This window comes from Aotus nancymaae, unplaced genomic scaffold, assembly GCF_030222135.1.
Source record: "Aotus nancymaae isolate 86718 unplaced genomic scaffold, 86718_ANA_hifiasm-v0.15.2.pri h1tg000030l, whole genome shotgun sequence".
NCBI lineage: Eukaryota > Metazoa > Chordata > Mammalia > Primates > Aotidae > Aotus > Aotus nancymaae.
In genome coordinates, this window is record NW_026988443.1 from 4,512,343 (window position 1) to 4,584,431 (window position 72,089).

The following is a 72,089-nucleotide window of genomic DNA, read 5'->3' on the forward strand; positions in this document are numbered from 1 at the left end:
ATGATGCCAGAGTGTCTGGTCTGGGCTACCAGAAGAATGGGGTTACCATTAACTGAGATGGAAAAGACTTTGGTAGGAGCAGCTTCGGAGACAGAAGACCAAGGGCTACATTTTAAACATGGTATATCTGAGATGCATGTTAGCCCTGTGAGTGAATATGCAGAATGGAGAGCTGGGTATCAGAGTTTAGGGTTAGCATTGAGGCTGCGTAGTCCTTTAACTTCCTGTGCTATTTTGCGATTTTCGTTTAGAAATCCTCCACCTCCTACACACACACACACACACACACACACACACACACACACACACTACAATCGTTGATGCTTAAATGGATTCCACTCTCTAACTTGATGAGAGGGAAATGACTTAAACCACCAATCAGAACCTGAATTGCCTTTCCATAGAAATGGATTTAGAGATTGGCATGAGATTCCTTCACAATTCCTTCCACAGAAGATTCCTTTTCTTCTGCAGAAAAAAAGACATATTCGTGATATAATTAAATAACAACACCAGGTTCATGAGCATGAAAACTTTCTAAAGACTTTTGGGATGGAGGATTTGAAGCAGAGACAATGAAAGGATTGAAGCTTCTGCAGCTACATTGTGACTGTGAGGAGTGAAGGGAGCTGAGTGCATAAGATAGACAGAGACCAGGCATGAGTGATCAAATTATGTCTGCAGTCATCTTTGTCTCTCAAACTTACTTTTCTGTTATATGAGCCACCAGTACCTTTTCTTCCAAAAGGAAAAAAAAAATACTTCCAGGTGATTCTGATATAACAGGTCTGTGGACTGGTATTTGGAAATAACTATGGTCTATATATGGTCCTATGCCATCACTACGCAAGCGTGATGTGCAAACCCATAACATGGGAGCTTGTTAGTGTTGGAAAATCTCAGGCCCAAGCCCATATCGAAGGGCTGAGAATCTTCCTCTTAATGAGATCTCCAGATGATCTGTATGCATGAATAAGCATTATTAGGCCACAAGGAGCTTGTGCTCTTCTGCAGAAAAAAAGACGTATTTGAGATATAATTAAATAACAATGCCAGGGTGCACAAGCATTGGCAAAAATTGCCTTGGGAGCAACAGTAACAACTACTCTACTATTTACTGTGCACTAACTCTGAGAAGGAGCTGCCCATCTCACTATCAGTTGGCTCCACAGCAATGCAAAGAGATACCGGCTGACTAATGGTATGGATCCAGCCGTAGCTGGCATACAGCTGTGAGCAAACAAGAACCTTTGGAGCGTGCTCCAGAGGCATCTCACAATTCTGACAAAGACCACGACATGCTCAAAATTATGTTACACCGTTCAGTAAAGTACAGACCTTTGCTTTTGAACCCCTGTGGAAATTCTAGTTCCCATTTTCATAGGTAATGACTTATCAATCTTAATAGAATTAGACATTATTGCTCAATTTAGTTTAACAGATGAGGAAACCAAAGCTCAGAGATGTTAAGCTCTCCACCTAAAGTCACACAGCCAGGAAGTAGCCAGCCTCACATGTATTCCCCCTTCTTTTGATAACAGATGCTCCCAGATAAGGATACCTCTTCCCAGCTCCATCTCCAACCCCACCTGGCTCCATGCTTGGCCAATTAGCTCATTTCTTTTTCTGTGACCATATGGATTGCTTGTGGGAATGCACATGACTTCGAGTTAGTTGAATATCAATCAGCCGAGGAATTTTTGCTGGCACTGTGGGGAAGAAAAGTGCTCTTTTCCTAATGGAGAAACTAGCCAAGGAGAATGTGAGCCTGTTATTGCTGGAGTCAAATTGTCACAATTGGGGACCTAGAAATAAGCCTGCATGTGAAAAAGGGCTGATTTCTGATAACATGTTTAAGCACCTGGATTCAGCCACATCTGAATTCAACACCTGTTGGATTTTTTGGTTCTGGGAGTAAATTCTTTTGGGAGGGTGGTACTAAAGCCAGTTTGAGTTGATTTTCAGTCATCTGAAACCACAAGAGTCCTGAGTACAGTTATAAAGTCAGTCTTCAAAACCAGCTCTGCTCCAAAGTCTGTTCTCTTCATCAGAGCTTGCTACTCTCCCATACAACAGGGGTGAAATCCAAAGGTCATGAGAATTGAGTTGGACCATGAGGCACTTACAATGGTGTGGGAGTGGCTTAATGCAAGGGAAATAGACAGCCAACCCCCTAATTCTACTTTCTTATCCTTCTCTGTACTGCACTCTCTTCTGCTGGACTGTGGGTGAGACAGGCTCCCCACCTGGTTTTTCTACAAGACCTGCAGAGCAGAGCTGCTTCTGGGCAGGCATGCAGCGATTCTGAGGTCAGCATTGTCGAACCAATGTTTTGATTGACAACTCCAAGCCACCTGTGTATTTCTGTGGTGGATATTTTACAGTATGAGGATAAATATCTTTTCTCAGCAGCTTTAGACTCGCATTGCTGCTATTTCTGCCCCCACTGCTCCATTCTCCCATCTTAGGGAGAGTCACGAAGCTGCCTCTGCCTGGTGCATGACTCTTCAGGCCTCGCTCTCATCCCTGAGTCCTCACCTCATCACCCACTTCTGCTCCGTGTTGAGCAACCGTTCCAGGAATGACATCCAGACTGCTTTTCACCTCTGCCCCAGACCAAAGTCTCTCTGCTCCTTGTTCTCCTTGTTTCCTGCTTGTCTGTTGCAGGATAACTTCTGCAAGAAAAAATTCAATAATTCACAGCTAACGTCAGTTTTCCCTAGCTCAATCACATGCCTGAGCTGAATTATGCTATTTTAACAGCAGATATTAACAAGCAAAAGACGCATTTATTGGGCATGTGGCTAAGAGACCAGTTTACCAGCCCCATCTTTGAGCTCACAGCTCCTGGTGCACTTCTGGGTGACACATTTAATGGCTCCCATGGACCTCAGCTCCTCCTGAGCTCCCAAGGAAAGGGACTAATGAGGAGATGGCTCTGCTCTGATGGAGCAGAAGCTTTGAGCTCTGGGAATCAGGACTGGATGGCTGGTTTGTCATTCTATCATTCATACACGAATCAAGCCCCTACTATTCTACACTCTCTTCCAACCACTGGGAATACATTAAGGCCCAAGACAGCAAGGTTCCTGTCCCCAGGGAGGGAGAGAAGCAGTAAACAAGTGAACAGATAAATGAGCGTTTCCCAGGGTCACGACTACTATAAGCAAAATGAAGCAGGGCAGTATGATAAAGCTCAGCTGGTAGAAGAGGTGTCTTAACATTAGACAGAGTGATCAGGGTGGCCCCTCACTGCAAAGATGACTTTGTAGCTCAGATACAAAAGCAGAGAAGGAAATGGCCACAGCAGTAAGTGGGAGATGGAAGAATATCCCTTGCCCACAAAGTATCAACAGTTGCAAAGGTTCTGGGACAGGAAACAGCTTGGCATATTCTAGGAACTAACAGAAATCCAGAATGAGCTACTTTGCAATAGAGAAAAACAACAGAGGATGAGGTCTCAGAGGTCAGCAGAGGTGCCATCATGGAAGTCGTGGAGGCTACTATAAGGGGTTTTGGTTCACACTGGATAGTTTTAAGCAGAAGAGTCACTTGGCTTGGTTTACATTTTAAGAAGCCCACTCTGGCAAGTGAGGAAAAAATGGGTTAAGAATAGTCCAAAGAAGACTCACAGTCAGGCTCATGCATGTAATCCCAGTATTTTGAGGCAGGCAGATCACTTAAGGTCAGGAGTTTGAGACTAGCCTAGCCAACACAGTGAAACCCCATCTGTACTAATGTACGTGTGTGTGTGTGTGTGTGTGTGTGTGTGTGTGTGTGTGTGTGTGTATTAGCCAGGCATGGTGGCACATGCCTATAGTCCCAGCTACTGGGGAGGCTGAGGCAGGAGGATCGTTGGAACTCAGGAGGCGGAGGCTGCAGTGAGCCAAGATCAAGACACTGCACTACAGCCTGGGCAACAGAAAAAGACTCTATGTCCCCACCCACCCCCCCCAAAAAAAAACAAAGAAGACTCCCATTAGATCTCTAAGAGCTAGCCACCAATGGCTTTTTCTGTGGGCTGGGGCTATAAGGCAAGATGCTGGTGACAATGTTAAGCTGGAAACGCAGACACAAAGACCCTCAATGCTGTCTGTGGAGTCTTGCATTGCATAGACTTCGAATTAGCATGGGCCCCTCGAGGCTGTGTGATGTCACTCCTAGGGGAACAGACTTGTTTCTGCTCTCAGCCTGGATCCCAACTTTTCATGACAGAGACAGGGACATATTTAAGCAATCAAGAAAAACAGCTGCAAGCTTCACAGCCTCAAAGAGCACCACTGTCACTCACTTTGATGCAGGGGGTTATTGAGGCCTACATGCTGCCAAACCTCCCAAGCAAAGCCCCCACTTGGGAAGCATCAAGAGCTCAGATGCGGAGGAAGAAAACACACCAGACACCCAGATGCCACGTGAGGATGAACCATGAGTTCGCACCCACAGCTCAATTGGTATTGCTAACATGCCCTCTCCCTCAGCACCTTCAGAATAAGTAAATAATCCATCTACCTGAAATGAACTCTGAAAAGAGAGAAAGAGAGAGAGCATTTGGAACATTGCTGAGATCTAAATTCACCAACTTTGATCAAGATGAGTTAGTAAAATAGCAGGCTCCTCATCAGCTGCATTTTAATGCCATATTTGGAGCCACTCAGTCATTATAAAATCATCTGAACTTCTCAGCAGAAGTACACATTGGGGAGTTTATTTTGGAGTCTCTCAGAATACAAAGGAGAGTCTTTCCAATACAAGATCTGGGCAGAGCACACAGCTTCCTTTTAAATGAGGAGGAAGAAAATGCCCAGTTACCTCTCCTTTGTTAGTAATTCCCTCTTCCCTCTTTGAAAGTTTCCCTGAAAGTGTGCAGTAATTTCTGATGATGAAAGAAAAGGCTCTTGAGCCTCACCTGAGTAAGCAGGTTGCTGCAGCTAGCAGAGCATTCCAGAGAACGCTTTGTTGGGCTGAACTCCCAGCTGGACACTGGGTCTGAGAAATGGAGAGGGGTGGGTGAGTCTTAGATTTTATTTAGAAGAAACCACCTGAGCCCATTCCACTCCATGATCTGCAGCAGAACCCAAAGCTATGATGGGATTTCAGAGTTCATTCTGCTTCCAGCTAGAACAAAAACCCAGTGACCTTATGGCCATCCATGAACAATGAATTACCAGCCCCCTCACTGGTCAAGACCCTGTATGGCTACTGTTTACATCTGGCCAGTTTGCCAGTACCACGGGAAAGCCTGCTGGTTAGCATCCTGTGATCTTTGTCACCTACCACCATCACTAAGGCTGAAATGCCCACCCATTGCCATAGGCTGTACGGCTTTATCCTGGATTAGTTAAACAACTAATCAACCAATACTGAATCCCATTATTAAATGCTGGTGGGGAAAGGAGAGTATCCTTCTCCTTTAAGGAAAATAAAATATGATCCCTGCCCTCTAAGGCACTCACAGTATGTTGCGCGTGGGGACAAACAGCATACAAAAACAACTTGTACTATAGGGTTAACTCCAGACAACAGGTACAATGCAATTCCATTCCAAAAATAAACATTCAGTAGAACAGCGAGGATTTACAGAGGAGCACAGTGCCAAGCCTGCACCCTAGAATCTCAGACTCCCATGAGTCACACTTCCAAAGTATTATACATGTAATTCCTCATTCATTCATTCAAGAAGCACTTTTCATACTGACTGTATTCTAAACAATGTGCTAGGCACTGGGGATACAGCTATAAACAAGGCAGAGAAAACGGGTACTTTGTGGAGTTCCCAGTCTGGTGGGCCAGGCAGATGTACTCACAATGCAACCAGGAATCCCTCCACCCATCTGTCCACACAGTCATGTGCTCACTTTCTCATGCATTCAAGGAACATTGAAAGAGCATTTACCACTCCTGGCACTGTGCCAGGCACTGGGTACACCGTGGGGAGCCTGCAGATGAGGATCTGATCCTCTTGGAGCTTAGCATGCAGCAGAGATGCGGTCGGGCGTGATCTGAATAGGAGAATTCAGGTGGTCAGCAGAGGACAAGTTGATGAGTAAGGGTCAGGGAGGGCTTTGCCAATGAAGTATAGGGTATAGGAAGGGTTATACAGAGCTCAAACAGAGCACTGAGGTCAGGTTGGAGTCTGCTCAGATGAAGCACCCTGATCCCTCACCCTACACCCCCCTCCTTGAAGTCTTCAGAGCTTAGCAAGATGAACAAAGATCTCCCTAGACTCTTGTCTAGGGAGTGGCTAGTGGCCACATGACTGGAAGACCTCTGTTCAGAATCACGAGGCTCTCCTTCCTGACATCAGCAGCGCTGTGTTTCCTCACTGCCTCCTGAAGTGCAGGCAGCCTCATTGATGCACAGCAAAGCATTTTCCCCGTGAGAAAATGTATCAACAAATCCAAAAGCCAATCCATACATCTGATCCTGGCCTGTTTCTCATTGTCCCTGCTCACTGCCTTCTCAGGATCACAACTGGGACTTGCTGGGGACAGGCTGGGCTCAGAGTGAAATGGGAAGAAGAGATCAAAGCAAGTGCAGGTACCTAGAAAGGTTTCCCTCTCTGCCCAAGGTCTGGGAGCACTTCCATTTCAGCATTGTTCCTGCTACTGATATAGAGGGATGGGGAGACAGGAGGGACTGAGAGGTTCAGGAAGTCCCCTGAAGGGCACTTTCATTGGCCGTGTTCATACCCTGCAACTGTGCCAGGCACAATCTGGGTTAGGTCATGACACAATCGCAGGACACCTGCTCCGTGCCAGGCACTGAGTAGGAGGCACAGGGACAGGCAAGATGAGGAAGACGCAGTTCTTACTCTGAAGGCTCACCCTTGACAGGGACACAGGTATGCCATTAGAGCTCTTGTTCTGATGGGAGAGCCTGCAGACACACGGAGAACATTCATCTACAATGGTTGATGCAAATATAAAAGCAAAGGGATGAAGAGGAAAGACATTTAGGGGGTGAAATCTCCTGTTCTTGTGGTTGACGTGGATGAGGATAGGATAGTGTGCAGGAACAAGAAAGAACACAGGGTCCTTTTCCTACTTTCCCCATTCAGGTTCGCTTGTTCTCTGGTTTCAGTTTTCACATGTTTGATGCCGCTGGGAATCTACCCAGCTGTTCCTGTATATCCTGTTTCTGTGACTGTGGGATACGCCAGGTATTGATCGCTCCTTAGTGTTGCTCCATTAATTCAGCACCTACTGTGTGTCAGGCAGTGATGATCACTTTCTGGACCTTTTAGCACAGTCTTCACAACTACCCTGTTGTAAAGGCATTATTGTTCCCATTTGAAATACGAAGACGCTGAGGATCACGGGGAGTGTGTACGTACTGGCTGTGCAAAGAGATTGAGAGACCTTTGTAATTGCCCCTGGGCAATCCCACCCTGCCCCTGCCTTTTTTTTTTTCTCGGAATTAGCTCAAACGGATGTGCCTGAGTTTCCTGTCTGTTTGACCTCGGGTTCACCACTGCTCCCCCTCCCCCACTTCCTCACCCAGAGTCAATATTAGGTTTCAATGTTTTGTTTGAAAGCCTGTGGAGGTGACTAGGCCCAGCACCTGCAGAAGGTGGGTGGCTGGACACCAGGAGGAAGGCTTGGACTCACCGACACTGATCAGAAAAGTAAGTAAGACTGCCTGGAAGTAACACTAGGCGTCTTCCAGCCCACCTCTCGCATTTGTGAAAGTCCCCTGAAGTAAGGCTTAGATTCGGGAAGAGTATTCTAAGGTCTCATATGAAGCCAGAGGCCAAGTGCAGGGCACACGTCCGCAGCTCTGGGTCTTTCGTCTTCCACTGGGTCCGCGCGGCCCAGGACCCAACCTACAACCTGTGACAAAGTCCCACGCCTCCCCTCCGCCCCGCACTATTCCCTACCACCACACCATTAAGGCAACAATTAAGGAACCGGGTGAGGCTCCCTCTCCATCTGGGTAATTAAGTTCTCATTAGGAGGGGATGTGCCCGGGCTCTGAGCATTAGCGCTCCAGCGCAGCTTGGAAGGCACGCTCCCAGCTCGGCTAATGGTGAAAGCAGCGGCTGGGGAGCAAGCGAGCTGGGGGCCGGCGCGGGGCCCAGCGCATCCCGGCGCTGCTACGCAGACAGCAGAGACCACAGAGATCACCCTCGGCTCCTCGCCTCAGCGGTGTGGAGAACCGGTTGGAATAGCCAGGTCTGGGCTCCTTGGGTCCTAGAAGCCTCCCTAAGTTCCCCTCAACATACCTTTAAGCCTGGCTGGGTGCCGGAAACGCTGCACAGAGTAAGACATAGCCTCTGCCCCTGGGAGAACTGGCGGGGTGCGGGGAGGGAGGAGGCAGGCTAGTAATAGAGGCCACGCTCCGAAGAGGGAGGCGGGAGAAGAAAGGCATGGAAGGCTTCTGGGAGGAGGTGACCAGGATGACCTGGGCTGGGGAGGAGCCTTTGGAACCAGGGTAAGGCTGAATGGGGAAGTGGCTTTGGAACCCTTATAGACTCTGATCTGAAGGATTTTCTTTCAGATGAAAGCAAGAGGTGGGGCCCAGATCCGCAAGGGCCCAAAGGATTCTAGGCATGAAAGGATGCCACTGTGAAGTGTGGGTTGCAGAATCAGTCCCCTCCCTAGCCTCTGGCTGGGGGCAGGAAGGTAGTCTCTACCTAGTGCCTCTCCTTTTCCATCCCCCTAAGGCCTTGAACCTCACTCCAGGTCCCTGGGGAGAGCTATCCATAGCCCCACTCAGGCCACTGGGAGGCTCAGACCTGATGGTAAGGGCAGTTTGGGAGACATGGAGCCCTGCATCTTCCGAGAGCCCTCTGGGGCAGCTCACCAAGTTAGCACCTAAGTGCTGTGTGGGCTGTCTCTGCCCCACGAAACCCACAGAGAGTAAAAGACAAGTCCAGCCCCAGATGTCTCCCTTCCCAACCAGCATGAAACAAGGCCTGGTTGGAAGATGCAAAAGGGGTGTTGAAGCTCAGGGAAGCAATGCTTGTACTGGGTGGACAGAACATCTTCCCAGAGGAGGCAGCCTTTCAGCTGGGCTTCTTGGGTCCTCAGCAGGATAGGATCTTGCAAAGTGGACGAGAGAAGGGGTGCTTCAGCTTCAATCAGGAACAGCAGGTGTGGAGGCATAAAGACAACAGTGGGAGATGGAATCATCAGATGGCAAGGGAAGGAGTCAGGAGATGGAGAAAGAAGGAGTCTAGAGCTCAATTAAGAAGGGTTTCCACTACCAAGTCTGGACATTGTGGGAGGCAGGAATCCTTTCCCAGGAAGAAGGTCTGCTGAGCTACAGCAGAACCAAAGGAAAATCAACCCTTCTTCTTCCAACTTGGGGACAATTTGCTCCCACTGTACTCACCTTCCAGGCTCCAGAGCTGGGGGTCTGGAGTGAGCCCCAGTTCCAGGATGCACAGGCTTCCCCTGGCCTGCACCCTAGCCAGAGGCCTAGCACTCAGAAGCCGCCACTCAGCAGCCACTAAGCACAGGCTGCAGCCAGCACTCACTCATCCAGGCAAAAGAATCTGCAGACTCCTGGACTGGGAGTAGAGGAGGGCTAGATCCACAGAGCAGGAGGAACTCTGGGAGATGTTTAGATTTCTCCCTGTCTTTATATGGATGGGCAAATTTAGGGCCTGAGAGCGGACTTGCCAAAGTCACTCCACCGGGACACAGGCTGGTGGTCCCACAGAACAGGAAGCCACGGAGACCAGAACCCTGGTGGTTCTCACCCTAAGGAAGAGAGGTGACCCACCTACCTGCAGCCCAGGGAGCACCAAAGTGTTCAGGGGCCGCTTCCTTGAGCAGTGCCTCTCCAATCTGCGGGACACCAGAGCCTCGCGCCTATACGCACCCTACTGATCTCCACGTGCCAGGCTGGGTCAAGCTAGTTTTGTTGCCAAAGGCTCCAACCGTCCCAACCAGGAGAGTGCGGAGAAAGCACTGTTGGGCCGAAACAGAAAAGTACTTGGGTCCACTCCTCACCGGCGAAGTCCCTACCTATCTCTGCGGACCCTGAGCCACTGGGCTGCGAGGGCGCCTGCTAGAGCTGCTTCAAAGCTCTCCTGATTGGACGCGGAGAAGAACGAGCCCGGGTTTCAACAGAGGCCCTGTGCTCCGTGAATTTCTAACTCAAAGGAGCCTCTGGGATAAATCCATCCGAGAAACGTTGCTTATTTTTCTATTATTAACTCTCCCTTCTCCCCACGCCCCTAGAGAAAATTCAAGTCATTCCTGAATTTTGGGCCAGGAAAAAGTTTCTCTGAAAGGAACCACAACTGCAGGGACCCACCCGGCTGCAGCTCCCAGCTCCCTGCCCTTCGCTCCAGGCTGCTCCGACTCCCTACCTCCCCGCTGCCGAAGCAACTGGGTCAGCCTTCCAGACTTAAAACGGTCGTTTATTTCAATTTTACTTTCACATTATGTTCCGATACAATTAAGACTCCTGGACGAACCTCTTGAATAAAGTCCTGTGAATGAGCGGAATCATAGGTCTTGGGCGCCATAGTATGCGGCGGGTGGACTCCGGATTCAGAGGCGGTATATAAAACTTACGCTGCTTCGGGAACTGCGGGGCAGACGCTGTGGGAGACATCCGGAGACAGAAGGCGTGTGGAGTCTGCCGCTCCAGGCAGGGTGGTTTGGGTCCTCAAACTGGGACTATTCCTGATGCATTTGGAACTCAAAGAAAAAAATCAAACTTCGTTCCCGGGCCGGCGGCCGCACCTGGCCTAGCAGGATTTCCGCCACATTTCTTAGGTTTGCGCCAAAGCTGTGAACACAGGCGAATGCAGTGCTGGCCCCGGCCTGGCGCAGGAAGGAGCGCAAGGCCGGCTCTGAGACGAAGCCCTCGCGCCCAGGCCTATCTCTGATTGCGTTCCCCGAAGTCTCCTGCCCCTCGGAACCTCGCCCTCTGGCACCCCCGACCCCCAACCTCGCAGCTGGAGAAGATGCGAAGTTTAGAAAGCTATTTCAGAAAAATAAAAGTCCCACTTCGACTTTATTGGATTAAAGCAAAATTAAATCTTGGCTATTCACACGTATGTTACAGAGGAAGAGGAAGCGTCCGGAAGAAGCTCCTTGGCGTTTCATGGAGCCACAGAGCACGACGGCATTGACAAGCATCAGAACATCAAGCAGCCTTAGATTTCACGATCACTCCGAATAGGACATAGAAATACGGAAACACAGCCAGTTTCCACTGGGAAGAGTTCTTCGTGTACAAATGATATATATTCATATTTTTTAAACCAGTCACCACTAAGGGTGAGTCCTTTCTCTGCTAACAAGTAGCCGAGGATTCAAAGTATCTTCAGCTAATTAACTTGAGCGGTGTTTTAAGAAGAGCAACACTTGCCAAATTAAAACTACCTCCCCTATCCAAATAAAAAATAAATAAATAAAAAAAACTTACCCCCTCTCCAAACGGAAAAAAAGGTTGGGGGCGGGGAATATATTAGATTTCAGTAGGTAGAATAATTCAGAGGGGGCTAGGGAGAAAGATTTCAGATTATGTAGTGAAATACACAGTTTCTTTAAATTGTTTGCAGGGAACATGAAGTTAGGGATAAGAAACAATGACAAGGCAGTCTCTTTCTTGTTTACTGCAACTGGCATGGGGAGGCGAGTTTATTTTTGGAAATGGGAGTGCGCAGAGCTAAGCGGAATTTATTCTCCTAATAAGGAAATGGACAAAGTTGTCCCACCGCCGGGCTTGCACCTTTTTACCCAGATACAGTTAGGGAACGTGTAGGAAGTTTCAAGTCGTGCTGCTTTCTCGCCCTCTTAATTTCAGCCTCTTTCTCACTCCCCTTCCTGCCTTCGCCGTCTCCCTGCCTCCCTTCCGGCTATGAGCCAGTCAGAGAGGAAACACGAGGAATCCAGAGAAGGTCGAGTACTTCCAGCCCCCCATCAAGTTTCCCCGCTCTAGCTTGAGGTATGCTCGGTCGCCTTTCTCCATTTGGATTAGGACTCCGTTGCTGGCGGCCTCCCGGGTCACGTCCTGATCACCAGCGAAGGCTGAAATCACCGGCCACCCGTTTAGCATGAGGCTCACCTGAGAAAGAGAAAGGCCCGCTTCAGAGGCGCAACCTAGGCAGGCACCGAAGCTGCGGTGGAGCGAACCTCCCCGCACTCGGCTAACATCCTGTAAGGCCTGGAAGCACGGAGGGGTCGGGGGACGAAAGGAGGAAAGGGGGCTTTGCAGCTTACTGCTGAGGCTCCAGTGAGGCGAAAGACCTAACACCTGGGTGAGAGGAAGGGTCTGTTCCCAAAACGGGAGTTGCTCTTATTCCAGATTCTCAAATGAGCGCTCCAAGCGAATCTGGACTGTGCTCTACGATCCAATTTAATAAACCCGTGAGGTGGCTCTAGAGCCCTGAGACCTTTGACCTCTCTCCCATTTCCCCTCAGCCTCAAAAAACAACAAACAAAAACACCCAGCAACTCGGGGTTTTTCCAGCGCTCCCGGAAAAACAAAAATGAACGAACAAAAAGCCCCTGATCCCTCCTAGTCCCAGTTACCAGGACACAGTGGAGAAGACACTGTGATTTCTGATTAGAAATTTCGCTCCCAGCGGCACTCCGTATTTCCTCTCCAAACCAGGGGCTCAATTCCCGCCCCCATCCAGCCTCGCCCGCCACTGCCTGGTTTTGCCCTTGTGGTGGCAGCGTCAGCCAAGGGCCCGCGCCCTCTCCCCAGCTGTGTGTCCCGCTTCTCTCGGCGCCCAAGGGAAACCTGGACATCTTTAGGTACCTGGAGAGCAGGCGAGTGCTTGCTGGGACAAGGCTGGAGCCGGGAGAGAGTGGCACTAACGCCCCCTCCCTCCCTCTTCTCTCCACCCCTCACCCTCCAGGGCCAAAAGCTGCTAGCTCAAAAACCCAGAATCAGCGTAGGGTGGGGAATTGGGGGCAAGTCGGGGAAAACAGGTGCCCTGTCCGTGGTGCTGAAGACAAGCACACTAGCAGCCTCCTAGGCTTCCGAGCTGGGGCAAAGGATCGGGGGTACTGTCGACGGTACTTCCCGGGGAGTCCGGGAAGGTTCCCCAAGTGGCAGCTGTATGGGGCGCTAACAACAGCGGTTACAAGGAAGTCCCTGCAATCCAGGAACCCTTCGGAGGGGCCCAGAAGGTGGAGGCAGAAAATTCTGCCTCTGGGGGTTATGGAGCTGGATCCCAAGAGCCAGAGACTGAGAAAGCAGAACTGAGAGGGACTATTTGTCCCTCCAAGCAGCCCGAAGCACATGCAGCCGCCACTTCTGCCTCCCACCTCCGGACAGCCCGAGCACCCCTGCGGCCAGTTACCCCCTAAGGGGCCAGGGCCCAGCCCGAGGCAGCAGCTGACCTGGATGGTCTGTCTGTTGTAGACTTTTACCACGTGGAAGTTAAAACTGTAGATCCCTTTGCGCGGGGCGATGAAAGTGCTGCGTTCTGAATCAAAGTTGTTCCCAATGTTCACTAGTACCTACAACGAGACGGGAACGAAGGGGAGCGAGCAGGAATTGGTCCCGGACTGTCGTCCCCGCGCCTCTGCAGAGCCCTTGGAAAGGACCAGGCTTCGGTCTTCCATCCACCCCTCCCTAACCAGCCCAATCTGCACGCCGCGGGAGGACGGAGCACTCACCTGGTCGAAGTAGATGATCATGGTGCGATTACTCATCTCGGACGGCTCGTGGTTGGTGCTCCTGATGGCAGAGAAAGCCACCTTGGCGCTGCCGGAGCGCACAGAGATGCCCAGGGCTGTGCCCGTGGGGTCCGACGTGGGGTTGGAGTCGCACACCACCAGGCACTTGCCCTCCAGCACGATGGGCTCCGTCTCATTCTGCCCGCGGGCCGGGCCCGCCAGCCACGCAGCCCCCAGCAGCAGCAGCTCCACGACGCCCAGCATCGCGCCGCCGGCGCCCACCCCGCCCCCCACCCCCGGGGCCGCTTGTGCCAGCCGCCCCCCCGCCCCAGTCCCGCTCCGAAGCCCCCTCCTCAGCTCCGTGCGCAGCTCCGCCGCCGCCGCTCTGGATGCTACTGCTCTTCCTCGCACTCCGGGACGAGTGTCCCTTTCGCGCTGTGCTCCCGGAGCCCCTCGCGGGCGTCAGGGGTGCCGCGGCTGCCCTGCTGCACTTGGATGCATAGCCGCTGCTGCTCGGTCCCGCTGCTGCCGCCGCCTCCTGCCCGCACCCGCCGCTGCCGCCGCCACCACCGCTCTGAATTATTGATGCAGCCGGCGCCGCAGCCGGAGCGGGCGGAGAGCGCGCGCCGGGCACAAAGGCGCGGACCGCGGCCTGGCCCCGCCCCCGCCGCCTCCCGGCCCGCCTCCCGGCCCGCCTCCCTCCGAGGCCCCGCCCCCGCCCCGGCGGTGGCCACGCCCCGCAGCCAATCCTGACGCCCCGCGCTCCCCACCGAACCAATAGCGGCGCTGTCCGCGCACGGCCACCTGACCCGGGGCGCCGTTGTTATTAGGCGCTGCGAGGCGGGAGGCGCGCGGCAGCAGGGTTGGGCTCTGGCCGGGAGTCGGCGAAGGGAGCGCGGGCGGGGAGCGCGGGCGCGCGCCCGCGTCCGCGCCCGGAGGGTCCGCCGTGGCCTCTCGCTTTCTCGCCTCCCGCCTGGCGCCTCGATCCTGTTCCGTCCCCTCGGCCCTCTCGCCCGCCCCCCTCGTCGGCCCTCAGGTAGGAGGCGGCGCGTGCCGGGGTCGGGAGTGGAATCGCTGAGGGCTGCGAGGCGCCCGCCCGCGTGTGGGCGCGCCGGGTGGGAGAGGAGCGCCCCCCAGCGGGCGCGGGCGCGAGGGCAGCCGGCGCGCAGGGCGAGCCTAGCGCAGGGTCGCGGCGGCCGGGCTACTGGGCGCGTGCGCGCGCGGCGGGGCGGGGCCTGCGCGGCTCCGCGTGGGCGCACGTGGTGCCCGGGAGCTGCTGGCCTGGCATTCGCCGCGGGGACTCGGTGCGGAGCCGGGGCGCCAGGCGTCTCCGTTCCCCCTGCCCCAGCCGGCGGCCGCGACGGTGGAGCTTGGCCTCTCACTCTCTCCCGCCTCCCGCAGCGACTGCCCAGCGGGCCTCGGGGGTCAGATCCAGCGGTCATTCATTCATTTCTTCATTTATTCACTTATTCAGGAGAGATCATTGAACCGGTACGAAGTACCGGGTACTGAGCTGGGCGCTGAAGACGCGGGGCTGAGCAAAAGCAGCCGAGGCTAGCCTTCCTGCCCCTTAAAATCCAGCGTGCGGGGCGGTAACAAGTACTGCTTTTCTATTTTGCACTTAAAATTTACATTTTGCATTCATGCTTTTTATTTACTGTGCACCCTTACGGCGTGCTTTATGCGCACGTACCTGCACAGCCTTTCCTTGAGTGTAGACACCAGATCTTGAGATTTATGGGCAATTTTTCGAGAATAATTTTTATCCTAAGTGGATTTTCGTCCCACGCATGGACTTGGAACTACACACACCTAGTCAAAAACGTGAAAGTCAAAATGCAGCTTCGCCAAGTTTCGGGGAGAGTGGAGAGCTGCGGAGATTGGGAGAGAAAGGGCGCGCTCCAGGCGTTCCAGCCTGGGTGCGGGAGAGGTAGCCCTGAAGGGTGAACGCGGGCGGGTAACCTGGCAGCCGGAGAGCGGGCGGACCTGTCCGTCAAGTCCAAAGCAGAAGCGCGGCTCCGGACCTCAGGCTAAGGCCGGCTGGAACGCTGCCCACCGGCTCTAGGCTCTCGGGTGCCCGCCGTGCGACCTTGAACCTGGCGTGCTCAGCGAAGCCAGCACAGACTCGGGAGCTGTAGAGACGAGGGACACAGGCAGGCAAAGCGCTCCTGCCTTCGGCCTAGGGGCTCGCCTCTGGCCCGGCTGGCCATTCCCAGTGTACGCTCTCCCCCAGCTTTGGGATCGCCAGCAGCCACGTCTATGCTTCTAGATCTCTTGTTTTTTTCTGAGACTTGACTGATAGCTGTTTAAGGAATTATATGGAGGTAATCTCTCTTCCGACCCTTGCCTCCGTTGTGAGCCCTGCCGGGTCGCTGGATGGGCCAGGAGGAAAGGAAGGGCCGGGGAAGCAGCAGCAATTTTACTTTAAATTAAAATGACACAAAAATATTTTTTCAACTCAGATTTTTCTGAGACATCCCCAGAAAGCGTTGCCAGCTATGATTACTCCTAATGTGAGAGCATGAACTAATTTAAGAGGTGAGAGCTGAATAATGAAACTGCATCCTGAGTAGCGGCCAAGACTGGCAACTCTGGCCGCGCGCTGAAGGGGACCGTGAGGGACACCCTTGTAGAACCAGCCCCTGGTGCCCTGGGGTCTTCTCAGTGCCCTGGTGCTGCGTTGTCCATCACTCCAAGGTATTTACTGGGTGCCTCCTGAATGCTGGGTTGCAATCAAGAGCAAGAGATGGGGGTAGTGAAAGAACCTGTTTTCAGGAGCTCACAAGCAGGGTTACAATTACCCAGAGGGAGGTGGTGGCCAGCCTCCTCCTCTTCTCTTCATGGCGAGGCTCTGGTGGGCAATGCCCAAGCCTGAACTGCCATCTCTATGCCAGTGGTTACCCATCTCGTATTTTCAGCCTTAGCCTCTCTGGTTCAGACTTGTCATTCTGAGGGCCCTGTTTCACTGACTCACAGTCTCCTCCCTCCCTGCCTTGCAAACTCAGCCCCTTCCTTTTTCCCTATCCCACTGACAGCAGCTGCACCCACGCAGAGGTGAAAACTCCAAAGAACTCCATATCTAACCTAACTCCCTCTCTGTGTCCTGTTGCTTGAGCCATTCTCATTAGGCTGCCTGTTCAGAGTTCATCATCTCCTAATTTTTCATCCAGGAATTGGTGAAGTATCACCTCCTGGCTCTTCCATATACTGTTTATTCTTTCATTTGATGGTATCTGTTGAGTGCCCTGAGTAACTTCCACTTCCCTCCCACATAAGTGAGATTTCACATTGATTACTCCCTTGGCTTTCCCTGTCCCTTGTCCACATAGTATGTGTTCAAAATAATGAATGTTAATTTAATGTTAATAGACATGTGCTTTTCTGAATTGTGAGGATTAAATGAAATCCTGTATATAGGAAGGAAAATCCATTAGAAACCTCAAAAGCAGTCACGTTCGTTTTTGCTATTGTCACATTGTTAGAATCTGAATTCTTTTAGCTAGCTGCAAGTGACAAAACGAACTCAAACTGGCTTAATAAGGACTTTATTTGGTTGATGCAAAAAGCCTCAAGTTAGGTCCTGCCATTTAAGGTAGGGCTGGATCAAGGTTACCAGGATCAGTTTCACAGTTGTGGCTTCATTTTCAGACAAGTTGTTTCCATATGATAACCTCGTAGAACGTACTACCAGCTTAGTCCTAGCAAGAAAAAAGAATACATATTCTTCAATATTTGCAGCAGAAGTCCCAGGTCTGTTCTTACGAGGATGGTTTAAGTCGCTTGCTCTTCTCTGAACATGGAGAAGAGACTTATTTTGAGGACCGAGGTTGGATTCAGGTGCATCCCCGGGAATGGGGTTTGGCATTAGCTTCACGTGGTCTAGAATAAAGGGGTTCTCCAAAGGAAAATTAGGGCAGGGATGCTGAGCAAGTGGAACCAACAGATGTCTCCTTTAGTCCTTCCCAAAGGGTGAGCTGCAATGCATTGCAGACTATCAGAATGGTGATGAAGACAGACACAATAGTCAAGAAAATAGATGTGTGTTTGTCATGGTTTTTTTCGGTCTTCAAGACCACAGCTAAACATCACTATGATGTTATTTGAGGTTTAGCTTTGAAGTGTAAATGTACCTCAAACAGTAGAGCCAGATAAATATAAATAAATAATTGTAACAGTCTATTCTAAAAGATTTCTTTGGTAATATTCTGTTGGAATTGATTTCTATCTCTTCATTTGTTAGGTTCCTGGTAAGGTGAAAATTTCATTTCTTTGTGGAAAGGTACCTAGAATTTCTCATTATTCACCAATTAATGAAAAACAAATGAAAATTTAAGAGAGAGATTCTGAAGAATAAAAGGATCAAGTTGGGTCATTTCTAAAATGTAAGACTATAAGGTTTAACTTGCTAAGGCTTTTGAGGGGTTGAATTATTGGTAAATAATTACAGAACCACTTCTCTGAGGCTTTTAAAGTGATGTGTTACAGAGATTTAGGGAACTGTAAGATTGCAGATAAAGAATTTATACTGTTACTGTTTTATACTTTACCTGCTGCTTTAAATGTGGCCTCCTATTTTGAAGTCAAAGGTTTATTTTCTCTCACTGCGTTCTAAATTTCCTACCACAGTGCATTTTGAGAAATGAATATAACAGCAGTCTTGATAGATGCCGTATTCGTGGCAACTCTGTCCACCCCCCACTCTCCACACCACACCCTGGAAAAAACCAACCCTCTATTGTTGGAATGAGAGAACATTTTCAGGGAAAGGGAACCATTTTGGGATATAGAACAAATTTATCCTTTTATTAATTCAAAATGGATTCTCTAATGTTTATATATATCAAACAGGATTTCATCTCTTTCAATCTTGTTTCAAAAGCCCAGACAGTACCATTCCCTAGTATTTAGTCCATTTGCTCATAAAGCAGAAGAGAAAGGCTACTTTGTTCTGAAGAGTGTTAGATTTAGGATTTCAAGGTTCAAGATTATTTCAAATTAATGCCTAAATAGACTATAAAATGCAGGAATGATTCTAAGTTGTCCAAAGATGAAATAGTATTTTAACTTTCACCAAAACATTTATCTTCTGGGTTTATCTTTTTTTTTTCTTTTGCCTGTTCAAATTCATTTTAAATACAACATTTTTGCTGTTTACATTTTTAAAAGTTACATTTCAAAATAGTTTGTAACTGGACACTTTTATAAGATGTAGGAAAACACAGTTTTACTTTTTAATGAAGGACAGGTCTGTTGATAACATCTTTTTTTTATCTTACAGAAATGAAACAATATATTTAATGTGTCTTCAGCTCTTCTGTTATTACCAAATTATGCATTTTCCTAGCCCATGTTCAGAAGAGACTATATATATTCTAAATTAAGAGCTACTGGCACCATTTTTAAAACAAGGCCTTGAATCTGCTGTGGTATGTGCTGGTAGAAATTTTGTATGAAGCTGTTATTGAAGTAGATGACATTAAGGTCAAAGAAAAAAAAATAGAAAATAATGTAATCCTACAGAGCTGCTCTTGAGAGAAAACCACATAGGTAACATCAAACACTAGTTGGAATCTTTCCAAGAAGTAATTACCTGTGTGCGGTTTGCAGTGGTTGATTATGGGGACAAACCAAGGTTTAGCCAATTCAGCAAGCATTTATGGAGTGCCTACAACGTACCCGACGCTGTTTTAGGACCTGTGCCCACTGTAAAGATGACCCACATGATGCCTGGCCTGCAGGACTTGGTGTTTAGTGATAAGAAGAGATGCATACCTGAAAAGCCTATTTAAGACTCTTCTGGTTCTACAAAGAAGGCTTCTTGAAAATGGTAGCTTTGATTATTCTTTGGATTTATTTACATTTGTCCTATAATCAGAGGGTATACAAAATGGACACATACACATATATAAAATTAATAGGTCAGAAAGCATTTAAACAAATATTTCAGGTATATACTTGAAATGCATTTGGCATTTATCAAAGAAATGGTAAGTGTTGTCATCTGTGAGTGGCTGGATTAACATGTGGGGCAAGTTATCAGCAATTTTGTTAGGGATCTTAAGGAAATTTCCTGGATCTTGTATTCACTGGCAATTGTATAAATACTTCCCACAGCTCAGAGAACTAACAGGATGGAGTCTTAGAGAAAAGTCTTTTGAACCACAGACTTCTTTGTTACTAGAAGGAAAATGAAAGAAGGAATTTAAACACAGCTTGAAGGGAGGAAAATGCATGGGAAATGGGGCTGAGAGAGGAGACTTTTTTAAAAAAAATTATTAAGTGGAAAAAAAATCCCCAAATGTTATTTCTGGTAGATTTCTTAGAAATTAGGTCAGAGGAGCTTGGTCTTCCCACCCACATCAGGCCTCAGTGACAGGTACTTGAACAACTGAGCCCCCTAAAGTGCGTGCTTCCCCCACCCCTGAGCCAGTCTCTGCCCTCCTCTTCCCTCCTCTTGCCCCTGGAAGCTAATTGCCACCAACTGGCCTCTGGGTGGATTTGGCCAATGGAAGGCACCAGCAGAGGGAAGAGAGCAAGGTTAGGATATTTCTTCCTGCTGTTTGCCTGCTTCCCTGCAGAGAGTGTGAAGAAATGACCCTGAAAAGTCTCTGGCAGAGGATTCTTCTTTCAGGATAGTGCCTCCTGCTCCGTGGCCCATCCTCCTCCCCTGGGCTCAAGCTCTCACTCCAGTAACACTCCTTCCTCCCTCTCCATCTTCATGGGCAGGTTTGCCAGCCGTGGGTTCTAAGCATCTCTTGTTGATTCCCCTGACCCTGCCAACACCTCTGTAGGTTGTCCCTTCATTAAAACCTCTCCTTTTGAGCTATGTGAGTTTAATTCCATTTCCTCCTGGCATCTCAGGGAACACAGTATCAGTACAAAATCTCGCTTCACCTTCAGAACCAACAGATTTGAGACATTTTGTCCTCTGTGGAACCATTAGTTATTTCATCACTGGTGTATCAGAAAAAAACCAGAAATGCAAACTCTTCTTTATCACAAATTCAGATTTTCATATTACCAAAGTTATATATTTTAAACAAAACTATTCATCATAAGTTTTAAAAATTAACTACTGGAATAGTTAATGAATGTAATTATAGCTTTCATAATATTAAAGTAAATTGTAGCTTTCATAATATTAAAGCAAAAATACTAAAAGAAGTATTTCTTAAAGAAGCAAATGCTCAATCTCCAAGTAAATTTTATTCTATGCTCTTACAGTACAAGAATGTGCTAATATCTTGAGGAATACCGTATTATTTTGTGAACTCATAAAGCCATTTTGAGTTTTCGTAAAATGAAAACCTTACCAAAATGTGTTTCACTATTGGAAAGCTTGACAATTACTGCTATTTAATTTAGTTCTAGGGTACATGTGAAGAAGATGCAGGATTGTTGCATAGGTACATACATGACAATGTGGTTTGCTGCCTCCATCCCCATCACCTATATCTGGCATTACTCCCCATGTTGTCCCTTCCCAATTCCCTACCCCACACTGTCCCTCCCCAAGTCCCCACCAACTGATCACAGTGTGTGATGCTCCCCTCCCTGTGTCCATGTGTTCTCATTGTTCAACACCGGCCTATGAGTGAGAACATGCTGTATTTGATTTTCTGTTCTTGTTGTTCTTGTGTCCGTTTACAGAGAATGATGGTTTCCAGGTTCATCCATGTCCCTACAAAGGACACGAACTCATTGTTTTGTATGGCTGCACAGTATTCCATGGTGTATATGTGCCACATATTCCCTGTTCAGTCTATCATCGATGGGCATTTGGGTTGGTTCCAAGTCTTTGCTATTGTAAACGGTGCTGCAATGAACATTCGTGTGCATGTGTCCTTATAATAGTATAATCCTTTGGATATATACCCAGTAATGGGATTGCTGGGTCAAATGGAATTTCTATTTCTAGGTCCTTGAGGAATCGCCACACTGTCTTCCACAATGGTTGAACTAATTTACACTCCCACGAACAGTGTAAAAGTGTTCCTATTTAATTTTTTAAGCTTGTAAACTTTATTTGTGCATGTTTACAACAAAGAAGGATTTTATTGTTATTACATAAAATAGGTGATATCTAGATTTTAAAGTCACAGATTGAAAGCAAGGCACAATAAAGCGTATTTCAAGATATAGATACTTATGAGGCATCCTTTTAGTTACCCATTCAGGGTAACCATCTATTTTATACCCACTGTCTACTATTGTTTGAGGTCCTTACCAAAGTATTACAGGCTACTTAGGAAACATAAAACAATTAGAAAGTAATCTTTGACAAGTAAGCTATCTATAAATGGCAATGAAAGCTAGAATAAATTCAGTGAAAATATCTATTTAATCCTAGTGTTTACTGGTCTAGAAAAACAGGCTGAGTGAATTAGTATTTCTTTGGCTATTGTGGTAACATACTGCATGCTGTAACAGATTTAAGTAATTACAGGTGCATTGAAATGTATCTGTGGCTTTGTCACCACATTCTAAAATGTCATGAGTACTTTTTTCTGACCTCAATTACTGTGAAGTTGGTTTCCAATATTTAATGAACCAAGAATATCAAGATGATAGGGTATTATTAACGTGAGGCTTCCATAGCCTTTTCAATAAAGACCAGAATTTTGGAGTGCCTTGAACCTTAATCATTGATCCTTAATTCTTATTAAGTTAACTGCTCACCTTTTAAAGACTGAGGCCTAGGAAGTGTAAGTTTCTCTGAGACAATGCATTCAGTGCAGTGGTTCTTGGGTATTGGCTCTAAGACCAGATGCAAAGAAAGGCTAAAATCCCATTTTAGTGCTCATCAGTTGAGAGCCCTTTGTTAAGCTATATAACCTCTGTGCATAGTTTTCTCATCAGCAAAGTCAGAAAAAGTATCTACCTGATGGGATGATTATAAGGCTGGGATGAGAGAATCTGTGCAATCAGCCCTCACTGACAGATGCTGCCCAGTTCATGAGTGCTGCTGCTGTCCTCCTGCCTAGGTACCCAGCTCTCAGGTGTGCCAGAGTTAGAGTCCCAAGGGTGTTCTCCACGGCTACATGCTTGATCCAGGCCTATCAGGTGAGTTGGCTCTTTGCTGGTGGTTTTTCTTCTCTTGCTGTACAAAATTCCAGACAATAATGTCTGTCATTTATTTTTATAGACATAGTCCACTGAAAGTCCTCATTCTCAAATTTAAAACAAAGACTCTTTGTGTACCTCAATAGCAATGTACACACAGTTGGCACAGCTTCACAAACATACCATGCATTTCTCTTTTTTTCTATATATATTCAACAAATGTATATTGACTACCTACCATGTGACAGATATTATTTGTTGGCAGAACCAGGCATCATCAGCAAACAAAACTGACAAAGCTTCCTGCCCTCTGTGGAAGGCATCTGAGGAAGAGACCAGATTTCATAGCAACATGTTATTCTCATTATAAACTTTATCATTGGAATACTAAAGCCAGATCATCCCGCATCTCCTTGATCAGGGTACCCACCTAATCCAGGCTGCTACACAATTGTGACTGCCTTTGTTTTTTCTGCTGAAGCATCCTTAAAAAGATACCTCATAACTCAATATTTGGCTTTTCTTAAATATGATTTTTAATTTTTTAAATTTCTATCTAGAGATTTCATTGAAAATGGAAAATTATCAATTTTCCAATTAAATCTCTGTTCCAATCAACATTATACCTTTTAGGTTGTCGTTGCCATTTTTTAAGTTTAAGCCACTTTAGGGATTTTGAATTTGGCTGCCTGTAAATTAAAGGTGAAGGTAATCTTTGTGTTGCATTAGTACATTTTGTCAACTTAGAGTGGTTTCCTTGTTCTTGGTGTAGGAAAAGTTTATTTTTCCAATGTAGATTAATAAAGGAGATTAAAAAAAAAACAAAATCAATGATTTACATGGATGAGAAAAGAAACTTTTCCTCAAGGATTAAGGAAAATTCATACCTTTTATGTCTTTTGAAAAGTTTTTAATTTTAATGTGCCCTTTACATTTTTTTATTAAATATGTCCTATTTTAAAATGTACTCTCTGAGAGAAGGAATTGATACCTGTGTTTGAAATCAAAAATAGCATGCATAGAGACTGTTTTTCTAGTTGGTTGAAGCTTTTTCCCTCTCTTCTTTACATCAGTGAACCAACATCTTGCCCATCAGATCCTACAGCACACTCTTGGGCTCATGAAGTGTCTGCCACATCCTTTTTGGAGGATCTACCATGCCCCTGCTCCCATGACTACATGAATTCTTCTGTATATCTTTTCTCACAGCTGAGTACTCTCTTCCTGACCCCCCTGTGGAGTGGGGAAAGGAGGCTCTGACATTGTGCTTGTGCAAACATAACGAAAGCTTTCCGAGTCTCCTGCATCTTCATAGATGATTTTTTATTTTATGCTGGGACAGTAGTTCTTTAAATAGAATATTCTCCCATGGAAATCACCCATAATGCTTAGAGTGCACCTTGCAAAAGGTAAGTCTAGACTAGAGGGTGCCTCCTCAGCATTGCCCAGAAGCTGAAGTTAGGACTCTCTGGAATATCAAAAACAAATTTATAGCAGTTCATTAGTGTAAGAAATTATGAAAACTGTGTGCCACCACACAAGCGCAGACACAAAGCCCTGAAGAGGAATCCATTGATAGGGCTCTCATTTATTCTGTAGAAACCCACTTGCCTGTTTTGAACCAGTTTTCTTTAGAGCATATGTCTCACTGTGCAAATAAAATGGTGTATATATCCTAGTCATTTGGCAAAAATTCTGTCATTGCTTCAGGGAGATCCATTTTCAGCCTGAAGCATGGCGCTGGTAATAGATGGGATTTGGAACTTCCAAAAGAAAAGACCCTACTGCAAATTTAGAGAGTTATTTTTTTCTTTTGTTCCCCATAATATTGTTGCTAGATGGGACTACCTTTTTTGCCTAGAAGTTAAATATAGAGGCCTAAATCAGTTTACTCCCACTCATTCTAAATGAGAACATGTTTGTTTCTGTTCAATAAGATGAGAAATATTTGGGGCTCTTCATGATATCTCCATCACCCACTGCATTTTTCCATTTGATGTATGTTTCCATATGTATTTAATTTTCAAATGCCCTTTAAAAATCTATTTGATATTAAATGTAAAAAAAAAGCAAGATGCAAAATTATTATAGGATACATTTACAGAAATTAAAAAATGCAAAAACTGTTTATGGAGGAAGACTTGTAGAATATATGTCAACACATTGCTTTATTATTGTCCTTGGTTATGAGTGTGGTTTTTGAAACCTGCTTTGTAGTTTTGGTGTTTTCTCACCATTGGTACCATCGAGGCATTTTCCCCTCTTTTTCAGCCTTGCAAATCACACGTGAGGAAGCTCATAGAAGTGCCTCTCAGACAGGCTGTTACTTTGCTTTCACCAATAAATCATTCATAATTAGAAGTAGAAAACTTTTCTTCCCAGTGCAAATACATTCCTTTCAAAAGCAGTTCTCTTTTTTGTAAATGATGTCTAGTGTCTAAGAAATTAGGTAACCTTTATTATGTACATTGCTCTAATCAAAGCATCGTTTTGTGAGGTGAACTCAAGGTTACATGTTTAAGAAAAGCATCAGGTTAATTCCATTAGAAAAACTGTCTTATTGATAAACGTTTAACCATTGGAAAGACACCATTCGGAGGCCACACAGGTGTATATAGCTGGATAGAATTTGACAACTGACAAAAAACAATAGCCTACATTTGCAGAGTGTGGTCTTTTTAAGAATCAACATATCTTTCACCAACTAATACGTATTCACCTCAACATGAGACTCTCATGTGGTTATTAACATCACATTTTTGAATGTCCAGACTTTGGGATGTAATCTGGCAGAGGTAAACTGATTTGCCTAAGGTCTTTCAACTGACAGAGGTAGAATTATTTTCTATCTCTTGGCTCTAAAAACCTGTCCAGATTCTCCTTCAACACCGTCCTTCAAAAAGACACTTCCACTGACTCCAGTGATGGTGATGTCATGCTTTAGCTAGTAGTTAGCTGTGACTTAACTTTAAATATGGAATCTTTTTTTCCTATTAAGCAATGAGGTTTAGTTTGAAAATTCTTCTTAAAGATGATAAACCCCTCTCCTTTTTTTCTTCTTCTCTCTTGTCCTGAATGATGTTCCATATGCATTACTGCCAAAAACAGATTCTTGACGTTCCCGTTAGGCTTTTCCACACCTTGTAATCATTTCTGCAGCTGTTAGCATTGCCAACAATTATATTTCCACTTTCAAAAAATTGTTACAAAGATGCAGAGAAAAAAGAGGAAAGCCAAGGAATAAACTACAAGCAATTATGGGATATTTTTGTGATGTGACATTTTGAGAACTGAGGGGTAATGCGTCACTGATACTGCACTACTTTTTAATATCTAGATTTTAATATTTTGTATGAAGATAAAATTCACATGCTTTAAACCTGACCATGACGTAATAATAGGCATTTGTTTTTCTAATTTTCATACCATCCACATGTTTTAACTATGAGAAGAGTGCATAAGTTGTATAATGGTGCCAAGAAGTAGATGTATACAATTTACTAATACATCCTTTGGAAAATGTGTATCAATAACATGCTAAGGAGTAAATTGACAGTGTGCAAAGGGAGCCCATGAGTTTAAATGTATGGATTGTACACCTTGCTCTTCCCAATTGAAGATTTAACAGGATTTTATGACCTAATGAGTTTATTTCTGAATGATTTACATTTCTTTGTCAGTTCAGTGATTTAGTATTTTAAATATTTTTAAATCCCATTTTATTGAGATATGGTATTACTGTTTCTTTCCCATCACTTAACAGAAAGTTAAGCCACTCCGCTCCCACCCAACTTTTGTTCCTACCAATATTTTTTTTACAGTTACAAGCTGATTGGCTTGACACGTCTTAGCATATCACCCAAAGGCAGCTTCATTTTATAAATACCAACCTCATTTTCTGAATGTTTTCAAAAAGATGGAATTTATCCTCATATGGTGTATTCAGATTTGTAATTTTAGAAAGGGTCATGTGACCATGGTATTACACAGCTATGGAATTCTGTCAGAGATCTTGTTTTGGGATAGAAGGACTCAGACATCCAAACTTTTAAACTAATGAACTTATTAAATTTTAAGACCTTGTAACAATGTTAATTTGAGATGTATAATATTTTGCTTTAAGGTATGCTTTGCTTTGCAAAATGTATCTGCTTCATTTTCACATTATGTTGGAAGCTTAACATGAAAGAACATGGCTGAGAGGGGACCATAGGTAAGGATACTGTAACAAAAGTTAGTGCCATCATGTTTGTGTCTTTGCCTGTGGTTTTTTAAGTGTATAATGTTTAATGTTGATTTGGCCATCAAATTGTTTTCTTTTGTTAAAAAAATTTCTGTAAATTGGAAACGTACTGAATCCTTTATTTAGCAGACCAAAGGTGGCTAACGTTGGCTGAACATGTTTAAACCACAGTAATTTGAAAATGAAAATACCTAAAATAATGTCCTTTCTCTTCCACTCAATGTTTCTTCACCAAATAAAGTTCAGTTTGCTCTGAATTTGTTGCCAATAGGAGCAATGTTATAGTGAATCATGGTTTAATATACCTTGAAAATGGCACATCTGCTCTGTGATAGCATACCGGTTTTAGTCTCTTTGTAAAATACGAAGAAGAGTTTGTCAACCAGAATAATCTGGAACCTGGCAATTCAAATACCATTCAAAGCGAATGTTTTATCTAGTAACTAGAACTAAATGTTAGGCCTCATGACAGTTCAACATTTACTAAACAAGTTTAATAACAGGGTAAGTCCTCTGTATCCAGAGTAGAGACTAGCACACCACATTTACATATACAAAGTCTGCCGTTAGCCCTCTGAAAGGGCCCAGGACTATTGCGGCAAGCAAAGAGTCTTTGTAATATCCTAAAATCCATATAGTACTCTATATTTTACACATTTTAATAGCTAGTTAACAAATGACAAGTACCATGCTTTATTCTCTGCATGCATTATTACAACTAATCATTGGGATAATCTTATAAAGTAAGTACTTTTGTCTCGGCCTACAGCTGAGAAAACAAAAGTTAAATAGATCGCCCAGGGCCTTGCTGGAACGTGTTGAGCAGGGATTTCAGTCTGTTCAGTCAGACCCTGGAAGCTGTGTTCTTAACCATTAGCAGCACATCATCCCAGGCATGCCTTACGTGATGAGCCTTATAACCAGTTTTATGATGGATAGTATTATCCCCATTTCACAGATGGCAAAGCTGAAGTCCAGAGACTTTAAGTGACCTACCCAAAATTACAGTCATGAGCAGTGGCACTGGGATGAAGGGTCTTGGTACTCTACCTCTCGTGGTCCTCTTTCTTGTTTTGAGTAGGTCTCCACTACCACTACTCGGTTCTCTTCTGCTGCTGGAAAGGATATATTTTATACATTTCTGTTTCTAGCTTGGAACAAAACACTCTGTGGGTCTCTGCTTGATCGGTGACCCCTCTAAACTGCACCCCACTACAGCGGGATGGCATAAGATGCTTCAATACACAGCATCTTTTTGTTCCCACCTCACCCCCAGAGCTGTAATAGGCAGGGCCAGCCAAATGTAAAAGACATGATTTGTCTCAGTCACCACCAGTTTCCCTTTTCTCGGCCTTGAATTTAACAAGAATATTCTTTAGTTCCCCTTATGTTCTAAAGCACCTCCCCACCCCAAAAATAGCAAAAGAGCTGTGAGTCATTTTCACTTTAGTGTGAATGTGCCTTCCTGATTTCACCAAGGCTGTTTTGCCTAATCCTTTTAATCTAATTTAGATTAGAATTTAATAGCAGAATGAGAGTCTGGATATCTTGGCTTCTTCCCTGAGAATAATGAACTGGGAATTGTTGGTCTAGATATCAAGAGTACCAAAGACCCATTGCTCAGAGATGTTTGGGCTGTACAATTGCTGTAGATTTGGCATTTGGAGCTGCCTTTTTTGAGCAATGGCCTTCTCAGCCCAGGCTCTCTCGCTCTTTCCATCTCTCCACTTGAACCAGGTGGACTCTTGCCCTCCACTCCTTCCAACTTGTCAGTGATACAGACAACATTCTCCATCCTTCCAATGATTGCATTCCTTCATCTTTGTGGGGCCCCAGTGCAGATGGAGTGGCCCTTGGGAGCAGCCTGGGCTTACAGTGCAGCTCTCTGCTACCTGCAACAGGCTGGTATTCGGGGAGCTTGGATGCACCACTGATGGTTATTGTTGGTATGGAAACTAATGACTAAGAAGGGAGAAAATAATACCAAGCAGTTGGTTTGGCTGAACACAAGTAAAGACACTTACAGTCACTGGTGTGAACTGCTCATTATCAATGTCTGATTACAGTGCTGCACACTAATAATATGCATGTCATTAAATGTGTCAGATTAACTTTGTTGTAAAATTTATGACAACATTAAATTTTATTCACATGCTCAGCCTTCATAATTTATTGCCTACGTAGCATGGTTATAACTTCAGAAGAACCTCCAAGACGGTGTTGTCTTGATGACTACACTGCTTATCCGTGAGTCTAGTTTCCTGTTCATTTGAAATGTTTGCATCATAATACAATAGTCGCCAGCTCTGTCTCAGGCACTACCAGTACCCAAGCAATTCCACTTGCCCAGTGATCGAAGCTGAGGGAATTACTCCCCTCTCTTTATGAATTCCCTTGTTGTGTATTATTGATTGATTCAACCAACACTTATTTGACCCTAACATGTAACATGTATTGTGCCAGGTAGTGTGGATTTAGAATATGGATTAGAAACTGATTCTGTCCTCAAATTGCTCCTGGTCTAGTAGAGAATCACATCGCTTTATAGATGATTGTTCAAGAAGGAAGCATGTTCAAACATGAATAAAAGACTGTGCCTCTTCTGACGTTGTAGGTGTGGAATAACAAAGCTGTTCTTGTATTTGGTTTCCAGAAATCATCTCCAAAGCTATACCAGTCATCATTTTGTGCTTTCAGAAATGAGTAACATTGTAGGATAGTACTTATTGCATTGCCTTAGCTTTGTGTGCTAGCTGAGCATTTGTAAATGGAAGGCATTCATGGGTAAAATGTGTTCCCTTTAACCAAATGCACAGTGGTAGTGCCTTTTTAGAATCCAAGCTGAATGTCATCAGACGCCACATACTTCAACTAGAAGAACTTTGCTATTTACAACAAAGGCAAATGCTATCAAGAAGTAGGCTTAGTATCGCAGGAAGCGGAGCCAAATATGTTCTTGAAATTTATAAGTTGACCTAAAAATAATGTTTTGGGAAGGCATGGCTTGCCATCAGCTCTCAAAAAATTGAGCTTGGCAGGAGAAATCAGGGTCAGGAATGGAACAGGGATAATCAACAGCAGACAGAATAGAGAGAGGGCTAGTATTTTTCCTGAAGTCCAATGACTGTCCGGGTTCTAGTGCGGTACTGGCAATGGACTAAATAAGTGGATCCACCCTAGGGTGGAGAGAAGGTTCATATGGAGAGAATGTAAAGAGCTGACTTTTAGCCCTTCCAAAGAATTATATGTTCCAACCTGGGAATATCCCGGATGACCATGCAGTTTATGGCTTTGGTGTACCTGTAGCAAATAAAATAGGCCCGTGAAATAGCAAGGAAGTCAAATGATAGCAACCAGGTTTGAAACAACCTCATTCTCTCTTCTGAATGGACCAGTGATTAAATGCAAGGTATCAGCTTAGAAAATGCATGTATTAGTAAATGCCTAAGATGAGGAAAGATCTGGGCATACCTAAAGCCCATGCCATTTTTCTCTCTCCACCCCAAACCTGTGCTATGTGATGAGTTGCCTGTATTAGGAACATTGCCACAACCTGCTTCTTCCAGCTGGAACTTCAGGACCATCTTTGAATTCTCCTCAGCTCTCCACACCCGCAGGGCAGCAACCCCTCACGTCTTTTTAAATATTTCTGAAATATCTGCCTTCCTTTTCAATCTCATGGCCTTGGCTGTGGTTATAGCCTCTTGAGAGAGGGTTTCTTGCTTCCATTCCCATCCCCCCACCTTCAATCCATCTTCCAAACCCATGTCAGTGGCTTCTCCTGCTTGCACAGAAAATGAAGTTGTTTGCATTTGAGCCTTGGCTCACTTTCACAGCCTCACCTCCAGTGACCCCTTCTCTGCCCTACCGCAATCCTTCTGAGCCCATCTTTCTTCTCTCAACACACCAGGCAACTTCACACCACTATTCCTTGCCTGTGCTCTTCTGTTGGCCCAGCTCACTACCTCTTTGAAATGTTCCAGCCCCTTCCAGGCAGAATCGATCATTTTATATTTGTATTTCTAAAACCAAGATTCCATTCTCTGTTTATCATGGCGATGATAGTTATTTACTTGTCACTCTTAGTTAGCTTTGTAACACCTGGCACAGTAACTGAAACAGAGTAGATGCTCAAACACGGATTTATTTTTAACTTAAAATGAGATGAGTATTTGAGGATGCCAGAATCTTTGGGTCAAAAAGATGTGGCTTGGTTTTTATATCAGGCATGGCTCTTTGTTTCAAGTAGTAAAACAACCTTAGCTCATTAAGGCAGGAAGGGATAGAATTCAAGGCTGTTGAGTTGCTCACAGGCTCTGAGAGGTTCATGGAGACAGATGTTGGTGGCCCCAGAGGAAGGAGCAATACAAAGACTCTCCACAGAGAACCCATTCTCCCACTGCTGCTGGGTGCAGACTCTGGCTGTACCTCCCATACCCCAAGCCTGATGCCAGACTCTGCCGCTCCCTCTGAATAGGAATGTGGCTCCCAGTGCAGCTGTCACCCCAGCCCAAATGGATTCCCTGCAGCCCCTCCTCACCCCATGTCATGCCAAGAGTCAACAGTATCTGATTGACGGAGCCTGGATCACATGTCTGAGCCCTAGCTGCAAGGGAGGCTGGGAAAGCAAGCATCTGGCTTCTGTGGAGTTGTTGGTCTCTGCCCCCCATCAAGACTCATGAGGTACTGGGTATGGCCATGGTGGCTCACACCTGTAATCCCAGCACTTTGGGAGGCCAAAGCAAGGGGATCACTTAAGGCCAGGATTTCAAGACCAGCATGAACAACACAGTGAGACCCCCATTTCTACTGAAAGAAAAAAGTACAAAAATTATCCAGGCATGGTGTTGTGCACCTGTGGTCCGAGCTACTGGGGAGGCTGAAGCAGGAGGATCACTTGAGCCCAGAAGGTTGAGGCTGCAGTGAGCTGTGATGGTGCCACTGCACTCCAGCCTGGGCAACAGAGTGAGATCCTGTCCCCACCCCACTGATAAATTCATACATACAAACATACTCATGAGGTGGGAAATCCTCAGATTCAGCTCAGTTACTGGGTGGCGCTGCAGATGGGGGGCGGGGGTGACAGAAGGTGCAAAAAGAATGACAGATGTCCACTAGAACTTTCTTTCAGAACACCAGAACCGTGATTAAGAGCTTCCTTTGATGATATGTCTTGAGACTTAGCAGGAAAACCATGGCATACTCAAATTGAGTGACTGGAGGATAATTGAATAAAGGAAACATTTACAAAAGATGGGCAGGATGCAGGGAGGCCACCAGGAACAGCTGCACTCCAGGGCCAGTTGCACTGGAGAGCTTTTACCACCCCAGGCCTGAAGACGCAAGGAGAAGGGTGGTTAGCAGACCTGGAGACAAACACAAGGTTTTGTGTGTGGAGAGGTCCCTGGCAGGAGCCAAGACTGCATTAGAAAGACACAGCCAGCCTGGGCAACTCCTCAGTAGGGAGTTAAGTACTCCAATTCTTCCTTCCTTCCCCATGGTCCCCTACTGGGGCTTTTCAAAAGCCCTGTGTGGAAGCCAGAGGGCCAGGGAGCCCCTGCTCTAAATGAGCACAGAGCATGTTGAAGAAGGGCAGAGAGTGGATCTGGAGGAACAAGTAGAAGACAAGCTGACTATGAGACTTTATCAATATGTCACCAACATTTTTCTATTCATTTTATTCAATATCTCCTTTGGGGATGTCACTTCACATTTTAAGAAGCTGAGCCCACAAAATCGATGTGATCTTAAAGTGTCCTTTTCCTATTGAATTTAACAAGCTGCTGTTTCCCCCCTCATTTGCTATTTAGAATGCTCTATCATATGGTTCAACAATTTGTACCATTAAAGGTTAGCAAATGCCAGCCAAAAATTCATGTTTTTCCTTCCTGGGCTTGGGAAAAGAGGATGTGACATGTGACCTGCACAAACACAGTGTCAAGAATCTCTCTTTGCAAGTCTCCATGTAGAAGTTCTCCAGGATTTGTGTCAGCACACGAGATTCCCTGCTGCTCATCTCTGCCTCCTCTTCATTAATATCTACCCTCCTAAATAAGGCACATAGAAGAATGGTCATAAAATTGAACCCCATACAATTACTAGCAGCTGTAGGTCTCCCCAAGGATTCAGGCATTATAACCCCTGATCCTTTCAAAGCATCTGGTAACTTGCGCTAAAATAACCATTTACTTTGAAAAAGCATACTAAAGAGAAAGCTTCATCCTTTGTCTTTGCATAGATGATAGGTTCCTTTACAGAATATGGAAATTGATTGTTTTCTCATAAACCTCAACTAGGAGAATTGTAATCATGTGTTATTTAGGTAAAAGAATATTCATTTTTCCTTTTAAAAAATTACAATAATAGAATTATTTTTAAGATGCAAATGATGGGGAAGTACACAGCAGAGGGCAAAAGTCACCCTTTCTGTGTGCCCACTTCCCTTGGTCCCCCCTCAATATTAACAATATGGCAGAAAAAGATTTTTCTAACCGCATGATTACAACTGTGTCCTCAGGGATTGCTGAGGATGTGGTCTTGGAACAGTATTTACTTCTCCTTCAAGGTCCAGGCAGCCCGTGGATCTTCAAGCCCAAGAAAGAAAGTACACCGTGTCTCACTCTGGGAGAACAAAACCCATTTGCAAAGCTGTAAACTTGGGTGGTGTCCCATGACAGCCACTTGCGGGGGACTCCAGAGCCACTTCTGTTTACTTAAGTATTAATTGTACATTTCTGATTTACCACTCTCCTTCTAAAATAGGAACTTGCTGTCTTGTTTTTTATTTAAAAAAAGGGCAAAGGAATCAAATAATAATAAATATCTGAAATTTCTAGGTATGATTTTTGACATTTGTAGACATCAATTCTTTGCCAAGAGCAGAATATATGCGCTTTTGTTAGAGTGTCATGAAATGAATATAATTGATATTTAATGTGAGCATAAGTAATGCTTGTTTCCAGTGTTACACTAAATACAGTTTTCTATATGGATTTTAGGGATGTGTTGCAAGGATTTTGAAAGCTGCTTTTCTGTGCTTTGTCCTTCAGGAAGAACTCCCTGACCTGGCCCACCCTGGCTCTTCTCTTCTCTTGACTCCTAGATCACATGGTGTCAGTATCCCTCGTAATAACCTGTACTTATCTGATTGCAAGTACTGTTAATGAGCTGGCTTTTGTGTACCAGGCTCATCTGAGCAGATCTAAGTTCCTGGAGGGCAAGGAAGTTGTTCCAGGATGACAGAAATAGCCGTTTGACTGAGTTCCTCCATCCTTCTTTTCCGTAGCTTTCCTACAAGACCCTAAACCTCTGTCTTCATTACATTTATGGCAGATATCCATGCTGGACAAATACAAATGCCCACCCTTGGCAGCCGTCTCTCTCACCCATAGCCTATTCACCACAGATGTTACCTCCTTACACACACACACACACACACACACACACACACACACACACATATACAGCCTGACATGGTGACACACACCTGTAATCACAGCACTTTGAGGGGCCGAGGCGGGTGGATCACGAGGTCAGGAACTCAAGACCAGCCTGGCCAAGATGGTGAAACCCCATCCCTACCAAAAATACAAAAAATTAGCTGGATGTGGCGTCACATGCCTGTAATCCCAGCTACTCGGGAGGCTGAGGTGGAGAATTGCATAAAACAGGGAGGCAGAGGTTGCAGTGAGCCGAGATTGCACCACTGCACTCCAGCCTGGGCAACAGAGAAAGACTCCATCTCAAACCACACACACACACACACACACACACACACACACACACACACACACACACACACACACTGGAATGAATCCGTCATCTCTCCTAGGTTACCGCAGTTGGTTTCCCATCATCCATTCTGAAGGCCTCCTATCAGTTCTTTATACAGCAGAGTTACATTTTTAAAATGCAAATCTCATCGTATCACTCCTTACTTAAAATTGTTCAATAGCTTCCTATTTACCATTCAAGAAAGACAACACTTTTCCTAGAGCCTAGAAGGTCTTGCATGGGCTGACCCCACTTGCCTCTCTAACTCATTTATAGTAAGTTCACCTTTGTCTCTGACCCCCTGGTCCCATTGGCCTTCTTCCATTCTTCATTGCTTTCCCCTGCCCCTGGGCTCTTGCACATGCTAAGTCTACCTGGAAGGCTCTTCCAATCCCCTCCAATTAGTAAAATTTCCTATTCATCATTCTCTGTTAAATCAACACTTTATGAGTGAAACCTTCCTTAAGATCCCTTGTGTGTGGATAGCTTTGCCATGCACCTGTCCTTAAGATTTCCAACAGTTGATAATTAAGCAATTATTTTTGAGCATTTGTTTAATGTCTGTCTTTCCTATAAGACTGAGGTCTGTGAGGGCATATGCCAAATCCATTGTATTTGGATCCAGTTTTTATTCATCGTTAGGTCTGCTGCACCACATCTGGTATATGGTAAACTCTTTCATAAATATTATCATAAAATACAGAAAGAGGTCAGGTATGGTGGCTCATGCCTTTAATCCCAGCACTTTGAGAGGCCAAGGCAAGAAGATCACTTGAGGCCAGTAGTTCAAGACCAGCCTGGGCAACATAGCAAGGCCCTGTTTCTACAGAAAATACAAAAGATAGCCTGTCGTGGTCCCAGCTATTTGGGAGGCTGAGGCGGGAGGATCACTTAAGCCCAGGAGCACTTGGCTGCAGTGAGCTTTGATCAAAACACTGCACTCCAGCCTGGGTAACAGAATAAGACTTCATCTCTTAAAAGTAAATAAAATCATAAATGAAATATAAAATCATAAAAAATAAAATGCTTAAAGAGGGGAAAGAAGGAAGGGAGGGAACAGAAAGTAGGAACAGAGTGAAGAAGGTGAGAAGGAAGTTGAAAGATTGTTAAAACACTAGCTCAGGTGCCTACTTTTAAAACTATTCAAGTGCTTCCACACTTACTATTTAAAATTGCTTTTTTGTTGTTGCAGTTTTGCTGTGGAATTTGCTAAAATCAGTTTCTTTTAATATCTTCCTTTGGACTACATGCTGTGTATAAAAATAAATGTTTGTCATGTAGATCCTCTTCCTCAGCCTGACTCAAATACTCAGCTGCCTGCTGGACACCTCCGCCTGGATTTCCTACCAACCAACATATGCAATACTTAACTCATTATATGCCTTCCCCTAAAAACTCTAATCTCTTCTCATTGCAATACCCCAGTTAATGACTCTTCAACCCACCAAGAGCTAGATTCCTGGCTTGCTGACTGCACAGCCTATCAACCACCAAATCCCACTGATTTGCCCAACAAATACCTTGCCCACCTCTCCATTCCTGCTGCCATCATGCTAGTGCAGTCACTTATATTGTCTCACCTGAAGGATTGCAGTAATCTCCTAATAGGCCTCTGAGTTCCAAATTCAGGAACCTCCAGCCCAACCTCCCCTGAATTGCCCCCAGAGTTCTTTCTTGAATGTGCAAATCTTACCACGTCAGTTTCCGTAGATAATTCCCCAATGACTGGCTGTTGTCCTTGGATTAACAGGGAAACATAACATGGCATTCAAGGCATTTTGTTCCTCATCCTGTATCTTGCTCTTCAGCCTTATGTTTCATTACTTCTTTAACTCTAGTCACACGGAGCTGCTTGCCCTCTCCACACCAACCACGTGGTGCTGATAGACACCATCATGTCCCCCTGCCTGGAATGCCTCCACCCCAGATGATTTGGCAAACTTCTCACCCTTCAAGTTCAAATGAAGTTATTTTCTTTACACTTGCTTTGTTCCTTGTGACAGGAATGGGGCAGGAAGTCTGGTTAGAGGTTACTGATATGGTCCAGCTGAGACTAGGGTAGCAGCTGGGAGAAGGGAGTGGAGAAGGCCTAGGACATGCTCTAAATGTTGAGTTTTCTGGACCTGCCAAAGGATTGGATGTGGGGGTGAGAGGAGGGGAGCGATCCAGGAGGAATCCTAATCAGAGTAGGCAGTTAAGCACAGCAGGAACAAAATTATAAAGAAAAATATTTACATACCGTTATCCGATTTCAATAACTATCAACTCCTGAGTCAATTTCTTTTCTTTATACTCTTACCTGCCTCTTCCCCCTGCCCACCCTACACACATAGTGGATTATTTGGAAACAAATCCAAGACATTTCATAATTTCATCTGTAAATATTCCAGCCCCATCTCAAAAATAAAAAGACTCTTTAAAAAACATAACCATAGGCTGGGCCGGGTGGCTCACACCTGTAATCCCAGCACTTTGGGAAGCCAAGGTAGGTGGATCACCTGAGGTCAGGAGTTTGAGACCAGCCTGGCCAACATGGTCAAACCTCATCTCTACTCAAAAATACAAAAAATTATTCGGGCATGGTGGTGGGCGCTTGTAATCCCAGCTACTCGAAAGGTTGAGGCAGAAGAATCTCTCAAACCCAGGAGGCAGAGGTTGCAGTGAGCCAAGATAGTGCCACTGCAGTCCAGGCTGGGTGACAGAGTGGGATTCCATCTCAAAAACAAAACAAAACAAAACAAAACCCCATATAATACCACTCTTAAAAATATTAATGAAGAAAGAACAAATGAAAAATTAATAATATGCCTTCATATCACCAGGTATACATTTAGTGTTTACAGTTTCCTGCTTGTCTTCTTTTTTCCAATTATTTTATTTTTTGTTGTTGGTTTGTTTGTTTGAATTGGGATCTAAATTGTCCGTGTGTATTGATTCATTGCTATGTTCCTTAAGTCTCTTTTAATCCCTCATCGTGTCTCCCCTGCCCCTCCTCTCCCCTCTTTGCCCTTCCCTCTTTCTCCCTCACTCATTTTCCTATTTTTGTTGTTGTTATTAGCATTGCTACTGTGTTAAAGAAACCTGGATGTTTGTTTTATAAAGTGTCAGAAATTCTCTGATTGCTTCTTTATGGTGCTGTTAACCTGTTCCTGTGTCTCCTCTATTTCCTGTGAATTGGCTTTATCAGACACAGGGGTTTCCTTGTTTTGTTGCCTTTGGAAGGGGACAGCAAGATTGTTTCATAGTATTTTATACCTCCATCAGAAAGTTCATAATGTCTTGTAATCTTTATTTTTGTGATATTAACAGCTATTGATGATTATTGCCTATATATGTTCATTAATTACATTTTGTAAAAATGGCAACCTATAATAAATATTATTATTTTTCTCAGTTGTCAACTTAAATGTTCTGTAAAGAGAAAATTTTTCTCTTCCTCCATTTGGCTACCTTGGGGTACAGTTCAGACAGAATAGGTAGGATATGTGCTTTTTTTTCCCTGTACATACCAGTTTTCACATAATGAGGTGTTTCCTGGCATCTTCCAAAGGTGGTGAATGAATGTGTACTTGTTAGTTTTATAATTAATATTATTAAGAGTTTGTGTGTCAAATATGTTTTATATGGTGATTGCAGTTATTATATTTATTAATATTTAAATCATTCAGTCTTTGACCAGTGGGAGCCCAATCAAGTCAGCTCTGGACTGCTTCTGACATGGCCCTAATTGTCTTTGATAGCTTCCTTGCTTTCTGGTATGTTCCAGGTTCATCTTGCATGTATCCTACCCCAGACTGGGAATCAGCCATTTCTCTTAGGATTCCTGGTCCCTTTAATGGGAAATGTTATTTAGAGACCACATTCTGAGCAGTAAGTGTGCTCATTGCTTCTGGGCTGGTTATTATTTACAGTGGACAAAGAAAACACAAATTTTTAAACAAAAGGATTAATCCAATCTGATATGTCCAATTCAAATTCAGGACAACCTTGTTTTTACTTTACTTCATGGACATCACACCTGTAAATATATCCCTTCTCCTATGCTGAAAATCCTGATTGTAAATAACTTCAATGTAATTACTGATTTGCTATATCCCACATGACACACAATCAGCCTCAGAGTAATTATACAAAAATTGTGATAACAATATGGCTAGTGAAGAGAGTTCAATTTTTTTCTCTTTGTCTTTCAGATATATTCCACCAAGGATGTGCAGTCAATTTATTGTGTTATAGAATTACTTAGAACAGTTCCTCTGTGTGTAGCTATACCACCAACTGTTTATATAGTTGGGTTCACTTGCTTTATTTTTCTTTAAATTTTTAATAATTTCTTTTTAAACAATTTAATTTTATCATTATAAAACTATTTATATGATTGCAAAGTCAAAACCACAAAATGAGCCATTCAAAGTCTAGCATCCCCTCAATTCCCTCTCTTTTCCTGTAACTAACCATTTAAATATATGATTTATGATTTCCCTTTTTATATAAGAAAATGTGTTGACATACTTTTCTCCTCTGTGTCATTCTTACTTGCTATATCCTGGCAACGACCTCATGGTGACAAATGCAAGTCTTTGTATTGGGCTTCTGGCTCTAAGTACTAAATAAGGACAGTGAACAAGCGTTGAATAGATAACCTGCAGATTCTCACTGCTCTCTCTCATACGCCCCAGCTGGTCTGTCAGGATATAACTTCAACTCCAAAACCTGACCCTTTCTCACTACCTCACTGCCACCATCATGGCCCAGGGACATCACCTGCTGCTAAGATTATCACAGTGGCCTCCTCACCGTTGTCTCTGTCTCCCCCGCTCTGGGCCCTGTGGTTTATTCTCAGTACAGCAGTCATCAGGCCCAAAAGAGCAAGGATCTTCTCACCATGACCAGAGCATTGCTTCTTCCTCTGCCATGTGTCGATGGCCCTGGAAGTAAGAGATAATGAGGGCCATATGGTACTTCCTTCCATCAGGTAGACACCTGACAGATATAATCAGCGCTTGTGGTTTATATGATGTTTATTATGTTAATATAAGCTTTGTATGTGTCAATTAAGTCCTTTAATCCCTACAACAACCCAGTGAGGATGGTTTCACAATTTTCCTAATATTAGAGATGAAGCCATTGAGACACAGATGGATTTGGAAATAGCTTACAACCAGGTAGTTCACAAGTGGTAGAGTTGGGACCAGGATCCAGGGAGCTTGGCTCTAGAGTCCAGACATTAAGCCAGTGCTGTCCAATAGAACTTTCAGTGATGAAGGAAATGTTCTGTGTCTGTGCTGTCCAATATGGTCGCCTCTAGCCACAAATAGCTATTGAGGATTTGACATGTGGCTAGTTCAACTAAGGAACTTTTTTTTTTTTAAACAAAGTTTTGCTCTGTTGCCCATGCTGTAGTGCAGTGGCACTATCTTAGCTCACTGCAACCTGCGCCTCCCGGGCTCAAGTGATTCTCATGCCTCAGCCTCCCAAGTAGCTGAGATTACAGATATGCACCACCATACTCAGCTATTTTTTTTCTTTGTGTGTGTATGTATTTTTAGTAGAGACAGGGTTTTACCATGTTGGCCAGGCTGGTCTTGAACTCCCAATGTCAAGTTTATCAGCCCTCCTCAGCCTTCTAAAGTGCTGGAATTACAGGTGTGAGCTACCGTGCCTGACCGGGAACTCTGTTTTTAATTGTATTTAGTTTAATTCATTTCAATTTAAATGAGAACACATTGTCAGCCACTAACTCAGTTTAAATTGTATTTAGTTTTAAGTCATTTCAATTTAAATGAGAACACATTGTAACTGTATTAAACAGCTCAGCTCTAAACCACTATACTATTGTGCTTTTTAAATATGACCAGAAGAGTGGCACAGAGTTATTTAACTCTTAGTTGCAACTGTTATTTAAATCCAAAGATACAACATCTTTATGGGATTCTGGCTGCCACCCATGAATTTGAAGTCTTCTAAATGGTGCCATCCATAATCTATGAAACATATGCCTCTCTAATTTCAAAGCACTGTCAGACCAAAAACAGTTATCCAAATACATTATGTTCCTTTTTATTGAAAGAAATGGAGGACCAAAGTGTTCTTACTCTTAATTTGTCCTTACTTAAGGGCATAGTTGTGTAAGATAAAAATAAAGAAGATCTAATCATAAGAGGTAGGGCATGACATTGCAGATTTAGCTGAAATTCACAAGTTCTATTTCTATTGATTTTTTATTGTATTTTTTTTTATTTTGGAAAATTTAAAATGTATAAAACTTTTTTAAAAAAGAATAGGAAAGAACAATCCAAGAAATCTTCACCAACAGAAATTAATCACTGGCATATTTGAGTCAGTCTTTTTTCCTATGTATATAATATTTTTTAAACTATGTGAATTAATTCTCCCCTTTTTTTAAAAAAAAAAAAAAAAAGCATATTATTGACTTAACCCTCCCCCACCTTGTCTATCACTTTAATCACAGCAACTCTCCTTATTCTCGAGAAATAGATACTATTCTGAACTTGGTGTGTATGCTTTCAGTGCATTTTGTAAACTTTTACATGTATATTCACGCATACTTAAAAGCACATAATATTGTTGATGTGGGAATTTTTTAAAAAACATTTCTATAAATGATATCACACTGTGTGTTGTTGTGCAGCGTCTTTCCACTTGTCATTTTTGAGCTGTGTGCATTTTGATAGATTTACACCCAGAGTCATTCTATAATTATTAATTTCTAGGAACACACCACAGTTTATTCATTTCTTGCTGGCGGATATTTGGGTTGTGTCAGTTTTTCATTATTTCCAATTATGTTGCAGTGAATGTCCTTGTACATATCCCCCGGTGCGTCTGTGCAAATATTTCTCTGTGCAGATAATGTTAAGATTATAGACTTTGCTCATCTTAGTTATTACTAAGTACTTCCAAAGCACTTCCAGCTTGGCTGCGATGTAGACACCCACCAGCAGCATATGAACACGCTCGTTTCCCCACACTTACACCAATATCTGATACCAAACAACTTAAAAATTTTGCCCATCTGAAGTAAGTAGCTTATTGTGGTTCTATTTTGAGTTTCCCTAATTGCTAGTGAAGTTCAACATCCTTCCATGTTCATTGGCCATTTGAATTTCCTTTTCCGTGAAATCCTTGAACCTATTAATTATGCTGCTTTCTTTTGAGTTGCTCATCTTACTGATTTGCAGGAGTTCTTTATCATTTCTGGTTAGCAATCTTCTCTTACTGAGCATGTTGGAAATATTTACTCCCTATGTACAGCTTGTCTTTTAACCTTTTTATGATTTAATTTGTCATGTAGAAGTTTTAAATTTTAGATTTAATAGTGGCTTCTAAAATTTCCTTTCTCATTCTTGTTGAACTGGTTACAAGCCTTGTTAAATTGTCATGTGTTAAATTCTAGGAAAAGAGAGGAGACTTGTGTGTGACATGCTGAATTATTGACTGATTGCCATTTCTCAGAGAAAAACATTTTCTTGTGCATATTTATAACATTTCCTTAAGGAGCAAAGTCCATTTTTATATCATTGTGAATGTTTTGTTGTGGGGGTAATGATTTTTTGATATCTAACAATAAAATGTTGACAGTGTTAAAATCCTTGTAATAGCTTATAAAGCAAAAATTGATTTTCCTCTTCTTTGCACACTCTTTGAAAGTGTATGTTCATGGCTCTTTTTCCTGGATTTTTCTAGTTATTTGGATCTGCTATCTATAATTATGCTGAAAATGATTTCATATGTTTAAAAATTATTTTAGATATCATCTGTCTTTAGACAGAAATCATAGCAGTCTAGAGGCAGTCTACCAGCTTTGAATCCCAGCCCTCCCACCTATGAGCTGGAAACCTTAGGCAAGCCACTTTAATTTTTTGTTTCTTAGTTTCTTAATCTGCAAAATGGGGTATCTATAAAATAGCATTGCAAGTGTTATGGGACTGCTGTGAAGATAAACTGAGTGGTAACACATCAGAGGGTCCTGCAGCAGTGCTTGGCATAGAGAAAACACACTACAAGGCCTGCAGTCATTGTCTCTCAACTACCTTAAGATTCTTACAAATGAGAAGAAACACTGTAGATTTAGTGCTCTCTGGAAAGTATATTCAAGTCAAAGAGCAGCTGACGTCTCTGTCATTTCATATGCCATTAGTGACACCAAAAAATAGATGAATTACAGACAGTGTCGAGCACAACTGATCAATACAAAACTATCTTTTTTTTTTTTGAGACAAAGTCTTGCTCTGTCGCCAGGCTGGAGTGCCATGGCACAATCTCGGCTCACTGCAATCTCCGCCTCCCAGGTTCAAGCGATTATCCTGCCTCAGCCTCATGAGTAGCTGGGACTACAGGTGCCTGCCACCACACCCAGCTAATTTTTGTATTTTTAGTAGAAATGGGGTTTCACCGTGTTGCCCAGGATGGTCTCGAACTCTTGACCTTGTGATCTGCCTGCCTTGGCCTCCCAAAGTGCTGGGATTACAAGCATGAGCCACCATACCTGGCCACAAAACTATCTTTTATAGATTCTCCCTCACACACTTTCAGCCACTCAAATTCAGTGCTTTCTTACTACAAACACTTAAAATGCAAGTTAAAAACACCAGGAAAACTCACAAAAGATATATCCTTCAACCACAGCTCCAAAAGTCTGGCCCATCACAAGTGTGATGGTAAAGTTATCTGGGTGAGAATGTGTTTGGCTCCGCCTGCCCCAGGAGTCCACGAAGCTCTGTGAAGGCCAAGGCCGTGTCCATGCCAAACACATGTTGGTGGAATTCAGTCATTTCTAGGTGCTTGGCGTCAGATGGATGCCACCTTCATTCTTTGTTTTAATTGATAAATAATAAGTATATATTTATGAGGTGCAATGTGACATTTTGATGTATGTGTCCAATGTGGAATGATTGATCAAATCACACTAAAAAATCCATCACCTCATATACTTATCTTTTGCGGTGACAACACTTAAAATCTCCTCCTTTAACAATTTTGAAATATACAAGGCATTACTATTTATTATAGTCACCATTCTGTGCAATAAATCACTAAAGCTTATTTCGCCTGTCTAACTAAAATTTTTCACCCTCATCTCTCACCGTTTCCTCTCCAACCCCCTTTCCCAGCTTCTGGGAACCACCATTGTACTCTCTGCTTCTGTGAGCTTGATGTTTTAGATTCCACGTGTGAGAATCACAAGTGCGATCATGCGGCATTTGTCCTTCTGTGCCCAGCTTATTTCATTTAGTGTAATGTTCTCTAAGTTCATCTCTGTTGTCAAAAATGACAGAATCTCCTTCTTTTTGAAGGCTGAATAGTATTCCATTGTGTACACACACATTTTCTTTATACATTCATCCAATAATGAACACCTCGGTTGCTTCCATAACTCAGCAGTGTGAGTTCTGCAGTGAACACGGAAGTGCAAATGTCTCTGTGGCTCACTGAGTTCAGTTCCTTTGAATCTCTACCTAGAAGTGGGATTGCTGTGCCCTATGGTAGTTCTATTTTTAGTTTTCTGAGAAACCTCCACATTGCTTTCCATTACGGCTATGCTAATTTACATTCCTACCAACAGTGTACAAGGGTTCCCTTTTCTCCACAGCCATGCTAACACTTGTCTTCCATCTTTTTTTATAATAGCCATTTTAACAGGTATGAGGGAAAGGGGCCCCTTTGTTCTTTCCAAGCATTTTTCATGTGTTCTGCCCTCAGCTCCTGGCTAGCTGGATGCCAGGATCAGGGCATGTGAATGCCCTTTCACAGCTTCCCTGGAGTGCTGGGCTCAGAGTGGGAAGAGCTGAGTTTGAGGCCTGGTCCCTTACTAACAAACTATTAATTAATATAACCACTCTGGCTTTAGGGACTCTAGGGGAGATGTGGTCATTAAAGACTGAGTGAAATTAACATGTGAAATGATGTAACAATGTGGGGCTTTAAATAGTGAAAGTGGAATTTCACCAGAAATTACTTTGATGGCCACAACTAGATGTTAAAATGAAAACTGATGCATACATAGGACCGAACATAAGCCACATTATTTTATGTTTGCATTTCTGCACTCTCTCCTTACCTTGGTAAATCATTCTGTAACAAACACCCGCCCCCCACCCTGCAGCCCTTCCATTCATGAATGATGCAATATTGAGCTGTGATATTTTCAGAAGTGTTTGCTGAGCATTGGCAGCTTAACTAAAAGCATCCTCTCTATTTTGCTCTTGCTGTTGCATACGGGATCACTACTCTCACCTGTTAACCCCCAGCAGAAAATCTGCCTGCTGAACAATAGCTTGCAAACGCAGCGTGGCACTCGGTGCCGGCATAAAGGAGTCAGCGAGCAGGGCGTGGGGTCAGCCTGCTGTTGGGGGCAGGCTGTTTTCATTGGCACATCCCTTTTGTGACGGATGTAGTCCTTGTTCTACCATCTGTATCAGGCTGCACAGCATCTATTTATTTGCTATCCTTGAACTAACAGGGTATTTTCCCCCAGCCATAAATGGGTTGGTGTGAGAGAAGCTTCTCCTGCTGAGGGAGTCACTTCTGCACTGCATCCTCTTTGTTAATCTTCTGCAAAATAAGGCAGTTTTCTGTTGAAGAGAAAGCAATCATTAATTTTTCATAAGAGCAGCAAAGTTGTGAATAGCAGAGGACCTCTTGAATAAAGAGAGGTTCCAATAAGAGATGAATAACAAAGCCCAGGGGGGAAGAAAAAAGTATATCCTTTTTTATACTATTTATCATCAACCCCCCCCTCACGCCCCCTCTATCATCCCCTGTTAGGAAGGAAGAAGCCATTTATGCAAGCTAACAGTCCTTCAAACCTCATGAACCTTAATTTTAATCCTTATCAGTGCCTTTTTAAATGAATAATACAGTGACCTTCAGCTTTGTCCTATATTATGTGAGGTTGATTCATAAAGACTGCTTTAGTTTTTTAAATTAAGGTAGAAGCTATATGTATTCTACTCAATTCTAGCATTAGTGCTGTCCCAAGTGTGGCATTTATGTTCTTTTGCTTCTTTGGTATAAATAAATATCAAAGTAGGAAGACCAGTGAATTCTACAAGGAATAATAAACTAAAATAATATGGCATTGATTTTGTTCAGGATGTCTAAGTGTGTTTTTATGATTGTGTATGTTTATAGCTTTTTCACACAAGTGACATGAATTCTGGGCAATTAAAAAGGACATGAATTTCAAGGCATTTAGGAAGAGAATCTGTTTTCTAATAGCTGTGCCTTTTACCAAGTTGTGGTTTTTGAGAAAAGCGTTGTCAATTTCAGACCTCCACCTTGAGAAACTGGCGAGTTATTGCCATTTTGTATTGTTTTACAGTATTATTGCCATGAGACCACATTAGGGAGCTTCATTTTGGCTGCTAAAGTGCAATATGTGGATATACCAATTTAATAAAGAAGCAGACAAAGATTCCTTTACACTGTATATGTATTATTTTCTTCTTGAGTTTCTTCTGACCAAGGATTCTTAGACTGTAGCTTTGAGTCTTATTAGTGAGGTCTCAACCCTTTCTCCTGTTGAGGGAGGGATGGGCCCCAGGAGCCTGTGAGCCTTGGACAGTCACAGAGGCAATTCGCTTACAAATAGGAGGGGACCCCATCGTGAATGGCCTTCCACATGATGAATTTATGACAACTCGTGCTCTCGCGAATTTCAGTAAACTAACAACGGACAGTAACAGACCCTATGCTGCTGGGCTAATTTCTCTGTCCCCTTCTCTCAGTCCTTCTTAGATCATTAGTGTTGTTTTTTATCAACTTTTTGCTGCATTATATAAATTACTCAAGTATAATTTAAATTACTCAAGTAATACATAAATATCAACTCCTTGAAAAAATCAAAGCATTACCGATAAGTTAAAAATCACCTTGGACCCCTACCACCATACAAGTTCCTGTACCCACTCCTCTCCCTAAGATCCTCATCCCTCCCAGTAACAATTGCCAGTTTAGTCTGAATCCTCTGAAATATTTTTTATGCATTTAAGCACAGTAGTGTGAGTCTATAGCACTAAGCAACTAGATAGCATTGTTTTAAAAAGGCTTTTTCCCCTATGTAAGTATAACATCGAATGTGTCTGTAGCTGGCTTTTTACTAATATTTCTTTAAGATCTTTCCATGTTAATTCATATAGATCTACTTCATTGTTTTCATTGTTTCATAACATTTCATGTTGTGTCTGTACTGTAATTTATGTAGCTTTTCTCCTATTCAGGGGCAATTGAGTTCCCGTTTTTCACTATTAAAAATGCCACTGTGGTGCATGACTTCTTATGCACATGAGTGCCTCTCTGGGTTTATACTACAGATGGAATTTCTGGGTTACAGAATATGCCCATTTTAGATAGAGTCAAATGGCTCTCCAAAGCAGAGTTATTGTACATTTCTCTTCTTACTAATGAGATTGAACCACTTGTCATATGTTTATTGGCTACTGGTGTTTTCTCCCTATTATTTGCTTATTCAAACACTTTGGCCATTTTTCTGTTGGGTTATTAATCTGTCTAATTTGTAGGAGTTATGTGTATATGCATGTGTATATATACCTACACACACATATACATATGAATACACACACACTCACACACACACATATATATATACATATACACACTGTGTGTATGTGTTCCGTATGTTAGTCTTCCAGACTATGGCCTGTCTTTTCAATTTGTTTATGGTGTCTTTTGTCACCATTGTTTTTAACCTAGATTTATTTTTTTCAATCTTATTCTTTTTTCCCTCCAAATTTCATTGTAAATATGCTGCAGTTATCACTTTAAACTTATTATTAGAGAAATAACCAGATTCATTTGAGGTTTGGAGCTGAGACTCAGTGCTGACTCCTTGCTGTCCATCCCTCGGTTGTAGGGGAGCCTTATGTGGGGAGGGTGTGGTAATCGCTACTAAAATCCATTTTCAACAGCCTGGGATGATGAAACAGCTTTGATCTGAATCTTTTCTTTCACAAATTTATGTGGATTGAAGGAGAGGGTGAGCGCATTCATTAAATGTGGGAGGGTTTTTTCATTTTTATTTTTTGGTGGTTTTTTTTTTTTTTTTTTTTTTTTGTATAATTGGGAAGGAAAAGAAACAGTTCAGCAGTTTCCCTGCCATCTACTTTTCAGAAACTATGGGCCCACAACTCCCAAGGCTGTATTCTAGGTTTTATTGTGCACTTCAAATTGGGATATATCTCAAAACAGTTGCATTTAATTGCGAGATTATTAAAAACCATGAGCAAATGCAGAGTTTCTCGCCCAGAAAATGCTGCCAGTGTCCAACCTAAATGAGGACATTCTTCCCTTTCTGTTTCACAGTCCTGCCAGGAGCCGCATGAAGAAGGTAAGCCAGTTCGGGTGATGGGTACGCCAGAGCTCAGACTTCACCACTACACAATACATACACGTAAGCAATCTGCACTGGCACCCCTAAATATACACATATAAAATAAATAAAAACAAATTTTGAAAAAGGTCAACCAGGACAGGGCTTTTACCAGTTTGGTGTTCCCCAAACTTCAGTTATTTGCAAACCATCTTGACAAATGTTGCCATAACAACTTGCCTCCTATGCTATTGTTTGCTTAATATTCTTCTTAAACTACCTACTTATTGTTATTTATTTAAAACGATAAATTTAACCTTTGTCACTAGCCGTAGATGGAAAACCAGTTTCACTTGTCATATATAAAGTAGACAGTAACCATGAAAGTAAACACAAATACAACAATCAAATATTAGCGAAATACTCTGAGCCAGAGGTCTGAGAATGAAATCTTTTAAGAGTTCTTGGTTAAAAGCCTACCAAACTAAGATTTTCCTCCTTGATATAAATGGAATTAAAAGAGATTGAAAAAGGAAAAACTTTTTTTTTTATGAGACTCAGGGCCCTACTGATAAAATCACGCATCAACTTAGAATGAATGAAACATACAGAACTTTGGGTGTCTGCATGTTTTTGTTGGTACGAGGTCATTATCTGTGTATTCAGGGCACATACTTTGCCAGGCCATCTGTCTCCGCACCATTTGGCTTCACACATAAGCACTGTTCCATCAGAGTCACAGAGCAACAAGGCTCTTTGTCACCATGAGAGAGGGAGACAGAGAGACAGAGATGGGGTAAATGGCAGGAGGGAGACAGCACAATGAATCCAAAGGAATTGAAGCTTATATTGGGAAGAAAACAGCAGGATACTAGCTATAATGTACACAGTCACAACCATATGTAAAGTGCAGCCATGTTACTCAGGGGTCCATTTCTTTTGTTCTGGACTGATGTTACCCTGCACCCACTGTGTTTTTTTAAAACACATTGAAATCATACATATAGTTAAAAAACAACCAAGTAATACTAATACGGTTCTTAAATGATTGTCTATTAAATTTATTTCCTACTCCATCTTTTTTCTCCTCTCATTGTACTCCCAAAGGCAGCCAGTTTTAACCCATTCTATTGATAGACCTTCTGGTGGTTGGCTCCACGTGTATGAATAATATGCTTACACCTTTATTTGGTAGTTTGCCACCTTAAAACAATATCAAATTTTTGCTGTGTCAGATGATAATTAATATTACTATCCTAACCTTTTCCTCTAGCTTCATTATGTTTTGGCCATTGAGAAGTCTCTTGCCAGTCTGATTCTCAGTTCTTTATAGGTGATCTGTTTACTCCTGTGGAAACTTTCAGGATCTTTATTTTTGTGATTCTGAAATTTCACAATAATATATAAGATTTTATGTCCAAGTAGTTTGGATTTTTAAAAAGATGCCAACTCAGTTATTTCCTGTAATTTCTTAGTATTTCATATATTTTGCCACTGTTGTAAACGGTATCTTTTTTAAAATTTCATTTTCTGATTATTCATTTTAACATAGAGAAATACAACTAACGTTTATAGAATAATCTTGTATCCTGCACCTTGTTAAACTCATTTATTACAGCATTTTTGTACACTTCATTGGATTTTCTATGTTGACAATCATGTCATATGTAAATAAACAGTTTTACTTCTTCCTTTACAATCTGGTCTTTTATTTATTTTACTTAACTTATTCCACTGGCTAGGTATTCTGGTGCATTATTGAATAGAAGTGGTGAGAGCAGACATCCTTGTCTTGTTTCTGATCTTAGGGAGGGAAATTTGGGCTTAAGTAATAAGTATTCAGTCTTGAGTATTACACCACTAAGCATGATATTAGCTGTATGTTTTTTTTTGTATATGCCCTTTGTAAAATTGAGGATGTTCCCTTTAATTCCAACTTTATTGAGAGCTTTTCCAGGAAGGTATGTTAGGTTTGTTCTGATGCCTTTTCTGCATCTATTAAGATGATCATATGGTTTTATTTTAGAGTTTAGCAATATAGTGGATTATATTGATCACTGATTGATTTTTGAGTGTTAAACCAATTTTGCATTCCTGAGATAAACTGTACTTGTTCATGATATATTATTTTTTGCATATTGTTGGATTCAATTTGCTAAAATTGTGTTTAGAATTTTTCTAGGTTCATGAGGATATTGGTCTGTCTTCTTTGCTTATAATGTCTTTGTCCAGTTTTAGTATTAGGGCAATGCTGACCTCACAGAATAAATTGGAAAATATTCCTTCCTTTCCAATTTCATGGAAGAGTTGTATAGAATTGGTATTATTTCTCCTTCAATACTTGAAATAATTCTCCTCTGAAGCCATTTGGCCTGGAGTTTTCTTTTTGGAAATTTTTTTTTTTATTACAAACTCAATTTTATTAACAGATAAAGGGCTATTAGGTTATCTATTTCTTATTGAGTAAACTTTGGTAATTTATATCTTTCAAGGAATTTGTCCATTTAAGTTGTTGACTTTGTTGCCATAAATTCTTCACAACATCCCCGTTTCTGTATTTTCAGCATCTGGGAACAGTAGAGTGATTCCACTTCTCTCAGTTCTGCTGTTAGCAATTTCTGTCTTCTCCCTTTTTTTCCTGATAAGTCTGGCTAAAGGTTTTTTAAATTATTATTATACTTTTAAGTTTGGGAGTACATGTGCAGAAGTGCAGGTTTGTTACATAGGTATACATGTGCCTTGGTGGTTTGCTGCATCCATTGCCCCATCATCTACATTACCTATTTCTCCTAATGCTATCCCTCCCTTCCACCCCCTGCTGTCTCTCCCCTAGCCCTCCCATCCCCCAACAGGCCCCAGTGTGGTGATGTTACTCTCCCTGTGTCCACGTGTTCTCATTGTTCAACACCCATTTATGAGTTTTCTGTTCTTGTGTCAGTTTGCCGAGAATGATGGTTTCCAGCTTTATCCATGTCCCTGCAAAGGACATGAACTCATCCCTTTTTATGGCTGCATAGTATTCTATGGTGTATATGTGCCACATTTTCTTTATCCAGTCTATTATCGATGGACATTTGGGTTGGTTCCAAGTCTTTGCTCTTGTGATCAGTGTCACGATAAACATACATGTGCATGTGTCTTTCCACTAGAATGATTTCTAATTATTTGGGTATATACCCAGTAATGGGATTGCTGGGTCAAATGATATTTCTAGCTCTAGATCCTTGAGGAATCACCACACTGTCTTCCACAATGGTTGAACTAATTTACACTCTCACCACCCAGTGTTCCTATTTCTCCACATCATCTCCAGCATCTGTTGTCTCCAGATTTTTTAATGATTGCCATTCTAAATGGCATCAGATGGTATCTTGGTGTGGTTTTGTTATGCATTTCTCTAATGACCAGTGATGATGAGGTTTTTTTCATATGTTTGTTGGCTGCATAAATGTCTTCTTTTAAGAAGTGTCTGTTCATATCCTTCACCTACTTTTTGATGGGGTTGTTGGTTTTTTCCATGTAAATTTGTTTAAGTTCTTTGTAGATTCTGGATATTAGCCCTTTGGCAGATGGGTAGATTGCAAAAATTTTTTGCCCATTCTGATGGTTGTTGGTTCACTCTAATGATAGTTTCTTTTACTGTGTAGAAACTCTTTAGTTTAATTAGATCCTATTTGTCTATTTTGGCTTTTGTTGCCATTGCTTTTGCTGTTTCAGTCATGAAGTCATTGCCCATGCCTATGTCCTGAATGGTATTGCCTAGGTATTCTTCTAGGGTTTTTATGGTGTTAAGTCTTATAATTAAATCTTTAATCCATCTGGAACTAACTTTTGTAGAAGTTGTAAGAAGGGATCCAGTTTCAGCTTTCTGCATATGGCGAGCCAGTTTTCCCAACACCTTTTATTTTAAATAGGGAACTTTCCCCATTGCTTGTTTTCGTCAGGTTTGTCAAAGATCAGATGATGTAGATATGTGGCGTTACTTCTGAGGCCTCTGTTCTGTTCCATTAGTCTATATCTCTGTTTTGGTACAAGTAACATGCTGTTTTGATTACTGTAGCTTTATAGTGTAGTTTGAAATCAGGTAGCATGATGCTTCCAGCTTTGTTTTTTCTTGTTTTGTTTTGATTTTTGCTTAGGATTGTCTTGGCTATGCAAGCTCTTTTTTGGTTCCATATGAAATTTAAGGTGGTTTTTTCCAATTCTGTGAAGAAAGTCAATGGTAGCTTGATGGGGATAGCATTGAATCTATAAATTACTTTGGGCACTATGGCCATTTTCATGATACGATTCTTCCTAACCATGAGCATGGAATGTTTTTCCATCTGTTTGTGTCCTCTCTTATTTCTTTGAGCAGTGGTTTGTAGTTAGCCTTGAAGAGGTCCTTCACATCCCTTGTTAGTTGTATTCCTAGGTGTTTTATTTTCTTTGAAGTAATTGTATCGAGAGTTCACTCATTATTTCATTCTCTGTCTGTTATTTGTGTACAGAAATGCTTGTGATTTTTGCACATTGATTTTGTATCCTGATACTTTGCTGAAGTTGCTTATCATCTTAAGGAGATATTGGGCTGAGATGATGGGGTCTTCTAAATATACAATTATGTCATTTGCAAATAGAGACAATTTGACTTCCTCCTTTCCTAATCGAAAATGCTTTATTTCTTTTTCATGCCTGACTTCCCTGGCCAGAACTTCCAATACTATATTGAACAGGAGTGGTGAGAGAGGGTATCCTTGTCTTGTGCCAGTTTTTAAAGGGAATGCTTCCAGTGTTTTTCCATTCAGTATGATATTGGCTGTGGGTTTGTCATAAATAGCTCTTATTTTGAGATATGTTCCATCAATACCTAGTTTATTGAGAATTTTTAGCATAAAGGCTGCTGAATTTTGTCAAAGGCCTTCTCTGCATCTATTGAGATAATCATGTGGTTTTTGTCTGGTTCAATTTATGTGATGGATTATGTTTATTGATTTGTGTATGTTGAACCAGCCTTGTATCCCAGGGATGAAGCCGATTTGATTGTGATGGATAAGTTTTTGATGTGCTGTTGAATTCATTTTGCCCGTATTTTATTGAGGATTTTCACATCAATGTTTATCATGGATATTGGTCTGAAATTTTCTTCTTTAGTTGTGTCTCTGCCAGGTTTTGGTATCAGGATGATATTGCTCTCATAAAATGAGTTAGGGAGGATTCCCTCTTTTGTATTACTTGGAATATTTTCAGAAGGAATTGTACCAACTCCTCTTTGTACCTCTGGGAGAATTCGGCTGTGAACACGTCTGGTCTTGGACATTTTTTAGTTGGTAGGCTATTAATCGCTGCCTCAATTTAAGACCTTGTCATTCATCTATTCAGACTTTTGACTTCTTCCTGTTTTAGTCTTGGGATGGTGTAGGTGTCCAGGAATTTATCCATTTCTTCTAGATTTACTGGCTTATTTGCATAGATGTATTTATAGTATTCTCTGATGGTAGTTTGTACATCTGTGGGTTTGGTAGTGATATCCCCTTTATCATTTTTATTGTATCTATTTGATTCTTCTCTCTTTTCTTCTTTATTAGTCTGGCTAGTGGTTTGTTTTGTTGACATTTTCAAAAAACCAGCTCCCGGATTCATTGATTTTTTTGAAGGGTTTTTTATTTCTCTATCTTCTTCAGTTCTGCTGTGATCTTAGTTATTTCTTGTCTTCTGATAGCTTTTAAATTTCTTTGATCTTGTTCCTCTAGTTTCTTTTAATTGTGGCATTAGGGTGTTGATTTTAGATCTTTCCTCGTTTCTCTTGTGGGCATTTAATGCTATAAATTTCCCTCTACACACTGCTTTAAATGGAGATTCTGGTATGTCGTGTCTTCATTCTCATTGGTTTCAAAGAACATCTTTATTTCTGCCTTCATTTCATTATTTTTCCAGTAGTCATTAAGAAGCAGGTTGTTCAGTTTCCATGTAGTTGTGCAGTTTTGAGTGAGTTTCTTAATCCTGAGTTCTAATTTGATTGCACTGTGGTCTGAGAGACTGTTTGTTATGATTTCTGTTCTTTTGCATTTGCTGAGGAGTGTTTTACTTCCAATTATGTGGTCAGTTTTAGAATAAGTGCAAGTGATGCTGAGAAAAATGTGTATTCTGTGAATTTGGGGTGGAGAGTTCTGTAGATGTCTGTTAGGTCCGCTTGGTCCAGATCTGAGTTCAAGTCCTATATATCCTTGTTAATTTTCTGTCTCATTGATCTAACATTGACAGTGGGGTGTTAAAATCTCCCACTATTATTGTGTGGGAGTCTCAGTCTCTTTGTAGGTCATTAAGAGCTTGCTTTATGTATCTGAGTGCTCCTGTATTGGGTGCATATATATTTAGGATAGTTAGCTCTTCTTGTTACATTGATCCCTTTACCACCATGTAATGCCCTTCTTTGTCTCTTTTGATCTTTGTTGGTTTAAAGTCTGTTTTATCAGAGACTAGGATCGCAACTCCTGGTTTTTTGTTTTTTTTTTTTTGGTTTTTGTTGTTGTTGTTGTTGTTTGTTTGTTTTTTGCTTTCCATTTGCTTGGTAAATCTTCCTGCATCCCTTTATTTTGAGCCTGTGTGTGTGTCTTTGCATGTGAGATGGGTCTCCTGAATACAGCACATCGATGGGTGTTGACTCTATCCAATTTGCCAGTCTGTGTCTTTTAATTGGGGCACTTAGCCCATTTACATTTAAGGGTAATATTGTTATGTGTGAAATTGATCCTGCCATTTCGATGTTACCTAGTTGTTTTGCCCATTCATTGCAGTTTTTTCATCGTGTCGATGGTTTTTACAGTTTGATATATTTTTGTGGTGGCTGGTGCTGGTTTTCCTTTCCATGTTTAGTGCTTCCTTCAGGAGCTCTTATATGGCAGGCCTGGTGGTGACTAAATCTCTTAGCGTTTGCTTGTCCATAAAGGATTTTATTTCTCCTTCACTTCTGAAGCTTAGTTTGGCTAAGTATGAAATTCTGGGTTGAAAATTCTTTTCCTTGAGGATGTTGAATATTGGCTCCCACTCTCTTCTGGCTATAGGGTTTCCGCTGAGAGATCTGCTGTGAGTCTGATTGGCTTCCCTTTGTGGGACCCAACCTTTCTCTATGGCTGCCCTTAGCACTTTTTCCTTCATTTCAACCCTGGTGAATCTGATGATTATGTGTCTTGGGGTTGCTCTTCTTGAGGAGTATCTTTGTGGTGTTCTCTGTATTTCCTGGATTTGAATGTTGGCCTGCTTTGCTAAGTTGGTCTACCTTGCTAGGTTGGGGAAGTTCTCCTGGATAATATTCTGAAGAGTATTTTCCAACTTAGTTTCATTCTCCCTGTCACTTTCAGGTACACTGATCAAATGTAGATTTGGTCTTTTCATATAACCTCATATTTCTTGGAGGCTTTGTTCATTTCTTTTCACTCTTTTTTTCTCTAATCTTGCCTTCTCGCTTCATTTCATTGAGTTGATCTTCAATCTCTGATATCCTTTCTTCCACTTGATTGATTTGGCTATCGAAACTTCTGTATGCTTCAGGAAGTTCTTATGCTGTGTTTTTCAGCTCCATCAAGTTGTTTATGTTCTTCTTTATGCTGGTTATTCTAATTAGCATTTCATCTAACCTTTTTTCAAAGTTCTTAGTTTCCTTGCATTGTGTTAGAACATGCTCCTTTATCTCAGAGAAGTTTGTTATTACCCACCTTCGGAAGCCTGCTTCTGTCAGTTTGATACTCATTCTCCATCCAGTTTGTTCCCTTGCTGGTGAGGAGCTATGATCCCTTGGAGGAGAAGGGTGTCCTGGTTTTTGGAGATTTCAGCCTTTTTGCACTTGTTTCTTACCATCTTCATGGATATATCTACCTTTCATCTCTGAAGTTGGTGACCTTTGGATGGGGTCTCTGAGGAGATGTCCTTTCTGTTGATGTTGAAACTATTTCTTTGTTTGTTAGTTTAGTCAGTCTCTTCTGCTGCAGGTCTGCTGGAGTTTGCTGGAGGTCCACTCCAGACCCTACTTGCCTAGAAATCACCAGGGGGGGCAGCAGAACAGCAAAGATTGCCTGTTCCTTCTTCTGGTAGCTTTGTCCCAGAAGGATACCTGCCCCATGCTAGCAACAGCTCTCCTGTATGAGGTGTCTGTCAGTCCCTGCTGGGAGGTATACCCAGTCAGGATACACAGGGGTCAGGGAGCCACTTCGGGAGGCAATCTGTCCCTTATCAGAGCTCTAATGCTGTGCTGGGAGATCATCTGCTTCCTTCAGAGCTGGCAGGCAGGGACTTTTAAGTCTGCTGTAGTTGTACCCACAACCACCCTTTTCCCAGGTGCTCTGTCCCAGGAAGGTGGGGGCTTTATTTATAAGTCCCTGATGGGCTTCTGCCTTTTTTCAGAGATGCCCTGCCCAGAGAGAAGGGAGTCGAAAGACAAAGTCTTCCAGCAGAGGCCTTGCTGAGCTGCTGTGGGCTCTGCCTAGTCACTGTGTAAACTTCCCAGCAACTTCGTTTACAGAGGCTAGGTTAAAACCACCTACTGGAGCCTCAGCAATGGTGGACGCCCCTCCCCACAATCTCGACTGTCCCAGGTTGAGCTCAGACTGCTATGCTGGCTACGAGAATTTCAAGCCAGTTCATCTTAGCTTGCTGGTCTTCGTGGGGGTGGGACCCGCTGAGCCAGATCACTTGGCTCCCTGGTTTCAGCCCCCTTTTTCAGGGAAATGAGCTGTTCTGTCTTGCTGGTATTCCAGGCACCACTGGAGTATGAAAAAAAAAAAAAAAAAAAAAAAGACTGCTGCAGCTAGCTCAGTTTCTTCCAAAATGATCACCCAGTTTTGAGCTGGAAACCCCGGGTGCTGGTGTTGTAGGCATCAGAGGGAATCTCCTGGTCTGCGGGTTGTGAAGACTGTGGGAAAAGAACAGTATCTGAGCCAGAGTGCCAGAGTGCCAGGAAAAGTCTCTAATAGCTTCCCTTGGCTAGGCGAGGAAGCTGCTTGTGCTTCCCAGGTGAGGCAACGCCCCACCCTGCTTCAGCTTGCCCTCCTTGGGCTGCACCAACTGTCTAACCAGTCCCAATGAGATGAACCAGGTACCTCAGTTGGAAATGCAGAGATCATTGGCCTTCTGCATCCCTCTCGCTGGGAACTGCACACCAGAGTTGTTCCTTTTTGGCTATCTTGCCAACGCTCCTTCCAACGACATCTAGCTAAAGGTTTATCAATTTTATTGCTCTTCTCAAAGAACCAGCTTTTTGTTTCATTAATTTTTTCTATTTTTTTCTTTTTTCTATGTCATTGTTTTCTGTTCCTATCTTCATTATTTCCTTCTACTTAAAGGTTGATTTGCCCTTTTTTTTTAAATAGTTTTTTTTAAGGGAAAAACTAAGACTTTTTTTCTTTTCTAATATAAGCTGGTACTATAAAATTTCCCCTAAAAACTGTTTTAGTGGCATCCTCCAAATTTTGATATATTGTATTTTGATTTTCATTTGGTTCAAAATAATTTCTAAATTCCCTTTTGAATTCATCTTTGACCCACGAGTTATCTAGAAGTAAGTTGTCTTGTTTCCAAATATTTGAGGATTTTCCAGAGATCTTTCTGTTGACATTTTTTAAGTTAATTCCACTGTGGTCAGATAATATATTTTGTGTGACTTTAATTATTTTCAATTTAAAAAGACTTATGGCCACTGTATGATCTATTGTTATAGATGTCCATGAGTTATTGAAAAGAATGTGTATTCTGCAGTATTTAGAGTGAAATGCTCTATAAATGTTCGTTTTAAAAATGACTTGATGATGTTGCTCAGATCTTCTATTTTCTTATTGATTTTCATTCTATTTGTTCTATATATTATTGAGACAGAAGTATTGAAAATATGACTATATTTTTGGACTTGCATGTTTCTTCTTTCAGTTATACCAGTTTCTATTTCATGTCTACTGCAGCTTTGTTAGTAGGTGCATAGACATGATTTGTGATTATTTATGTCTTCTTGGTGAAGTGACTCCTTATCATTATGAAATGACATTTGTCATCCCAGGTAATAATTTTTTATCTGAAACCTCTTTTCTTTGATATTACTATAGCTTTCCTTGATTGGTGTCAAGCATAGTATATATTTTTTTCATCCTTTTACTTTTAACCTGTTTCTGCCATCATACTTGAAATGTGTATCACGTAGGTAACATATAGTTGAGTCTTGCTTTTTAATCCAATTTAACAATCTCTTCTTTTTAATTGGGTCATTTAGACCATTTATATTTCACGTGATATGTGATGTGGTTAGGTTTACATGCTAATTTTTGTGGGAGGGTTTTGTCCCATCTCTTCTCTTTTTTTTTCTCTCTCTCTCTCATTTCCTGCCTGATTTTGGATTAAATGAACAATTTTTACAGTTTCTTTTTGTGTTCCTCATTGGTTGTATTTTAGTTATTACTTTAGGACTTACAGTACATATATTTAGTTTATCACAGTTTACCTTCAAGTGATTTTATGCTCACATATAGTGTAATAATTTTGCAATAGTATATTTTTATTTTCCCCTCCCAATCTTTTTTGAAATTATTGGAAAATATTTAACCTCTGCAGGTTTTATAAACCCCACATTGTGATATTATTTTTATTTAAAGTTAATTGTCAAACCCTAGAAAAAAACCTAGGCAAAACCATTCAGGACATTAGGCATAGGCAAGGACTTCATGACTAAAACACCAAAAGCATTGGCAACAAAAGCCAAAATAGACAAATGAGACTTAATTAAACTCCAGAGTTTCTGTACAGCAAAAGAAACAATCATTAGAGTGAACTGGCAACCAACAGAATGGGAAAAAATTTTTTGCAATCTACCCATCTGATAAAGGGCTAATATCCAGAATCTACAAAGAACTAAAGCAGATTTACAAGAAAACAAACAAACAAACCCATTCAAAAGTGGGTGAAGGATATGAACAGACACTTTTCAAAAGAAGACATATATGAGGCCAATAAACATATGAAAAAATGCTCATCATCACTGATAATTAGAGAAATGGAAATCAAAACCACATTGAGATACCACCTCATGCCAGTTAGAATGGCGATCATTAAAATATCTGGAGACGACAGATGCTGGAGAGGATGTGGAGAAATTGGAACACTTTTACACTGTTGGTGGGAGTGTAAATTAGTTCAACCATTGTAGAAGACAGTGTGGCGGTTCCTCAAGGACCTAGAAATAGAAATTCCATTTGACCCTGTAATCCCATTACTGGATATATCCAAAGGATTATAAATTGTTCTATTATAAAGACACATGAACACGTATGTTCACTGTGGCACTGTTTACAATAGCAAAGACCTGGAACCAACCCAAATGCCCATCGACAATAGACTGGACAAGGAAAGTGTGGCACATATACACCATGGAATACTATGCAGCCATAAAAAGCGATGAGTTCATGTCCTTTGTAGGGACATGGATGAATCTGGAAACCATCATTCTCAGCAAACTGACACGAGAACAGAAAATCAAACACCACATGTTCTCACTCATAGGCAGGTGTTGAAAAATAAGAACACATGGACACAAGAAGGGGAGCATCACACACTGGAGTCTGTTGGTGGGGTCCAAGGGAGGGACAGTGTGGGGGTAAGGAGGTCAGGGAGGGATAACACGGGAAGAAATGCCAGATGTAGGTGACAGGGGGATGGAGGCAGCAAACAACATTGCCATGTCTGTACCTATGCAGCAATCCTGCATGATCTGCACATGTACCCCAGAACCTAAAGTACAATAAAAATAAAGTTAATTGTCTCTTAAAGTGATTTTTTAAGTTAGAAGTAAAACATACACACACATCTGTATATATATATGTACATGCGTATACATACACATATGTATACACATACCCATTTCCAATACTTTTCATCCTTTGTATAGATTTCTGTTTCCATCTGGTATTATTTTCATAATCCTTTAAGAATTTTTTTAATTTTATGGTGAAATCTGACAGTGATGAATTCTCTTAGCTTTTGTATGTCTGAAAAAGTCTTTATTTCCCCTTTATTTTTAAAAGATCTTTTACTAAATATAAAATTTTAGTTTGACAGTTTTTTCCTTTCCGTATTTTTAAAATGTTGCATCATTATCTTCTCACATGCATTATTTCTGTCTAGAAATATATTATACAATAATCCCTGCCTTGATTCTCTCTATATAATGTACCTTATCTGAAGCTATTTTTAAGATTTTCTGTTCATCACTTGTTTTGAGCAAGTTGATTATGATGTACATTGCTTTAATTTTTTGTATATTTCTTGCACTTGGAGTTTATTGAATTTCATGGCTCTCTGGTTTTATTGTTTCTATCACATTTGGACATTTTATATCCATTATGCCTTCTAAGTCTTTTCTTTCCTGCCCTCTCTTTGTTTCGGGGACTCCAATTTCCTGAGTATAGACTACTTGAAGTTAGCCCACAGCCCACTGATGCTCTACTCATTTTATAAATTCTCTTTCCCTTTTCTTTCATTTTAAATATTTTTATAGTCATGTCTTCAAGTTCACTAATCTTGTCTTCTGCAGTCTCTAATTTGTCATCATTCCCATCCAATGTAGTTTTTATCTTAGACATTGTAGTTTTCACCTCCAGAAATTTTATTTTAGCCTTTAGAAATATCTTCCATGTATCTACTTAACTTTTTGAACATTTGAAATGCAGTTATAATGACTGCTAATTCTGTGTTAATTTGAGGTCCATTTTGATTGATTGATAAGAAACCTCTTATGGTGCTATTCTCCTGCTTTTTGTATGCTGGTTAATTATTGACTGGGTACCAGATATTGTATATTTTACTGTGTGGGTACTGGACATTTTTGTATTCCTATCAATATTCTCAAGCTTTGATCTAAGACACAATCTCATTGCTTAGAAAGAGTTTTATCCTTTGTCGTCACTTTTAAGATTTGTTGGGTGATACCAAAGCAATGCTTGGTTTAGGTGTTATTATTCCTACAATTGAGGCAAACTGCTCTGTGTATGTCAGAGATCTTAAGGTTTCCCAATTCTGGGTCTATGTGAGTAGCAGGCACTGTTATTCCGTCCTTTTGTGTGGGTTTCCACCTGGCTTTAGGTAGTTTACTCACATGCATACACTTTTCAGTACTCTGCTGAATACTCAAGAAGGACTATCTTTATTTATTTTTATTTTTATTTATTTTCACCCAGGCTGGAGTGCAGTGGCACGATCTCGACTCACTGCAACTTCCTCCTCCCAGGTTCAAGCGATTCTCCTGCCTCAGCGTCCCAAGTAGCTGGGACTATAGGTGCATGCCACCATGCCTGGCTACTTTTTTTGTATCTTTTTTTTTTTATATATAGAGATGGGGTTTCTCCATTTTGGCCCAGGCTGATCTCGAACTCCTAACCTCAAGTGATCCACCTGCCTCGGCCTCCTAAAGTGCTGGGATTACAGGTGTGAGCCACCATGCCCAGCGAGAAAGTCCCGGTGTTTTCTCTCTGTGAAGCACTCTTGGCTCCAGTACTCTTCTCTGTAAACTCCAGCTGCCTCAATCTCTTCAGACTTAGATTCATCTACTCAACATGAGGAGCCCACTGGGCTCTGCCTGCATTTGCCCTCTCACGCTGTAGACTGGAACTTCTCTCCAGGCAGGAAGCTCAAAAATCACCAGGCCCATCTCATTTGCTTCCCTTCTCTCAAGGATCACTGACTGTTGGCTGATGTCCAGTGTATTGTGTACTTTTGTTTCATATATTTTGTCCTGGGATTGGGGGAGGGAGGTTAGGTGGGAGGATAAATCAAGTTCCTATTACTCCGTTTTGGCTAGAGGTGGAAATTTGGCATTTCTCTCATTTTAGTGGGGTTTTAGTTAGGATAAGAAATAATGCATATGCTCATTACACTGTATTGACCCACAAGCACATTGTACATTTTTTTAAAAAAATGCTGCTGCGTCTGGTATTGTAGCCTCTAACACTTAGTTCATGGTTTTGTTAATTATTTGTCCAAGTTTATATTCTCTAAATGGACTTTTTGAGAAGTGGGAACTGTGTCTCATTCACTTTGGGATAGTCTCAGTGCCAAATTGAAGCTCTATAAATGTTTGTTGACTGGATTAGTGAGTTAATACTGTTGTCTTATTGGTAAAATTACAGGTTAAAAGAGTCAAGACTGAAGGTAAGAGTGCTTTTTAATTAAAACCTTTGTAGGGAAATGCAATTTACCCTTCAGGACATTATTCTTTTCAGGCTGCAGCTTTTAATGTTAACATTAGCACCCTCTTCAGCCTTTGTGGCAAGAAACACTTCTTAAAAATGTTGTCACACATTTTCTGGTAGAATGTATATGCAACATTTGGGGGAATTTTATTCTTGGCCATTTATCCTGGTCATTTTCTAATCTGATCTCAATGTAAAAGTTATTGTGGAATAACAGAAAGATGTATGTTTCCAATCCATCTATTCTCTTGTTTTGTGTGTATGTGAAATACCAATTTAATCTTTTAAAGGAACCTTAAGGTTCCGTATATAATTTTAAAGACAAATGGGTATATTTTAAGTTCAAATTTCCTCAGATTTTCTCCTGTTCTAAAAAGTGTACAATTGTATCATACGTTCTCTCAATCTTTTAAAGGTTTAGAAGCTGAGAAATTAGAGCAAGATCATCAAAATATGTCACTTGCTGATTCCCTTACTTATAAAGCCAGCATTGCGTAGTGATTCCAAATACTGTGGAGACCAATGGCCTGTGTACAGCTCCACCTTTTACTAGCTGTGTGGCCTTGAGCAAGTCACTAAATCTCTCCAAGCCTGTTTTCTCCTGTGTAAAAGGGCTTATTAATAGTACATTCTAGGGTCATTAAGAATGACCCTAATGTTTACAAAGTGTTTTAAATGGTGCATGATATACATGGTAAGTGTTATATAAGTGTTAGTTTAAGCAAAATAAAATATAGTGAAATTGAATAAAATAAAACTAAAATGTTATTTTATAAACCTTTCTGCATTTAATTCTTCTGACTTTCTCAAGAAGTAAAAATTACACTCTTTTATGAAGTTATGTCATACTTTAATAGCTTGCATTTTTGGAAATCAGTTGAATATTGAGGGGATAAAGAACACTTCTGGTTTTCCTTCAAGATCTTCTACAAAACAATGATGCCTCAATGGGTATGAGATAAAACTTGCAAGACTTTGCTACTTTTCTCACAGAGTCGATTTTAGTAAGGTTTTGCACTTGGTACCTTTATTTTTCCTTTAGTCTAAACCTTCAGTTGTCCATGATTCAACTTCAAATTCCATCTCTGAACATCCCCTTCCTCACCACCAAGTTGATTCTAGAGATTTTTCCCATCATGTTATTCAAGATCTTTTTTTTTTTTTTGAGACAGAGTTCTACTCTGTCACCCAGGCTGGAGGGCAGTGGCGCAATCTTGGCTCTCTGCAACCTCTGCCTCCCAAGTTCAAATGATTCTCCTGCCTCAACCTCCCAAGTAGCTGAGATTACAGGCACCCACCACCACACCCAGCTAACTTTTGTATTTTTTTAGTAGAGATGATGTTTCTCCATGTTGGCCAGGCTGGTCATGAACTCCTGAGCTCAGGCGATCCACCCACCTCGGCCTCCCAAAGTGCTGGGATTGCAGGCATGAGCCACCGTGCCTGGCCCAAGATCTCCTTTTATCTCATGTTTTCTATTACCCAGGACACTTTAATACCGTAAATATGTTTTCTAACCTTATTGAGTTCTTTTCTAATTTAACATCCTTATTTTCTATAGTGTTCCAATTATGAGCATCTGTGGCTTGCAGAATTTGTCAACTTGTTAGAGACAGACATTTGATTTAGCATTCTTTTCCATTTTTAAGCTTATCTGTCTTTTTTATTTGTGTTTGCAGAATTTTCAACTTCTCATCAATCTCTCTGGGTTACTATTAATGTCCTAGCATCTCATTTTCCAGATTATTAAGAAGTTAAGAAAGCTTAGTCAGCAATAGATGGCGACTGTATTTTGTAAATATAAGACTCAGCTAATGGCTCTTTGAAATTTGCATGGGCATTATTTACTTAATAGTCTTAGTATGTTTAATGCCATCTTTGAGAGACTTCTATGCACAGTCTCTTATCATCTCCATATATTTGTTTCTAGCTAGGTGTTTGAGGTTAGATAGACTCACAAGGAGTTTATAGAAACAATGATGCATCAAAAATTCACATCTCATAATTAGAGTAATTTTCAATACAGCCCAGTCCTGTCCAGAATCAGGAGACTTGACAGGCCCCAAACCAAAAGGGCATTTGAAATACTTACTGCTCATCCTTCCACCTGCCTCCCCCATGCTGGGGCAGGAGCTGTGGTGAGTGTGTGGACGGCACAGGCTCTGCGGGTGTCTGACTAGAGAGCCTCAGTTACACGTTCTCCACCTCATCACACAGCAGCCCTGTGTAATAGAAATCACTTATTATGAGGGTTGGCTAAATAAAGGCACATTGTGACCAGTCACAATTCCTAAATGAATCCTCCTGACTGATCTGGTCCTGACACTTTCAAAGCTGCTGTTATTACTGAACATGAACATGTGGAAAGAATAAATCAAGACAGAATGATAAAATTCTTAAATGCTTTTGCTTAAAATTATTCATTCTCTTGTATGTGTGTAAATGGGGACACACACACACATACAGACACTCCACATACACTCTTGCATACTGAAACGGTTCCCTAGGTGCACTTTTATCATTTTATCCCATCTCACTTTGGTAGCTCCTGTCTTAGTCCTTCTGTAGACTAATTCTCTAAATACTTAGAAAAACAAGAGAGTCTTTTATCTGTGTGTAGTCGTGGATTTTGCTGCCTCTTAAAGCTTTCTCTTTTCTAAGTTCTTAAGTGTTTGAAGTAGGAAAGCCATCTTTCTTTCAAATTTAGCAGATAGCATTTCTGTGCATATGTACTTAAACCATATACACACTTACACTGTAGTACAAACGTCATGGAAAAGCAAACCATAGGCTTTTAGCACTGTCAGGCATGAGCTTTTTCCCTCTCATCTCCGCCTGGAAAGATGTTTAGGAGAATGAGAGGCCTCTCTGGGTCTGTGTTTATAAGCCTTGCTGGAAAAAAAAAGTCAATTATTTTTTAGACTCAGATCACACCATAATAAATGTGAATATAAACAATCACTTAAGTGCTTTCTAAGCACTGGTTCTATCTGTGATCAGACTTCCTTCTTTTATTTAGTAAAAAGCTAACAAATAAGAATGGAGTGCCATTTGCATGTTTCATATTTTTACTCAATATGGAGTCCAGTGGTTGAGTAGACTCATCTGATAGCCAAGGGACGCAAACAAAATTGATTTCCTGGATTTCCTGTAGCCCACAGTGAGTTTCCCTAGATTTAGAGAGCAGGTGATTCTAAGATGGATGTGAAATAAAACTCGCAAGGCTTTGCTATTGAGAGACCTGGGCATGCGGCGGAAAAACCAGATGTCATCCTTGGGAAAGTGAGGCCTCTCTCCTTCTTGAATGGGCTGTTTTAGGATGTTGCTCATGTGAAAATATTGCATTTACCGCAGTGTAAAATGTCAAACCATCACATCCCTGGGATAGAAACAATTAAGGAAGGATTTATGTTTGTAAAAACATGTGCCTATCCAGGTAAGTGATTAGGGTACATGAAAGAAAGAAAATATGGAGACATAAAAATTGGGGGTTCTGCAATCAGACCCTCTGGATTTAAATCCTACCTCCACGTGCTGAGTGATCTTGGGCTAGTCATTGAACCTCTCTGAGCCTCAGCTTTTTTCCCTGTGAAATGGGGAAACTAACAGCTAACCATAGGTTTATTGTATTAAAGGAGTCAATACATGCAAAACAATTCGCACATAGTAAGCATGAAACAAATTTGAATTATCATTGTTATGCACTAAGAAAGGATTTTTGCAACTAAAGTATCAAAAGAAGTGAAGATGCTAAGGAATTCTTTGGCTTTACAAGGTGAATTCCATACAAAATGAGACCGTCTGACAACCAGATTCCATATGACAATCAGAAAGTTTCAGCACAGTACTTCAGGCTTCATCTAGGGAACATGTTTAAAGGTACCAATAATTTTTGTGGTTTTTTCCAATTTTAATAAGTGGAATTCTCGTTCCTTTCTGTCTGTCTCTCTGTCAGTGCTGTTGCTTTCTCTTACTCTATAGTCAGTGTTTCTCTTCCTAGTTTGTTTTTTTAGAACTAGTTGTGAATTCTTTATTCTCTCACATAGACATATGACAGTAGGGGAGGAGGGCATGTGTATTTCCTAAATGTTAGCAGGAAGTCTGTCTTGCCATCTCCATGGAGTGGAAAATTCAGCAGGTAGAGTCTGCTAATGTGATTCCCCTTTCAAATCACATTCAAAAGTGTGCTTAACGCACTGTGTACATTAATCGGACATTTTGATCTCGAGTAATGGAGCAATGGTGATGCCTTCAGAAGTTTAGGGTGGGGGCATGGGTTTTGTATATGCTGGAGGGAATCCTAAGTCCTTGGGTGACTTTGAAGCAGTCTCTATGGGCGCTCCACCCATATCCACTGCATCTTTGTCAGATATATGGCGCCTAGGCTCCTGGAACCCACTTTGTCCATAGGCATGGAAAGGTGAAAGTGCCTAGGAATTCATATCTCTCTGGGGTCACTCTTAAGCAATGACTGCTGGTTATATGGGTATAAATACCCCAGCTCCCTCACCACTTGGCTAAAGTAATTCCAAGCCACGTACTTCGCGGTTTTCCAGAGTTACCCTGTGAGATTCAACTGCCGTCACCCTCTGTGGTAGCTGACTTAATAATGCATCCTATATTGTGTGGCCACCTTTCCTTCCCTGTCTCACTTCTCCCTCACTACCCAGGCTCTCTGTGTCTCCCGATACACCACTCACTTGTTCATGGTCACTTCTGGAGTTTCCAACCCCAGACAATGTGCACACTTTCAGAGGTAGAAGGGAATCTACTAAGCCTAGACCCAGGTGTCATCAAAACCATTCTGGGCCCCAAATTGGCAGCGTGCATTCTGGCAGAGCTCTGCTTTTCCCAAGTTTGGAATTCCACTGACTCAGAGCCTGATTTGTCATGGAGGCAGACCTGTCAAGGTCTCATCGGAGGAGCTGCTGGGGAAGTGGACCAGGATCACAGCTGCCCATTCTCTCACCCCACCTACCTTCTGCAGAGTGGCCCATTTGTGCTTCAGGAGGAAGAGTACAGGAGCAGTGGTCAGCATGCTGTGAACGTTACTTTCCGAGCGTGGGTGGGTCTCGATAAATGCTCCTATCCACTTCATTCCCTCTTAATAGACCCATCAAACAAGCGCTCGTTGTTTTCCAGTGCCAACCTAGGTAAACCAGTCATCATGTGCCCCAGTGTGTCAAAGAAAACGCCTGCTTCCCAGTAGTTTCCCACTGATGGGGAAAGAAGATGTGTTCACACAGCATTTTATTGTAAACCAGCTCATTCTTTGGCAATCTGAAACCAAGACTGCACATTTAGCTAGGCAGGTATCTTCAAAGCATGTCCTTTACCATATCATCCACTGCATTATGTCTTCTTTCTTTGTTTTGTGTTATCATTTTTGTGACGCTTTAATGCTCAGTGCACAAACTGAAGCTATGTGGCATCTGTATCATGGTGTATTAGGATTCCAAAAAAACATGCAATCCCTGAGCAGACAATAAATTTGATTTTGCACAAGTGGCATCCTTTATACTTTGCTCATAAGGCAATCTCTCAAGTGTATTTTTGTTTGAAACACAACACAAATAGTCTGATGAAGTAAAAATGGGTTGCATGATGGGTTTTGTGCTCAGCAAAAAGAACTTGGACAAAGCAGCCATGCTGATGTTCTTATTTACAAAGGTTGCCATCTGGGAAATTAATGTCTGCTGTTGCTCAGTAATTAGGAAAATTTAGGACCCCTAGTGCTCCAGCATCTTGCATTAAAGGTTGTATGTCATTGGTGTTTTCATGAGAATTTGCTGGATTTCTGTCATTAATAACAGGCATAAGCCCAGCAAGCAGTAGAATATGCATTACATTTAATCAATTTGCTATTTGTATTCATTATGCATGTCGTCCATTTTGAGTCATGAAAAATTGAAAGGCCATTACGAATAGAAAGAGCGTCATGGATTACAAATGATGTAACACGAGCATAAGCGCTATTAATTGGTCAATTGTGCTTGTCGGTACATTTAAAGTGATTAAGGCAGAAAGATTAGAAAGGACACGAATTGCTTGGGAAACAGAAGCATAGCAACACAAGGGCTTTCCCAAGTCCTTTGTGCCCAAATAAATGCAGCAAAACCCAATGGCATTTATTCCAACTAATTCATTCAACAGATATTTGTTGAGCACTTACCATGTGCCAAGTACAAGAATTGTACTGAGTACAGCAGAAAACAAAATAAATGAAGCCCTTGACCTCAGGGATTTACATTAGGGAGGGGGAAGTATGAAATGAACAAATAGATATACAGTATAATATATTGTAGTACTAGAGGCCTTGAAGACCACCAGAAGCAGAGAAGAAGGCCTCTTCAGGGAAATGACATTTGAACAGAGGTTTAAATGAAGACAATAAAAACACAGGGGGCGCCGAGCACAGTGGCTCATGCCTGTATTCCCAGCACTTTGGGAGGCCTAGGTGGGAAAATCACTTGAGCCTAGGAGTTTGAGACCAGCCTGGACAACATGGTGAAACCCCGTCTCTACAAAAATTAACCAGGCATGGTGGTGCACGCCTGTAGTCCCAGCTACTCAGGAGACTGAGGTGGGAGGAATGCTTGAGCCCAGGACATGGAGGCTGCAGTGAGCCGAGATCGCACCACTGCACTCCAGCCTGGGTGATAGACTGGAACTCTGTCTAATAAAAGAAAATTAAAATTAAAAGGCTATATGGACATCTGGGGGAAGAATAGACTCAACAGCCCCCTCTCTCATCCCAACACTCAGGAAGAAAAGAAAATTCTTGCAATTATTTTTTTACTCAAGTGGTTTTGTGAGGCTTGACCCAATAATGGAATGGCTTCCCCAGGGCTAGAAAATTCCCTCAGCCCATTTCCTATTACAGACCTCTCTCGTGGTGGCAATTCTGTTAAAGTGAAAACTGATGGCATCATTTGCCGTTTTTACTGTCTCCATGCATAGTCCTTCCCATGGCATGCAGAACCCCGTGCCGCTCAGCTCCTGCGTCCCATTTCCTACCACTCCTCCTTCTCCTGCCAAGTTCTATCCCCTAGACTTTCTGTTGCTCACATTTCCAGCTCGTTCTTGCCTCTGCACCCATGCATTTGCTATCTCCTACCCTCAGAAATCCAGACCTAATCTCCCAGGCCACATCACAGAGACCCTCCCTGACTGCCAGGGCTGCACCTGTTCCCTGGTCCCTGCGATTTGATCCTCACCACCCTCATTGCCTGAATTCTGTGCTGTCTGCTTTCTCGTTTCTTACCGACCTTCCACGTTTGAATGTAAGTTCCATGTGACCAGGCACAGGTCACTTGAGTTCACTGCAGTATCCCATCACGGGAAACAGTGCCAGATACAAAGAGGTTCAGTATGCCCAAATTGAATGAGTGAATGAGTGGATCAATCAATCAGCCAACCAGCCAAAAATAAAATGAAAAATTGAGAGTTGGGTTTCTGCTTTTGTATTCAGGTAACTATTTTAAAATTTTGTCTTTAGGTAGCTATTTTTTTAAGCCACATGGAAGAAAGGGATGTTTGTTCTGCAAAGCATTCTCTGGAGGAATTAGGTAGCACTGATTTTGCTTCACATGTCTACAATCCATTGCCATGCATTTCTGAATAACTTAATATTCCTTCTCAGTATACTGACTTGGTTTTTTTTTTTCTTTTTTTGTATTTACTGACTAAATGCTATGGCATTGTCTTTAAACATTAACAAGCAATGGAACATGGGCCCAGGGCAAACCGTGGCGAATTCGTGTTCCAGCAGTCCTCCTTCTTTAGAATTGATATTCTGGCTTCTTGCTTAATTCACAGCATCTGAGGAATGCATCAGAAGAAGGTGATACTGTGGCGTGGAGATACCAGGATTCCAAGTTCATTCCAGATACAGTCGGTGCAGCATTCACAGCAGACTCGTGAGTCTCTGTCCTGTACCAGACTCCATTGCAGGTGCTAGGGATACCAGGCAGAGGACACAATGTTGCCAGCTATCAGGAAGACCTGACGGTCAACAACTGTGCTTCCAAAACCACCTGCACATTAGACTTCCTTGGGGGTCGGCTGTAATATACCTGTGCCTAAGCCCCATCCTAAGCCAATGGAATCAGAATTTCTGGGCCTAGGGCTGGCACACCCATCTTTTTTAAGCCCCAAGTGCTGTCCATGGGCAGTCAGGGCTGAGACCCCCTGCTGGAGTAGAAGGATGGTACACAAGTAACAAAACCACAAAGCAATGGGCAAAGGTCAAGCTGCAGGTGGCAGGTGTGTGAGCTGGAAGTGGTGATACTTCTCTTCAGTGCATAACCACAACTCAGAACAAAATATTTGTAGGGATCAGGAAGCTAAGTGACCTGGTATTGAGCAGTAGGTAAACGCTGCATCTATTTATCACCACCCTCAAAAAAAACCTGACTAGAAATGGCAAATACCATTCATTAAATGATTATTTTTCCTGCCTAAGGGCAAACAAATAATCTTAGTTTTCTATATATACCCAAAATGGGATGTTGTATACTAAGTAAGATAAAGAATTTAATGGAAAGTTAATGTCTTTCCTAACCAGCAGGTATGAGAGAAAGGAAAATAAGAGAATCTTCCTGGTAACCATCAGGGGGAAGGAATTAACATGTTCTCTAAGACTATGTTAAGAGGTCAGAGCCCAGCACAGTGGTATATGCTGTAATCCTAGCACTTTGGGAGGCTGAGGCAGGAGGATCACTTACTCCCAGGAGATCAAAGCTGCAGTGAGCCGTGATCATACCACTGTACTCCAGCCTGGGCAATAGAGCAAGACTCTTTCTGAAAAATAAATAAATAGTCAGAATTTCCTGAAGTGGAACAGTAAAGTTGATGTGAAACTCTCTCCCTCAGATACCCTCTGCCTTTGAAGGTGGGCATTAAAAGGTTTAGACTGGGAAAAAAAAAGCAAATCTTTCTGGGTAATTAATTGACATTTATATTATTCATTTGAAGATCAAACTTTGCACCTTCCCTTGAACACAGGTGAAAATAACAGGAAAATGATAATTTTGTAAGGGCCAAATTATTACTCAGTGTGTGGGGGAAAATTATGTCTTTTGTCAAGTGATAAACTCTGATTTTTTTTTTAAAGCAAGGTTTGTGATCTAGTAAGCACTTTACAAAACTTAACATGCTCTATGAAAGTCTGTACACAGAGTGCGTAACCACACACTTCAGCCACACTTACTCCAGCACATTCTATGGCCCTCCATGGGGGAGCAGCAGCTTCCACCTACAGGATGAATGCAGATGAACACCTTTGATGCTGGGAGCAGCAGCCACCCATATCTCCAGATACCTGTCCCTCTGCTTCTGCCTCCTTGAATTTTACAGTTACCAACAGTTAATGATGATCAGAAAGGTTCACAGTTTCAGAGGCACCACATACTTAAATTTTTAAAGAAAGCAGTATTTTACAAAACACAAGGATGACTTGAGAACTGCAGGAGGATCTAGCAGCCCTTTGTTGGGAAATGAAGTTAACCAACAGGATCGGGTCTCAGAAGACCTTCCCGGCTCCCCCAGGACATGATCCCTTCTGTGAAGCAGCGGTTCTCAGCCCTTGCTGCTCATTGAAGTCACCTGGGGTGCTAGAATAAGACTGATGCCTGAGCTTCTCACTCTGTTGCCCAGGCTGGAGTACAGTGGTGTGGGTCTCACTCTGTTGCCCAGGCTGGAGTACAGTGGTGTGGGTCTCACTCTGTTGCCCAGGCTGGAGTACAGTGGTGTGGGTCTCACTCTGTTGCCCAGGCTGGAGTACAGTGGTGTGGGTCTCACTCTGTTGCCCAGGCTGGAGTACAGTGGCATGACTTCAACTCACTGCAGCCTCGAGCTCCTGGGCT

General features: G+C 42.3%; 1 protein-coding gene and 1 long non-coding RNA gene across 2 annotated transcripts; one reads left to right on the forward strand and one right to left on the reverse strand.

Annotated features, from left to right (window-relative positions):
• Window positions 1-10,952: 10,952 nt before the first annotated feature.
• Window positions 10,953-14,210, reverse strand: CBLN1 (cerebellin 1 precursor). The gene is made up of 3 exons (XM_012472230.3): window positions 13,593-14,210; window positions 13,314-13,433; window positions 10,953-12,027 (listed from the first exon to the last, which is right to left on the reverse strand). Exons 1-3 carry the CDS (start codon window positions 13,854-13,856, stop codon window positions 11,830-11,832), a joined length of 582 nt encoding a protein of 193 aa, XP_012327653.2. The 5' UTR covers window positions 13,857-14,210; the 3' UTR covers window positions 10,953-11,829.
• A 7,184-nt stretch (window positions 14,211-21,394) lies between these two features.
• LOC105730812 (uncharacterized) lies at window positions 21,395-29,056 on the forward strand. The gene is made up of 2 exons (XR_001110568.3): window positions 21,395-22,655; window positions 23,729-29,056. It is a non-coding gene; the product is annotated as an uncharacterized LOC105730812 (long non-coding RNA).
• The last annotated feature ends 43,033 nt before the right edge of the window (window positions 29,057-72,089 follow it).

Excerpts from the sequence above, each read along its gene's own strand:
- CBLN1 (XM_012472230.3), bottom strand. The coding sequence starts at position 13,856 with ATGCTGGGCGTCGTGGAGCTGCTGCTGCTGGGGGCTGCGTGGCTGGCG. Across the intron at positions 13,434-13,592 it reads TGATCATCTACTTCGACCAG|GTACTAGTGAACATTGGGAA; the intron begins GTGAGTGCTCCG and ends GTCTCGTTGTAG. Across the intron at positions 12,028-13,313 it reads ACAACAGACAGACCATCCAG|GTGAGCCTCATGCTAAACGG; the intron begins GTCAGCTGCTGC and ends TCTCTTTCTCAG.